The sequence below is a fragment of the Lynx rufus genome, unplaced genomic scaffold, assembly GCF_022079265.1.
Source record: "Lynx rufus isolate CCGP_SWC_20201006 ecotype Redwood Valley unplaced genomic scaffold, mLynRuf1.p SCAF_13, whole genome shotgun sequence".
Classification (NCBI taxonomy): domain Eukaryota; kingdom Metazoa; phylum Chordata; class Mammalia; order Carnivora; family Felidae; genus Lynx; species Lynx rufus.
Window position 1 is genome coordinate 42,413,091 of NW_025814827.1, and position 72,089 is coordinate 42,485,179.

Consider the following 72,089-nt stretch of genomic DNA (forward strand, 5'->3'; position numbering starts at 1 on the left):
GACAGCAGAGAATCTCTTGCTACAGACATCAGGGGACTAATGAACAGGCACGAGGAGCTGAAAAACGCTTTAAAGGAAATGGAAAACAAAATGCAAACCACCACAGCTCGGATGGAAGAGGCAGAGGAGAGAATAGGTGAACTAGAAGATAAAGTTATGGAAAAAGAGGAAGCTGAGAAAAAGAGAGATAAAAAAATCCAGGAGTATGAGGGGAAAATTAGAGAACTAAGTGATACACTAAAAAGAAATAATTTACGCATAATTGGTATCCCAGAGGAGGAAGAGAGAGGGAAAGGTGCTGAAGGGGTACTTGAAGAAATCATAGCTGAGAACTTCCCTGAACTGGGGAAGGAAAAAGGCATTGAAATCCAAGAGGCACAGAGAACTCCCTTCAGACGTAACTTGAATCGATCTTCTGCACGACATATCATAGTGAAACTGGCAAAATACAAGGATAAAGAGAAAATTCTGAAAGCAGCAAGGGGTAAACGTGCCCTCACATATAAAGGGAGACCTATAAGACTCGTGACTGATCTCTCTTTTGAAACTTGGCAGGTCAGAAAGAATTGGCACGAGATTTTCAGGGTGCTAGACAGCAAAAATATGCAGCCAAGAATCCTTTATCCAGCAAGTCTGTCATTTAGAATAGAAGGAGAGATAAAGGTCTTCCCAAACAAACAAAAACTGAAGGAATTTGTCACCACTAAACCAGCCCTACAAGAGATCCTAAGGGGGACCCTGTGAGACAAAGTACCAGAGACATCACTACAAGCATAAAACATACAGACATCACAATGACTCTAAACCCGTATCTTTCTATAATAACACTGAATGTAAATGGATTAAATGCGCCAACCAAAAGACATAGGGTATCAGAATGGATAAAAAAACAAGACCCATCTATTTGCTGTCTACAAGAGACTCATTTTAGACCTGAGGACACCTTTAGATTCAGAGTGAGGGGATGGAGAACTATTTATCATGCTACTGGAAGCCAGAAGAAAGCTGGAGTAGCCATACTTATATCAGACAAACTAGACTTTAAATTAAAGGCTGTAACAAGAGATGAAGAAGGACATTATATAATAGTTACAGGGTCTATCCATCAGGAAGAGCTAACAATTATAAATGTCTATGCGCCGAATACCGGAGCCCCCAAATATATAAAACAATTACTCATAAACAGAAGCAACCTTATTGATAAGAATGTGGTAATTGCTGGGGACTTTAACACCCCACTTACAGAAATGGATAGATCATCTAGACACACGGTCAATAAAGAAACAAGGGCCCTGAATGAGACACTGGATCAGATGGACTTGACAGATATATTTAGAACTCTGCATCCCAAAGCAACAGAATATACTTTCTTCTCGAGTGCACATGGAACATTCTCCAAGATAGATCATATACTGGGTCACAAATCAGCCCTTCATAAGTTTACAAGAATTGAAATTATACCATGCATACTTTCAGACCACAATGCTATGAAGCTTGAAGTCAACCACAGGAAAAAGTCTGGAAAACCTCCAAAAGCATGGAGGTTAAAGAACACCCTACTCACGAATGAGTGGGTCAACCAGGCAATTAGAGAAGAAATCAAAAAATATATGGAAACAAACGAAAATGAAAATACAACAATCCAAACGCTTTGGGACGCAGCGAAGGCAGTCCTGAGAGGAAAATACATCGCAATCCAGGCCTATCTCAAGAAACAAGAAAAATCCCAAATACAAAATCTAACAGCACACCTAAAGGAAATAGAAGCAGAACAGCAAAGGCAGCCTAAACCCAGCAGAAGAAGAGAAATAATAAAGATCAGAGCAGAAATAAACAATATAGAATCTAAAAAAACTGTAGAGCAGATCAACGAAACCAAGAGTTGGTTTTTTGAAAAAATAAACAAAATTGACAAACCTCTAGCCAGGCTTCTCAAAAAGAAAAGGGAGATGACCCAAATAGATAAAATCATGAATGAAAATGGAATTATTACAACCAATCCCTCAGAGATACAAACAATTATCAGGGAATACTATGAAAAATTATATGCCAACAAATTGGACAACCTGGAAGAAATGGACAAATTCCTGAACACCCACACTCTTCCAAAACTCAATCAGGAGGAAATAGAAAGCTTGAACAGACCCATAACCAGCGAAGAAATTGAATCGGTTATCAAAAATCTCCCAACAAATAAGAGTCCAGGACCAGATGGCTTCCCAGGGGAGTTCTACCAGACGTTTAAAGCAGAGATAATACCTATCCTTCTCAAGCTATTCCAAGAAATAGAAAGGGAAGGAAAACTTCCAGACTCATTCTATGAAGCCAGTATTACTTTGATTCCTAAACCAGACAGAGACCCAGTAAAAAAAGAGAACTACAGGCCAATATCCCTGATGAATATGGATGCCAAAATTCTCAATAAGATACTAGCAAATCGAATTCAACAGCATATAAAAAGAATTATTCACCATGATCAAGTGGGATTCATTCCTGGGATGCAGGGCTGGTTCAACATTCGCAAATCAATCAACGTGATACATCACATTAACAAAAAAAAAGAGAAGAACCATATGATCCTGTCAATCGATGCAGAAAAGGCCTTTGATAAAATCCAGCACCCTTTCTTAATAAAAACCCTTGAGAAAGTCGGGATAGAAGGAACATACTTAAAGATCATAAAAGCCATTTATGAAAAGCCCACAGCTAACATCATCCTCAACGGGGAAAAACTGAGAGCTTTTTCCCTGAGATCAGGAACACGACAGGGATGCCCACTCTCACCGTTGTTATTTAACATAGTGCTGGAAGTTCTAGCATCAGCAATCAGACAACAAAAGGAAATCAAAGGCATCAAAATTGGCAAAGATGAAGTCAAGCTTTCGCTTTTTGCAGATGACATGATATTATACATGGAAAATCCGATAGACTCCACCAAAAGTCTGCTAGAACTGATACATGAATTCAGCAAAGTTGCAGGATACAAAATCAATGTACAAAAATCAGTTGCATTCTTATACACTAACAATGAAGCAACAGAAAGACAAATAAAGAAACTGATCCCATTCACAATTGCACCAAAAAGCATAAAATACCTAGGAATAAATCTAACCAAAGATGTAAAGGATCTGTATGCTGAAAACTATAGAAAGCTTATGAAGGTAATTGAAGAAGATTTAAAGAAATGGAAAGACATTCCCTGCTCATGGATTGGAAAAATAAATATTGTCAAAATGTCAATACTACCCAAAGCTATCTACACATTCAATGCAATCCCAATCAAAATTGCACCAGCATTCTTCTCGAAACTAGAACAAGCAATCCTAAAATTCATATGGAACCACAAAAGGCCCCGAATAGCCAAAGGAATTTTGAAGAAGAAGACCAAAGCAGGAGGCATCACAATCCCAGACTTCAGCCTCTACTACAAAGCTGTCATCATCAAGACAGCATGGTATTGGCACAAAAACAGACACACAGACCAATGGAATAGAATAGAAACCCCAGAACTAGACCCACAAACATATGGCCAACTCATCTTTGACAAAGCAGGAAAGAACATCCAATGGAAAAAAGACAGCCTCTTTAACAAATGGTGCTGGGAGAACTGGACAGCAACATGCAGAAGGTTGAAACTAGACCACTTTCTCACACCATTTACAAAAATAAACTCAAAATGGATAAAGGACCTAAATGTGAGACAGGAAACCATCAGAACCTTAGAGGAGAAAGCAGGAAAAGACCTCTCTGACCTCAGCCGTAGCAATCTCTTACTCGACACATCCCCAAAGGCAAGGGAATTAAAAGCAAAAGTGAATTACTGGGACCTTATGAAGATAAAAAGCTTCTGCACAGCAAAGGAAACAACCAACAAAACTAAAAGACAACCAACGGAATGGGAAAAGATATTTGCAAATGACATATCGGACAAAGGGCTAGTATCTAAAATCTATAAAGAGCTCACCAAACTCCACACCCGAAAAACTAATAACCCAGTGAAGAAATGGGCAGAAAACATGAATAGACACTTCTCTAAAGAAGACATCCAGATGGCCAACAGGCACATGAAAAGATGTTCAGCGTCGCTCCTTATCAGGGAAATACAAATCAAAACCACACTCAGGTATCACCTCACGCCAGTCAGAGTGGCCAAAATGAACAAATCAGGAGACTATAGATGCTGGAGAGGATGTGGAGAAACGGGAACCCTCTTGCACTGTTGGTGGGAATGCAAATTGGTGCAGCCGCTCTGGAAAACAGTGTGGAGGTTCCTCAGAAAATTAAAAATAGACCTACCCTATGACCCAGCAATAGCACTGCTAGGAATCTACCCAAGGGATACAGGAGTACTGATGCATAGGGGCACTTGTACCCCAATGTTCATAGCAGCACTCTCAACAATAGCCAAATTATGGAAAGAGCCTAAATGTCCATCAACTGATGAATGGATAAAGAAATTGTGGTTTATATACACAATGGAATACTACGTGGCAATGAGAAAAAATGAAATATGGCCTTTTGTAGCAAAGTGGATGGAACTGGAGAGTGTGATGCTAAGTGAAATAAGCCATACAGAGAAAGACAGATACCATATGGTTTCACTCTTATGTGGATCCTGAGAAACTCAACAGGAACCCATGGGGGAGGGGAAGGGAGAAAAAAAAAAAAGACGTTAGAGTGGGAGAGAGCCAAAGCATAAGAGACTGTTAAAAACTGAGAACAAACTGAGGGTTGATGGGGGGTGGGAGGGAGGGGCGGGTGGGTGATGGGTAGTGAGGAGGGCACCTTTTGGGATGAGCACTGGGTGTTGTATGGAAACCAATTTGTCAATAAACTTCATAAAAAAAAAAAAAAAAAAAAAAAAAAAAAAAAAAAAAAAAAAAAAAAAAACAATATGCCTAAAAAGAATTTAAAGTAATTATCTTAAAGATGCTCACCAGACTGCAGAAAAGAGTGGAAGAACTCTGAGATGTTCAACAAAAAGACAAATATAGAAAGGAACCAATCACAGTTGAAGAATATAATAACTAAAATAAAAACACTAGAGGGAATAAACAATAGATTATTGGGTGCAGGAGTACAGATCAGTGATCTCAAAGACAGGGTAATGGAAACCACTCAAGGTGAACAGTGGAAGAGAATTTTTAAAAATAAGGACAGCTTAAGGGATCTCCTAGAAAATATCAAGGAAATGAACATTTGCATTATAACTGCCCCAAAAGGAAAAAAGAAAGAAAATGGAGAAAACACACTTGAAGAAATAATAGCTGAAAACTTCCCTAACCTATGGAAGGAAATAGACATCCAGGTTTAGGAATCCCAGAAAGTCCCAAACAAGATGAATACAAGGAGGTCCACACCATTACATAATAAAAATTAAAATGTCAAAGGCTAAAGAGAAAAATTTTAAAGCAATGAGAGAAAAAAGGCACAAAAGAAACCCCATAAGGCTCTCAGCTTATTTTTCAGCAGAAACTGTACAGGCAAGAAGGGAGTGGCATGATATATTCCTAGTGCTTCAAGGAAAAAACCTACAACCTATACTACTCTAACCAGCAAGATTATTCAGAATTGAAGGAGACTTAAAGAGTTTCCCAAACGAAAGTTAAAGGAGTTCATCACCACTAAACTGACCTGACAAGAAGCGTTAAAGGGAATTTTTTAAATGGAAAAGACCATAATTAATCATAAGAAAATTATGAATGAAAAGATGTAAAATATGACAGTCTACACATAAAACGTGGAGGAGAGGGTAAAAATAAGAGGTATTTCTAGAATGTGTTTGAACTTAAATAACCATCAACTTTAGTGACTACTATATATATTTAGGATATTATATATGAACCTAATGGAAACTACAAACCCAAAAACTATAATAGATACAAAACAAAGAGAAAGCAAAACACAATACTACAGAAACTCATCAATCACAAAGAAAAAGAAAAAAAGAAACAGAGAAGAGCTACAAAAACAAGTGGAAAACAACAAAATGTCAATAACTACATACATATCAATAATTTAACATTAATGATCTAAATGTTCTAATAAAAAAACATGGGGTGGTGGAATGAATGAAAAAGACATTGATATTCTTTGTACAAGAGGCTTGCCTCAGACCTAAAGACACATACAGACTGAAAGTGAAGGGATAGAAAAACATTTGCCATACAAATGGAAGCAAGAAAAAAAAAAGCCAAGGTAGCAATACTTATATCTAACAAAATATATTTTAAAACAAAGACTAGAACAAGAGGCAAATAAGGGCATTATGTGATGATAAAAGGGATCAATCCAACAAGAGGATATAACAATTGCAAATATCTACATAGTCAACATTGGAGCACTTAAATACATAAATCAAATGTAAATGGGCATAATGAGAGAAATTGATGGTACTACAATAACAGTAGGAAACTTTAACATTCCCCACCCCCTTACATCAATGGATAAATAATCCAGGCAAAAAATCAGCATAGAAATGGTGCCTTTGAATGACACATTAAACCAGATGGACATAATAGATATATACAGAACATCCCCAAACAAGAGTATACGTTGTGCACATGCAACATTCAAGTGCACATGAAACATTCTCCAGAATAGATCACATGTCAGGCTGCAAAACAAGTCTCAACAAATTCAACAAGATGGAAATCATACCATGCACCCTTTCTGACCACAATGGTATGGAAGTAGAAATCATAACAAGAAAAAAAAAAACTGGAAAAAACACAAATGCATAGAAGCTAAACCACATGCTACTAAATGACCAATGGGTCAACAAAAAAAAATTAAAAAGAAATTTAAAAAATACACAAGACAAGTAAAAATGATAACACAATGGTACAAAATCTTTGGGACATAGCAAAAGATGTTCTAAGAGGGAACTATATAGCAGTACAGGCCTACTTCAAGGAAAAAAAGTCAATCTAACCTTACACCTAAAGGAACCAGAAAAAAGCCCAAAGTCACTAGAAGAAAGAAAATAATAAAGATCAGAGCAGAAGTAAATAACATAAGACTAAAAAACAATTGAAAAGATGAACCCAAGAGCCAGTTCTTTGAAAAGATAAACAAATTGATAAACTTTTGGCTAGACTCATTAAGAAAAAAAGAGGACACAAGTCATAAATGTAAAAGAACTGACACCACAGATATACAAAGGATTTTAAGAGAATACTATGAAAAATTATATGCCAACAAATTGGACAACCTAGAAGAAATGGATAAATTTCTATATACATATAAATTTCCAAAACTGAATCAAGAAGAAATAGAAAACCTGAACTAGCCAGGTATAGTAACAAAATTCAATCAGTAATCAAAAAACTACCAATATATATATATGTATGTGTACATGTATATATATACATACACATATATACATACATATATATGTATATATACATACACATATATACATACATATATATGTATATATACATAGATACACAGGTGAATTCTACCAAATATTTAAAGAATTAATACCCATTCTCCTCAAACTATTCCAAAAATAGGAAGGAAAGCTTTTAAATACATTCTGCAAGGCCAGCATTACCCTGATACCAAAACTGTACAGAGACACCAAAAGAAGAAAACTACAAGCTGATATCTCTGTTGAACATAGTTGCAAAAAACCTCAACAGAATATTAGCAAACTACATTCAACAATACATTGAAAGTATCATTCAACACAGTCAAGTGGGATTTATTTCAGGAATGAAATGATGGTTCAATATTCACAAATGACTCAACATGATAACATCAATAAAAGGAAGGATTAAAATCATATGATCATCTCAATAGATACAAAAAAATATTTAACAAAATTCAACATCCATTCACAATAAAAACTCAGCATCATGAGTTTAGAGGGAAGATACCTCAACATAATAAAGGCCGTATATGAAAAACCCACAGCTAATACCATACTCAATGGTGAAAAACAGCTTTTCCTCTAAAATCGGGGACAAGAGAAGGATATACATTATCACCACTTTTATTTAATGTAGTACTGGAAGTCCTAGCCACAGTAATCAGAGAAAAAAAAAAGCATCTATAAGGAAGAAGTTAAACTTTCACTATTGGCAGATAACATGATACCATATACTATATATACTATATACACTATGGAAAGCCCTCAAGACTCCACCAAAAAAAGTACTAGAATAAATGAATTCAGTACAACTGCAATATAAAAAATTAATACACAGAAATTCACTGTGCTTCTATACACTAATAACAAAGTAACAGAAAGAGAAATTAAGAAAATAATTCTATTTACATTTTCACCAAAAGGAATAAAATGCCTAGGAATAAACTTAATCAAGGAGGGGAAAGAACTATACTCTGAAAACTATAAAATACTGATGAAAGAGTTTGAAGATGACACAAACAAATGGAAAGATATACCATACTTATGGATTGGAAGAATTAATGTTGTTAACATGCCCATACTATCCAATACAATCTACAAATTCCATGCAATCCCTATCAAAATACCAACATGATTTTTCATAGAATGAGAACAAATAATACTAAAATTTATATGAAACTACCTAAGAATCCAAAAGCCAAAGCAATCTTGAAAAAGAGGAACAAAGCTGGAGGGATCCCAATCCCAGATTTCAAAACAATATACTACAAAGTGGTTATCAAAACAGTATGGTTGTGCCACAAAAGAGACAAATAGATTAATAGAACAGAATACAGAGCTCATAACTAAAACTGGACTTACATGATCAATTAATCTATGACAACAAGGGGCCAAGAGTATACAGTGGAGAAAAGATAAGTCTCTTCAATATTTGCATTTTGCATTTGCTACTTGCAAAAAAAAAAAAAAACTAGACCACTTTTTTTACACCATAAACAAAAATAAAATCAAGTGGATTAAAGATCTACATATGAGACTTGAAACCATAAAACTACTAGGAGAGAACATAGGCAGTAATCTATTCCACATTGTCTGTAGCAATGTTTTTCCAGCTATGTCTCCATAAGCCAGGGAAACAAATATAAACTATTTAAACTATTATAAACTATTATAAACAAATAAGTTTTAGCACAGTGAAGGAAACCATCAGCAAAACAAAAAAGCAACTTACTGAATGGAAGAAAGTATTTGCAAATGACATATCTGATAAGAATTAGTATCCAAAATATATAAAGAACTTATTCAAAAAAAAAAAAAGAACTTATTCAACTCAACACCAAAAACAATAGGAGAGGACTTTAATAGACATTTTTCTAAAGAAGACAGATGGATGACAGACACATGAAGAGATGCTTAATATCACACCAATCACCAAGGAAATCCAAGTAAGAATCACAATGAGATATCACCTCACCCCTGTCAAAATGGCTAGAATGAAAAAGAAAAGAAATACTAAGTTTTAATGAAGAGATAAAGGAACCCTCATGCACTGTTGGTAGGAATGCAAATTGATATAGCTACTATGGAAAACACTACAGAGGTCCTTCAAAAAATTAAAAATAGAATTACCATATGACCCAGTAATTTGACTACTAGGTATTTAACCAAAGAAAGTGAAAACTCTAATTTGAAAAGATACATGAACCCCTATGTTTATTGCAGCATTATGTACAATAGCCAAGATATGGAAGCAACCGAAGTGCCCTTCGATAGATGAATGTATAAAGAAGATGTGGTACACACACATTATATATATATAATATGTATATGCATATATGTGCATATATAATATGCATATATATATTGCATAATGTATGTATGTGTAACATATACATATGTTATATATATGTAACACTATGAATATAATATATACTGTGTGTGTATATAATATAGCCATAAAGAAGGATAAGATCTTGCCATTTGTGACAACATAAATGGACCTAGAGTGTATTTTAAGTGAAACAGACTTATTTCACTTAGCATAATACACTCTAGGTCCATTCAGGTCATTGTAAATTGCAAGATTTAATTCTTTTTTATGGTTGAGTAATATTGCATTGTGTGGTGTGTATGTATATGTATGTATACACACACACACACACACACGCATACACACCACATCTTCTTCATCCATTCATCAGCCAATGGACATTTGGTCTCTTTCCATAATTTAACTATTGTTGATCACGCTGCTATAAACATCAGGTGCATGTATCCCTTTGATATAGTATTTTTGTATTCTTTGGGTAAATAAGCCAGAGAGACAAATACCATATGATTTCACTCATGTGGAATAAACAAAACAAGCAAGTAAAGGGGGGAAGAATGAGAGAGAGGTAAATCAAGAAAAGGACTCTTAATTATAGAGAACAAACTGATGGTTACCAAAAGGAAAGTTGGGTTAGAGGGATGGGTTAAATAGATGATGGGGATGAAGGAGCGCACTTGCTGTGATGAGCGCCGGGTGTTATATGGAAGTGTTGAATCACTGTATTGTATATTACACTGCATGTTAACTGGAATTTAAATAAAAACTTAATAAAAAAAAGAGAAGGACAAATACAATATGATTTCACTTGTATGTGGAAACTAAAAACAAATGAATAAACAAAGAAACAAAACACAGAATGACCTATACATATAGAGAACAAACTGATTGGTGGCAGGATGGAGAAAATGGGTGAAAAGGAGTGGGAGATACAGGTTTCCAGCTATGGAATGAAAAGTCAAGGGAATAATAAGTACGGATAGGGACTATAGCAACGGTTTGTGATAGTGTTGTGTGGTGACAGTAGCTACACTTGTATTGAAGATGGCATAATATACAGATGTATTGAATCGCTATGTTGTACACATAAAACTAATTTAATATTGTGTGTCAACTCTACTCAAGAATTCTTTAAATTGTTTTTGCCTTCATCTAATTTAGAAAAAAAGTTGGCAGTTTAATTTTTTTCAAAATATAATCCCTCTTGATAATTTTTCAACTCTTGATATCTGCACAGAATCTTGAGTTTACAGCCCTAAGACATTTATAAAACTGCATATGAGAAATCATTCTGCTGCTTAAAGCCTTAGAATGCTTTCTTATTATAATTACAAAAAAAATTACAAAAAAAAAACCTCTTTATATTCACTTCATAGACTCATGTGTGTTGAACACTACCTTCAACTCTAATCATTTTCAGATTCACTTATTATACCTCAATTTGAACTTTGTTGTATTCTTCAAATATACCAAGTTCATTACCTAAGCTTCAGGTTTATGTGCTACCTGTTCCCTCTGCCTAGAATGCTCTGCCTCCAGATGTTTGCGTGGTTGACTGTTTAGTTCATCTAGTTATTAGCCAAAATGTCACATCCAGAAGAACACCTTGATTAAAGATGGAAAGTGAACTTATAATGTTCACTCCACACTTTCTATTATCTATCAATCCTTTTGCTTTTTTATTTAGTTTCTGTATCTCTTCCTGGAACCATTCTGTTCATGTTTCTATCTTTAATGTCTATTCCCACTAGATTGTACCTTAAGGAGAACAGTGACTTGTTTCATTAGTAACTCTTTCTCCTAGTGCCTAAAATAGTACCAACAAAAATGAAAATGCTCAATAAATGCAGTATTTGGAAATGGATAAGTTAACTTCAGAGGAAATTCTGTGGTCTTGATTTTCTTTTCTTTTTCCTTTAATTAGGCTAGGTGCTGATTAAACAGCCTCCTCATGGAAGCTTTTACTTCCTGGTTGCGAAGTGTATAAATCACAGGATTCAGCAAAGGAAAGATCACTGTGTGAAAGAGAGAAACCACCTTGTCAGCTGGGAAGGCTCTGAAGGGGCGAGTGTAGATAAAGATGCCAGGCCCAAACATAAGAAATATAACGATGATATGGGTGGTGCATGTGGATACGGCCTTGCTCTTCCCCTCAGAGGATGATCCATGTACACGACATAGGATGACTGCATAGGAGGCCAGAAGCCCCAGGAAGCACAGGAGGGTCATCAGGCCACTGTTGAAGACCATTAGAAGCTCCACCACGAAGGTGTCTGTGCAGGCCAGCTTGATGACCTGTGGCACATCACAGAAGAAGTTATCCAGTTGGTTTGGGCCACAGAAGGGCAAGTGGAGGATGAGGGCCACCTGGATAATGGAGTGGACAAAGCCTCCAAGCCACAGGGCCAACAGCAAGGCATAGCAGGCTCTAGGGTTCATGACTGTGGAATAGTGCAAAGGCCGACAGATGGCGATATAGCGGTCAAAGGCCATCACAACAAGGAGTAACCCTTCCCCTCCTCCAAGGAAGTGCAAGAAAAAGAGCTGAGTGATGCAGCCCCTGTAGGAGATTACCTTCTTCTCAGAGAGGAAGTCCACCAGCATCCTGGGAGCCACAATGAAGGAGTAGGATGCATCCAGGAAAGCCAAGTTGCCCAGAAAGAAGTAGAGGGGGGCTGTGAGACCAGGGTCTGATCTGATGGTGAGGATGATGAGGAAATTTCCAGGAAGGATGATGAGATAGAAAATTAAAACTAGGACAAAGACCAGGAGCTGAATATCTCGAGACTGGGTGAGACCAAGAAGGATGAATTCTTTCACCACTGTGCTGTTGTCATTTTCCATCTCCTCTGTCTGCAGTACATCAAGAAGCAGAGTTGTTATTACTGTTTCTTCTATCTAGACCCTCATTCCTGTCCAACTAAAAATATTTGACATATAGATCACATTAGCTTAAAACAGGTCTCAGCCCTCTCCAGTATCCTGGGTAAACTCTAAACCTTTCATTAACTCCAGATTTAAAGCAAGCAAACTAACAAACAAAAATACTGTTCTTATACCACAATTCTTATTCCCACTCAATCATATGCTTCTATAGAACTGCTCTCCACTTTAAGAATCTGGCATCCTGGGGCACCTGGGTGGTTTAGTTGGTTAAGCATTTGACTCTTGATTTTGGCTCAGGTCCTGATCTCATGGCTACTGTGATGGAGCCCTGTGTCAGGCTCTATGCTGACAGCTGGATACCTGCTTGGGATTCTCTCTCTCCCTCTCTGCCCCTCTCTCTCTCTCTCTAAGTCAGTCATTATATTTTAATTTTATTCTTTTCAAATGCTACTTTTTAATATGTATAATATAAATTAGTATCAAGGCGTATATGTACTGTATAAATAAATTGCATATACTTAAAGCACATGTTCAAAAATGTTTTGTTATAGGTATGAAATGATCTAAGATTGAAAATTGCTCATCTACATAAAAATATAATGTAATATATGCCAGTACTGCCTTATGCTATTTATGCTAAATAGCATAGTTGCTTTAAGTTTGTGGAACATGGGGTGCCAAAAAAAATGCTAATGAGTCATTAGTTATAAAGGAAAGACAAAGAGAAGAGTGAGGGAGGGAAAGGAGAGAGAAATAGAGAAGCCAAAAAAAAAACCCCAAAACAAAACAAAAAACAAAATAGTATGTCTATACAGTGCATTGTTAGGGTACATATTTTAGAAAACATTAAAAATATCTGTTTTAAGTATCTCCAGAGCTAAATAGAGTGGATAATATACAGGTTTCCATGTATTACTTACAACCACAGGTGGAATTTATGAAAGTCATACTTCGGTATATTGATCAGTATATATACATGATATACATATACACAAACACCACACACACACACACACACACACACACACACACAAAGTGGGACCTACACATAATTTTAATAAAAAATTTGTAGACTCTCTAAATTAGCTTCTCTGCTCACTTCTTAACTTTTCAACATTTCAGCAGCCATTTGTCTCAACATTCATTCCATAATTTTCCTATAAAAATACACCAAAGAATGTAAGTCAAAGCCACCCTTAGATTTTTTGCATCCCACAGACTCACTCAGAGTGTATTATTTCGTGATGTGTGTTTAAAGATATCTCTAAGACATCAGAGGATTTCTTTTTTTTTTAATTTTTTTTCAACATTTATTTATTTTTGGGACAGAGAGAGACAGAGCATGAACGGGGGAGGGGCAGAGAGAGAGGGAGACACAGAATCGGAAACAGGCTCCAGGCTCTGAGCCATCAGCCCAGAGCCCGACGCGGGGCTCGAACTCACGGACTGCGAGATAGTGACCTGGCTGAAGTCGGACGCTTAACCGACTGCACCACCCAGGCGCCCCAGACATCAGAGGATTTCTGAAGGTCTTTGTGATTAAGGGTTATAGGCTCTTCTACTCAGCCTCTTTCCTGTCTTTCACCTCTGTTTTTCAACTATTACCTAAACAGATGGTATTACACACTACCTGACATATGTGATTCATTTTTATCCCATAACCTATTTTCGTATATGTGCCTTCTGTACCTGTGATTCTGAAATGGTGGCTGGCATAGATGCAGAGACTATGAGATGAGCATTTTTCTAGGTAAAATAAATTTCTGGACAAAATCTACAAATTACAGCCCTCTTCAGAATAAAAATATCCTATTTTAGCTAATTAGTTGGAAAAGGATCAAAAATCTAAATCCTTACCACTCTATCTCCAATTTTCCTTGCCATTTCAGCTAATTCATACGTTCTTCTCATTGTGGCAATGATGATATATTATAGAAGTAGGAAGGCAAGGGAGAAGGACTGCCCTAATTTTTAAGGTGGAAACCAACTGTGCAGGCCTGGAGCGCCAACAGTGGTCGACCAGCCCCTGGAGCCAGGTGTAGAGACCAAAGGGCCTTACTTCCCCATCTCTTTGAAACATTTACTCATGCTTCCTTCCTAATGTTCCCTCTATTCTCCTTCTCTCCCCTTTCACTCATCACCAAGTCTTCATTTTTCTAATTTATTTGTATAAATTTGTTTATGGTCTCTTTTCCCCTTTTAATTTATTGAACTCATTTTCTCCTAATTTTCTTTCCCTATTTACCTGGCTTTCTATAAATCTAACACTGTATCATTTTCTCTTCTTTCTCCCTATCATGTATTCGTGTTCTCTTCTCTCTGAAGTTTTTTCACTCTCTCTGCTTGTCCCCTTGTTCACTGTCACTCCACTATATCCCATGCCTCTCTTGCCATTATATCTAAAAACAAGGGGTGCCTGGGTGGCTCAGTCGGTTATGCATCTGACCCTTGATTTCAGCTCAGGCCATCATCTTACAAACCATGTCAGGCTCTGCGCTGACAGCACAGGGTCTGCTTGGGATTATCTCTCTCCTTTCTCTCTCTCTCTCTGCCCCTCCTCCATTGATATGTACTCTCTCTTTCAAAATAAACTTTTAAAAAATTAATGTTAATCACTTCTTGGCCTTTGGCTAAGATCAAGTGTAAAAATTAATATAAATATGAAACAAAAACCATATTGTTTCCTTTCAAACAAAACAAGCAATACATATTCTTCCCACCATCTTCCATTCTAAACAGTTGGTCTACAAAATAAAATGTGTAAGCCACTTTTCAGTACTAACCATTTTCTCTTGAATGGTATCCTTACAGTTTACTAAATCTGAACCACTCATTAATACTTCCCATTCCCTCATATATTTTTTTTTACTGCATATAAGTGAACTTGATAAAATGAGATGCTTTACCTTTTTGAAAAGTAAATTTTATTAATATCATTCTAATGAAATGAATATATTTAACAAAGTTTCCAAAAATTTGAGTGTAATGTCTGTCAGCATATTGATTGAAGCTTATAAATTATTTAAGTATAAATTAATAAGTTCTACATATCCTTAAAAATGTGGATCAAACTGAAGAACATGATCAAAAATTTAATACTGATGCTAATGATGGATGTATAAAGCACTAAACAAATGTGTTGGTCTTCAGCCAGAAAATTATCTCATCAATGAAATGAGATGGTTAAATTAAAATACTTCTAAATTCCCTAGCTTTTTAGGAAATAATAAATAATGTAGAAATATCCTTGGTTTGAAGTCCTTTTATATGATTCTAATACCTTTTTAGAATGAGTAAGTGTTGGCTCAGCAATTCACTAAATGTATTACCCTAGGAAAGTCACCCAGCTTTCAGAAGGCTGAATTTTCATTTATCATATAGAATAATGTGTTGACTCCTTCTGTCTGACAGGGATATAAGGATCAAAGGAGATAATAATAATAATAATAATTAACTTATTCCAGTGTGTTTAAACCAAAGCTAACCCTGCAAATCTGTAGATGTTACGAGGTAGCTCTACTGAGTGGACATACTGCCACGAGATCTTTTGTCAATGGCTGCAGGGTAAACCCTGGGTGACAGCTGCAAAAATCTGATTAATAGAAGAAATTGTGGAAGTGCAATAAAGCCTTCGTGTAAGTCATTTGTAGATCAAGCTTTTCTCAGTTTTACAAGCTTTCTCTCAGTTACCCTATGTTGATGAATAATGGAACCACAGACAATAGAAGAAACTCTCAAATATGTTCAGTATGGAAGTTAAGATATCTACGCTAATCTGAAAAATCATAAAAGCTGTTAAGTTTTTCCCCTGAAGACTTTAGCCTAACTTTCTGTATCTTCCTTCCTTCCATCTGTACTTCATAAGGAAAATAAAACACATCCGTCATTTATATGCTCCTTGGTTTTAACATCAAATGTCAATTCGCTGAAAGTCACTGATAATTTCACTTAACTATGACAAGAGAATGAAAGTTTTTGTCCACCATTAAATTCTAAGTATCAAGAGATATGGAAATGTATTAGAGGAGACGGTAGAAAATGCCACTCTGCTGAATTTAGGCCTTTGCCTCTGCTATTCCTACTGAAACTCTGACCTCTGTTCCATTGTATTCCAGGGCAGGAGATGGAGCAGAATAGCTGTAATACCTTCTCTGTTGTTCTTTCCTTCTTGTTTCTTATCAATACAAATACTGTTCCCAGCCCCTGAAATTTGAGTCTCCAAGGGTTTTATGTAATTCTCACAGAGTAGCCATCCTTCCTCTCTTGCTAAAAACATTGACCATTCTTATTGTTCATAAATATTTGTTCTCACATATGGAACACAGCTTTTGAAACCTCCTTTAACTCTTTGTGATGCAATGGAGAAAGTGCTTTGGACACTTGAGACTACCACAACTCTACTGAATATTTCCAGAGGGAGCTATTAGAATGTCAACTAAATCAGGCATGGGGAAATACCAGAGCTCTGTAAGAGATAAATATTTTTAAATGAATCACATAATGCCACACTGGGTAAATTCTGAATTTTAAAACCAAAATCCTATCAGTGAATGAGATAATAAACCCTATTTGGAAGCGTATTTATTAGGTCAAAGTAAAGATCAAGAAAAATCAATTTCTATTTTAGAATTCAAAAAAAATGTAATGAAAGATTAATATGTATACATATACAGGATATACACATACACACATACATACATATACATCAAGAAAGCAAGCAAGGCCAGGATGAGAGGGTGAGGTATTTGCCTTAGGCATAAAATTTACCAGGGTACAAAAAACTTTAATAATCAAGATAAATAATATTTTCGTGCAGTATTTTGAAAATAAAAGTTAATGTGAAATTATGAACAGAATAATCACATTTTTTAATAAAGACATAAAAATTACAGATTTTTCCCTTTCCATGAGATTCCAGTATGGCCCAGCAAGACATTATTATTGATACTGTCTTTAAAGTTTGGTGTTTATTTTGTTCATGATGGATTTTTATAATTAATTTTGATTTTTTAAAAATATTAATTAAAACATTCGTTATTACGAAGTTGGTAAGTTTTTTGGTTACTTCCTTAGTTTTTGCACTCAAGGCAAGTGCTTTACTCATTCTCTAGCATCACCATGATCTGACCCTGAAAGCAAACAATGTGGCTAAGTCAGTAATGAGCTTGTAAGATTTAACACATTGCTGTGATGAAGACATAAGCAGAGAGAATATTAATGCTCATGAAGACTTTGAAGGCATAATTCTTCTTAGAGAAAAGAACTGTTTGGTGTAAGATAGACCATTTCCTCAAGGGAAAGTGACTTCCCAAATAGGATGTGAAAAGATCTATCATGATCTCAGTATTTGTTGTTTATTCACTTTTACTCTGCTCGGCAAAAACAAAAATCAATAACTTTTTTTTTCCATTGAAGATTATTAAAGTAAAAAATTAAGGGTCAGAGCAATTAAATGAAGCTTAATTTTCTTTTTTTTATATCTTATTGTTTTTATTGTTTTGCTTTAAAGGGAAATCTGAGTTTATGAGTAACTTTACAATTGAAAAAATGAATATACTCTTTGTAAACTAAATATAATTCATAATCAGATATGTATTTGTCCTAATCTATTTGCAGCTCAAAAACACAGTGTGAAAAGTAGAAAAAGGAAAAAAGAGAAAGAGATAAAGAGAAATTTAGAATGATCAAAATATAGGACAGGAAAATAAAGTAGACATAAATGTAAAGATAATTATATATATAATTGTATAGTAACAGCCCCATCTTGGAATAGGTTAGAGTCGTGCCACAAAAGACTTAAAAAGGTGATATTTTTCAGGGCACCTGAGTGGCTCAGTTGGTTAAGTGTCCCACCTCAGCTCAGGTCTTGATCTCATGGTTCCTGAATTTGAGCCCTACTTTGGGCTTTGTGCTGACAGTTCAGAGCCTGAACCTGCTTTGGATTCTGTGTGCCCCTCTCTGCCCCTCCCCTGCTCATGTGCACACAAGCTTGTGCCCGCGTTCGTTCGTTCTCTCTCTCAAAAATAAACATTAAAAACAATCATATACATGAAAATAGCCCATTATAGTGAAAAGATTGCCAGGCAGAAAGCAAAAGCTAAGGACATAATCCTGGCTCTAATCTATAAATGTTCAATGGCTTTGGAAAATAACACCACTTTTCTCAGACTGTTTTTCCACCTATAATAGAGCATTTTTTTATATTAAGATACTGAACTATTTATCTCTATTGCTGAGTTTTTTGACACTCCCTTAGATTCTGCACCAAATTCAAAAATCACTTACTGTCTACCATGAGCCAGGTAGTATTTTAAGTGTCAGCAATGCAGTACGGACAAGACCAACAACAACTCTGTTCTTTGGAATTTTACATTCTAATGCAGGGAGACAGACAATAAACAAGCAGAAAAGAAAACATCAGATAGTAATGAATGTTATAATGAAGATACAACAGTGTGTTGGAGAAAAAGACTGCTATTTTACATGGAGTGGTGGTCAGGGAAGGTCTTTCTGAGGCAGTTTCAAAAGAGTGAGTTCTGAATGTCTAAAAGAAGCCATTCTAGAAAGGAGCCACCAAAAAGAAAGATCTGGGAACACCTGTGTGGCTCAGTGGGTTAAGCATCTGACTCTTGATTTCTGCTCAGGTCTCATGATTCGTGGGTTCAAGCCTCACATAGGGCTCCTCTCTGATGGTGTGGAGCCTACTTGGGATTCTCTCTTATTCTCTCTTTCTCTGCCCTTCCCCCACTCATGTTGTCTCGCTCAAAATAAACAAATACACTTGAAAGGAAAAGAAAAGAAAGGAAAGGAAAGGAAAGGAAAGGAAAGGAAAGGAGAAAAAAGAAAAGAGAAAAGAGAAGAAAAGAAAAAAGATCTGGTGTGCTGAGGAATAGAAAACAGGCCAGGATGCCAAGATAGTGAAAAAATTATACACAAAGACGATTCCTTCCCATCTTTGTCCCCTATCTATATTCCCCCCCCCAACACACAATTCAGAGTAGGAAATATCTATTATTCTCTCTGTATCTTCCCCAAACCATTATGCATAAATAAGCAAATGGATTGTATATTCTTTTCTCCTTTTTAATAAACAAATGTGATAAATAGGAAATAGCTATTATTCTCTCTGTATCTTCCCCAAACCATTATGCATAAATAAGCAAATGGATTGTATATTCTTTTCTCCCTATTAATAAACAAATGTGATAAACATCCCAAAATAGGGAATTATTGAAATATATTTTAATAACAGCATACAAGTCAGTACTTCACAGGTCTTTAAAATTATATATATATATAAATTATATATTTATATAATATATATGTTATTTATATAATGTATAAAATTATATATATATGTAAGTATATAATATATATCATGCATAATATAAGTGCTAGAATTTTTAAGTTTATACATGTTGAAAATTGTGGAAAATACATTTCAAAATATTATATATATTCTCTGACCTTTTTCCTATTGTGTATATTTCTCGTCAATTCCTTTCTACCACAGTCATGTTTTAAATTATTGTTATTAACATAATCACATAATATAAAACTCTATATTATCTCCTATTTCAAAATTTCCAATTCTGCTTTTTGCAGTAAAAAAAAAATAATGTATTCAATTACTCATTCTCTTATCAACCATTATTGAAAGTCTACCAGAGTGAGTCATTGTGCCAAGAGATGAAATACAAAAATTAATAAGACAAACATTAACTTCAAGGCAAGCAGAAAATTGTGAATAATATACATAACATTTAAATAATCTTGAGATGTTTTATAACATAACTGTACTTAGAGTATCACAAGAGCAAACAGAAGTGAACACAAGGTGGAGCATTAGAAATGTTTCAAGAAGGAAGAAACATTATGGCTGAGTCTTGATTGAAATATTCACCAGAAAGTGGGAAAAGGAGAAGACAGAATGTGCAAAGGCATCAAAGAATCAAAACTGTGCATGTGCAGAAATATAGTAAGAGATAAGATTGGAAAAACAAGGTAATTGCTTAGAGTGATTATATTTAAGTTTACAATTGAGCAAAAGGAAATTCAGGAAATACCCAAGAGACTGCTGTTTTACCCTGTATGTAAAAAATATATCTAGCTGACTTGAGGAAATTAACAACTTCTCAGTATGTTGTTTATATGTATCCTGTAGCTCCACTGATCAGACTAAGTTCATTTTTCAAAAGTGTACTCTTAAATTTAAAATTTAGAACTCAGTAGGGTGCCTAGGTGGCTCAGCTGGTTAAGCCACGACTTTATTTATTTATTTTTTTATTTTATTTTATTTTTTTTTTATGAAGTTTATTGACAAATTGGTTTCCATACAACACCCAGTGCTCATCCCAAAAGGTGCCCTCCTCAATACCCATCACCCACCCGCCCCTCCCTCCCACCCCCCATCAACCCTCAGTTTGTTCTCAGAAGCCACGACTTTAGCTCAGGTCGTGATCTCACTGTTGGTGGGTTCAAGCCCCACATCAGTATCTGTGCTGAGAGCTCAGAGCCTGGAGCCTGTTTCTATGTCTCCCTCTGTGTCTGCCTCTCTCTTGCTTACACTCTCTTTCTCAACAAAATAAATAAATGTTAAAAAAATTTTTTTAAACAAAATAAAATTCAGAACTTATTATGGCATTCAACATGGCAGGTCTTAATCCAACAGATTTTATTCTAGGATATAAAGCAAATTTCAACACATTTTTAAATTGAAATCATATTAAATATAATCTTGGACCACAATGAAACTAAACTAGAAATGTATCAGGCTCATTCCCAAATATTCAGGGAAAAAATATACCCTAAATAACCCATGAGTAAGAAAGTCAAACTAGACATTAGAAAGTATTTTTAGGGGTTCCTGGGTGGCACAGTCGGTTAAGCGTCCGACTTCAGCCAGGTCACGATCTCGCGGTCCGTGGGTTCGAGCCCCGCGTCAGGCTCTGGGCTGATGGCTCAGAGCCTGGAGCCTGTTTGCGATTCTGTGTCTCCCTCTCTCTCTGCCCCTCCCCCGTTCATGCTCTGTCTCTCTCTCTCCCAAAAATAAATAAACGTTGAAAAAAAAAAAAAAGAAAGTATTTTTAATTGAATGAAAATGAAAACACAACATATAAACGTATGCAAAATATAGATAAAGCAGTGCTTAGAAATGTGTAGAATCAACCGAATATATTTAAAGGGTTTATAACAAAGGGTTTGAATCAATTGTCTAATCTTCACCTTTAGAAAAAGAATAGGAAATGAAATCCAAACAAGGAAGAAGGAATGCAATAACATAGACATGAAAAGAAATATAAGAAATTGAGAAAAATAACAGAGAAAAATAAATAAAACCAGAAGCTAGTTCTTTATAAAGAACAACCAAATTGATAAAACTTTAGTCAGAATAGTCAAGAAAAAGAAAGAAATTACAAAAATATCAATATCAGGAATTAAAGAGGGACAATCAATGTAGATATGATAAAAATTAAAAATATTAAGGAAACATTATGAGCAATTTATGCCAATGGATTTAATAACCAGTTCAATGCACAAAATTCTAAAGGCCTAACTACTAAAGCTAACTCGAGAAGAAATAGACTGAATAGCTATGTATCTATTAAAGAAATTCAGCTTGTACTTAAAAATCTTCCCATGAAGAAAACTTCAGACCCAGATGCCTCCTCTAATGAAATCCACCATTTATTGAAGAAATAATACTGATTCTACACAAACTCTTTTAAAAACAGAGTATAAAAAGGAAAATATTTTCTAATATCCTCTAATTTCTTCTTGTACACATTGGGTTATTTAGAAGTGTCTGCGTCTTAATTCAGAAATGTACATAGTTTTTTCTTAATTATTTCTAATTCAATTCCAGTGTGGTCAGAGAATACATTTTGTATGCAATATACTGAGTTTTTTTTATAGGCCAGCATATGGTCTACTTGGCAAATGCCTCATGAAAAGAATGTGTATTCCTCATTGTTGGGTGCAATACTCTATAAACAGCAACTAGGTTAAGTTTGTCTCTAGCGTTCAACTCTTCTATACCCCTACTGATTTTTTATCAGATGTTCTATCAACTTTCAAAGACAGTTATTAAAATCTCAATCTATGCCTTTGGGTTCTCCATTTATTTATTTATATATGTCTGTATTAGTGCATACATTTTTAAGTTCTATTGCTAGAGGAATCACATTAAGATTGTTATGTCTTAATGAACTGACATTTTTATTGCTATGAAATTCTTTTATAAATACCTAATAATACCTCTGGGTCCTTGAAGTTTACTTTGTTATTAATACAGCTATACCATGAAGTGATTAAGGTTTGCAGGGTGTATTAGGGTTTTCCAGACAAACAGAATAGTAGGATACATAGATACATATTAGAGAGAGAGAGGTTTATTATAATGAATTGGTTCATGTGACTATGGAACTGGAGAAGTCCTACAATCTGTCCTCTCCTAAATGAAGACCCAGGAAAGCCAGAGGTGTCATTTAGTCCAAGTTCAAAGGCCTGAGAACCAGGAGAGCTGATGGCATAAATTCCAGTCCAAGGACTAAAAGAGATGAAATGAAATATCCCAGCTCAATCAGTGAAGAAAGAAATAAGAAGCAAATTCCTCCTTCTGCCTTTTTTTCTATTCAGGCCCTCAATAGATTAAATGATGCCCACCCACACTGGGAAGGGCAATCTACTTTACTGAGTCCACCAATTCAAGTACTCATACTAACTAAGCTCATACTAACACTCTCACAGACACACCAGCAATAATATTTAATCTGGGGACCCCACAGCCAGTTGATATATAAAATTAAACATCACATATGGCATATCATTCTCCACCCTTATACTTACAATATATCTGGGTCTTTATATTTAAGAACTGATATCTTACAAACAGTATATACTTGAATCTTGCTCTTTTATACAGTCTGAAACTCTATTTTTTAACTGGCATGTTTGGTCCATTTATATTTAATATTGTTGATCTTTGAGTTCATTGGTACTTGTTTTCTGTTTGCCCCATTCCTCTTCATTCCTTTGCACTTCCTTCCTTCCTTCTTTTGTAGTGAATGTTTTTTATATTCCATTTTCTTTCCTGTAAAGGTTATCTAATTAAATCTCTTTGTATTATTTTTAAATATGTGGATGCTCTAGTGATTACAATATTCATCTATAGCTTACCAGTCACTTCAAATTATTATTCAAGGATACTTCATGAAGAGTATAAGTAATTTACAAAAACATATATAAATCTTTTATCTTCCCTTAAGTCCTCTGTGCTATTGTTATCATATATTTTACTTCTAAGTAAGTTATAAGCCCCATAGTACTTTATTATTTTAAAGCAGTTAATTATAAAGTAAATAATACAAAGTAAAAATACTCCTTGCCATATTTATAAACCTTTTTTTTTTTTACCATTTCCAGATCTTTTTATTCCTCATTAATTCCAGTTTCCATCTGACATGTTTTCCTGTTAACATGAAGAATTTTCCTTTAGTATGACTTTCTGTGTGGGTCTACTGCCAACACATTCTCTCTCAGCTTTTATAAATATTAAATGCCTGTTACACCTTTCTTTTTGAGGTTTATTTTCATTAGATATGGAATTCTAGCTTAACTGTTTTTCTTTGAGAACTTTAAAAATCCCATTTCACTGACATGGTGTCCATGGTTTCTGATAAAAGGTCAACCACCATTCTTGTCTCTCCTCTGAAACATCTTTTTTCCTCTGTTGCTTTTAAAATGTTCTTTTCATATTTAGTTAGCATCTGTTACACTGTGGTCTTATTTGTATTTATATTGCTTGGATTTTGCCAAGTTTCTTGGATATGAATTCTTGGAAGTTACTTCTTTTCCTGTCCCATTCTCTCTCTCCTCATCTGGAATCCCAATTACACATATATTTTACTATTTGTTATTGTCCCCATAGTATATTAACACTATTAATACTTTTAGTCTTTTATTTCTGTACTTCAGTTTGGGTTGTTTCTAAAAACCTATCCTAACAATCATTAGCCATTTTTCTGCATTGTCCACAATGCTGTTCATTCAGCTCATCTAAGGAATTTCTTTTAATTTCAAATATTGTTGTTTTCAGTTCTAGCATATCCATTTATATTTAGAGTTTACATTTCTCTCCTAAAATCCTCATCTAGTTATCCATTTATGACTTGTTTCACATACTTATAATAGTTTTTTCTAAAGTTTTTGTCTGATAATTACATCATGTGGTTTTATATATCAATATTTTTCTATTAGACATACTCTTCCCTATTTTCCTGGCATAGCTCCTAATTTTTAAATGGTAGTCCCAAAACTTCCTGTAAAAATTCAATGGAAGATGAAGAGTATTTAATATTATTTTGCTTAGTTCTTTAGAAACGTCAATCCTTTTCCTCTGTCCAGAAGTTAGAATGAGGATATGATCATTCATATTCTTTCAAAGGTCTAGTTGAGCTAAGACTTGGAATCATCTTTAATTAAACTAAATTCAGCTCCAATTAGTTTTACCTCCAACATCTGCCAACTGCCACCAAGATCTTTTATCCTGGTGATACTTGGAGCTGGGAGGAGTTTGAGCCACAATTCAGATATTTTTGTTTCCCTTAGGATTCAACTCTATAGACACCCAAGCAGTACAATAATTGCTAAAAATGTTCAAATCCCCTATAATTTTTATTTCTTCCTCTACTGCCCCTTTTCTGAGCAAATTACTGGTACAGGTGTCAATGGGGATAGTGGGAGAAATTTATAAAAGTAAGCTATTTATTTTTGTGTTTGGGGCTTTTTCAGATTCTTGTCTGTCAATAGCTTAGAGCTTTTTACTCATCTCTATCAAATATCTCAATCTATGGCACGATCACTCCTCCATGTGCCCATATCCAGACCAGGTACTTGCCCACAAATATGAAAGCTGCCATAGCTCTCTGCTCGTCTTAGACGGACTTTGTCCACTTTTGGATCTCTGTAATAAGGTTTCCTTGCTTCATCCACTCTTTTTTTAGCCTCAGAGAAAAGTACAATTTTATTTCTGTACTTTTCTTTTTGTTGATAATACATGAGCAACATTCTTCTACAAGCTAACCAGAATCAGTAGTCTGTATTCTCATCATTTGTTTTTGAGAATAAAATTATGTTGATAAGCTTTTCCATTTTTCCTTTGTTAACTTTGTTGGTTTCAATTGCCCATTTCTAGTTTCCTTCTGGGTATGATCTACTTCACATTCATTTATTGAAATTCCTTATGTATTAGTGAATTAATCTTTTATGATTTTTATTAATTTTTAGTTAACAGCTTTTTTATTTTAATTTTTATGCATAGGTACTCCCTTGTACAATCCTGAGATAGGGAGGAAACATTCAATTCAATGTTCATGCAAGCCTCTATAATTGTTGAGAAAATAATCTGCCCATATATATGTGGTAAATGGATTTTCATCAGTTTTTTTTTTACCTTTTGCCTACACATATATATTTTTTACTATGTAAAATATAATTTTTTCTTTCCATTTACTATTTTTATATCCTACTTCAGTGGCCTTTCACACTTCCAAGACTGTAATACTATTATCCTACATTTTACCATTTTTGGCATTGTTTTATTGTTTTCTTATAAAGCTGAGAACATATAAACAGGTTCTTCTAGAACCTTTGTATCTAGGGTTCCAAATTCTGACTATCAAATGTACTTATGTAAAACTTGAATTTAGAAAAAATTAATTGGAGAGGTGATAACATTAAAGGTATTCTGTATCATCCTCCTGTTCCCAGACCATGGCTAATTTAGATACAGTCCTTCAGTCAAGAATTGGCAAAATAGCTTCTTGGTTCCCCATCTCCTGATTATTGTAGGGATAGATCACTTGGCAGGTTAGTTTTTTACTGTTTTTCTGGCAATCATGTCTGGATTCCCAGCATAGAAAATAGTATTCTATCCCTTCAAAGATTTTGCAAGTACCTAATTTCCCACATTAAACCCATTGCATTTAAAATAATAATTTATGTAATCTCCAACAGATCTATAGTAGCAAATAATTATCATTATCATAATGAGTAAAATCAATTGAGGGCAAGGTTTAACATAAAGGGAGGAGTTGTAAAAACCCATTAGTAATAATCACGAAGCTCTGAAAAAGTCAGATGAAATAATTTCATGACATTTTCCTATGAAACCAATTACCTTCCTTTCATACCCATTAAGCAAATGGGGGGGGGTAAGGTAAATATATATATATATATATATATATATATATATATATATATATATATATTAGAGAGAATCATATATAGAGAAAGAGGGCAGGGGGAGAGAGAGATTTTTTCAAAACAAGTCTGCAGAATAGCATTTAGCTCTTAATGGAGTTTTGCAACTTATTGATCTCTGCCCAGAATCCTGATGTTGCTCTAAACCACAGAAGAAACAACGGTGGATGAGTGACTTTCTTGCTTAAAATGTTAACATGTATTTTTTACAGTATTTAGAATAAAATAAAATTCCTTATCTCAGCCTAACAGACCTTAGTGATTTGACCCTTACAGTCACATAAAATTTAACCCTTAAATCTCTCATAAGTATTCATCATGTTCCAACCATTCAGGTGTTTGTTTTATATTCTTTAGGCATACCAAGCTTATTCCCTAATTATGCATAACTCTCCCTCATTGCCCACAATAGTACCTGACAAATGGGAGGTACTCAGTGAAATAGTATTTGTTAATGAATGTATGATTTATAGCAAGAATTCCCTCTTCTTGACTTCTTTTTATAAAATCTATTCAGCAGACAACATGCCGACTCAGTAACCTCCTCATGGAGGATTTCACTTCCTGGTTGCGAAGGGTATAAATCACAGGATTCATCAATGGAAAGATCACTGTGTGGAAGAAGGAAACTACCTTGTCCACTGGTAAGGCCCTGAAGGGGCGAGTATAGATGAAGATGGCAGGTCCAAACATGAGAAGTATAATAATGATATGAGTGGTGCATGTGGACAGTGCTTTGCTCTTCCCTTCAGAAGCAGACCCATGTACATGGCAAAGGATGACTGCATAGGAAGACAAAAGCCCCAGGAAGCACAGGAGGGTGAGCAGGCCACTGTTGAAGACCATTAGAAGCTCCACCATGAGGGTGTCTGTGCAGGCCAGCTTGATGACCTGTGGCACATCACAGAAGAAGTTATCCAGTTGGTTTGGGCCACAGAAGGGCAAGTGGAGGATGAGGGCCACCTGGATAATGGAGTGGACAAAGCCTCCAAGCCACAGGGCCAACAGCAAGGCATAGCAGGCTCTAGGGTTCATGACTGTGGAATAGTGCAAAGGCCGACAGATGGCGATATAGCGGTCAAAGGCCATCACAACAAGGAGTAACCCTTCCCCTCCTCCAAGGAAGTGTAAGAAAAAGAGCTGAGTGATGCAACCCCTGTAGGAGATTACCTTCTTCTCAGAGAGGAAGTCCACCAGCATCCTGGGAGCCACAATGAAGGAGTAGGATGCATCCAGGAAAGCCAAGTTGCCCAGAAAGAAGTAGAGGGGGGCTGTGAGACCAGGGTCTGATCTGATGGTGAAAATGATGAGGAAATTTCCAGGAAGGATGATGAGATAGAAAATTAAGATCAGCACAAAGACCAGGAGCTGAATATTTTGGGACTGGGTCAGACCAAGAAGGATGAATTCTTTCACCATCGTGCCGTTTTCTAGCTCCATCTTTTCTGCCTATAGAACATCAAGGAATAGTTTATTTTCATCTCTTGCACCTAGATCATAGTTCTTTTCAAACTAAAAGTTATGCCACATCTGTCACACCATCACTGTCCCACAACCTAAGAAATCTTTTCTACCCTTTATTCTTCTACATTTCATATCTGCCAACACCCTGATCTTAAAGCCACACTCTCTGCTTCTTCAGTCCTGTGCTGCTATTAACTATTCTCTCACGTGGCACTCTGCAATGCCCCTGCCCTGGACTAGTTTATGATTTGCATGAGACATAAGAAAATGTTTCTGACTGAGAAAAAACTTAACCCCAGTTATCAAGTTCTTCAAGTTTTTATTTGAATGAAGGTTAAGGTAGGGATTGACAGCAAACAGGAATGACAGTTTTTTAAGGTGACAGAAATGTTCCATATCTTGACTGTAATGGTTACCAGTGTCTGTTCTTTTGCAAAAAAGTACTAAACTATACAGAAATTGGTACATTTACTTTATGTAAATTATACCTTAGGAATGCTGACTTAAAAAGCTAAGAAAAAACTGTTTACTTGAAATATGTCCTTCTTCATAGAATATCAACCCATCAACCTGGTCTAAAATTTTAAAAAGCCTAGTCATTCTGGAGAAATTAAGATCTGAGGCTTATTTGTAATAGTGGCATCTAAATTGGGAATGGGGTCACCCAACACACATTATAATTTATTGGCATGAAAACAATAATGGTAGAATTTCTATATATATATATTATTATATCACATTCTTTGATGTTCTACTTTTAAAAGTGTTATAGTTTATATAGAATCATGATATAATTGAATATAAAATATACAAATAAAATATAGATGTTGCTTGCACATGTTCAAAATGGTTTTTTATTGAAATGAAAAATTTTAAAAGCTTGAAGATATTTGAACAAGAACAAACTACTGGTGATTTAAAACAATATTTCACATGCTTTCAGTTACATGGCAGACTTGTTTTTAAAGTGTTGTGGAATAGAGTGTAGAGAAGAGGGCAAGAAGGGTCCACTAAGTATATGTAAGAGGGGAGAGAATGAAAGAGAGAAAGAAAAAAAGAAAAGCAATAAAGTCCCAAGTCAAGAAACCAAAGGAGATTTTTACAATGGCACATCTATTCAAAACATCAAAATACCTGCGTTTTGTATGTCTAAACCTAAATAGATTAATTAGTAACTGGTATTTCCATGTATAGTCTAAGTTGGGAATTATGAAACAGGTACTTTACATCAAAAGGCACATATATGCACACACATAGTTTCCTAAGCAAAACTGAAGTACAAAAATTTACAAATGGCGCCATCCAAATCAGCTTTTCTGTTTCCATCTTTCTTTTCTTTTCTTTTTTCTTTTCTTCCTTTCCCTCCCCTCTCCTCCCCTTTCCCTTCCTTTTTCTTATCTCTCTCCTTCCTTCCTTCCTTCCTTCCTTTAGCATTCACTGGCTTCAATATTTATAATTCCTTTTGTGCATAAAATCTGCTGTTAGAAAAATTAATCAGGAATCCCTCTATACTTAATTCTAAGTAGTGTGCATCTTGCACAGTATTATACAGTGGTTATTTCATAGTCTTTCAAACAGTGATTCTGTCTTTAAGACATAGAAGAAATCTTTAAGCTCCTGTAAGGTTAAGAGCTACAGGCTCTTCCACTGTATGTTGTGTTTTATTTCCTATCATAGACTTCTGTTCTATTAACCCTTTAACAGATGGGATTCATTACCATCTAACATCCCTCACTTCTCTCAGTTAATATATGATGTGTGAAATTAAGACCCAGTATTAACATTCCCAAGACAATTAGTACTTTAATAAAAGTTTGTATATCTCCAATAAAGTAATTTTAAGTATGAGGAAGAACTAAAGCTATTTTAACAGATAAAAGGTGTTGTACTAACAGATAAAAGGTGTTGCTGTATTGTTGAATTCAGACTTCACATATTAGTCTATTTCTACTATAATTCTGACCATTACATTCCATGACAGCAAATGCACCACCTGAAGAATTATAATAGCTTTCCATTTATTCCTTCTTTCTATACTTTGTAAATATGAAGACAAAAAGATTTACCTCTCTAGCAATCCAACACTACACTCACACAACAGCAATCACCTCTTAATGGAAGGAACAATTACTGATTATTCCTGCCTTTGTTCTTAAGTATCTCTTCTCACAGAGGAGGCTCTTACATTTTGAAATACACAGCCAATTTGTGATGAAATGGAGAATGTACTTTGGGAATTTAAAGGCTAACAAAGCTATAGAATGCTTTCAATGGGAATTATTAGAATGCCAACAAGATGTAATCAAAGTTTAGACTAAAGAGCCGTTAGGTACAAATATTCAAATACACTCAGTTAAAGAGACACTGTGTCACTGCTGGGATTTAAAAATCAACATTCCAGCAGTGACAGAGACAATGGAATGTCAAGCATGTTTATTAGGTCTCAGTGAATAGAAAGCCACAGGAAATTGTTTTATATTTTACACTGCAATTCAAAAAAAGAAAAATAGTATAATTGCTAGGAAATCATAGCTACATCAAGAAACAATTAATGTGGCCAATTAGGTAAATATATTAGATTCAACATATTTCTGGTGACAAAAAATAGGCAAAGACAAAATAAACGATGCTTACAAAGAGTCCTTTGGACTTTCCATGGAAAGAGAGGATGTCCTCCAAACAGACCGTATTATGCCCTTGGTATTTGTTGTTTTCATTTTAGACATAATTGTCTCCTATGCTCTGCTGAAGCAATAATGAGGAACTATTTTCTTTTCAAATATATATTATTAGTTTATTATTATTAAACTAAATAATAAGAATCATGTAGTAGAAGGTAACAAAATTTAAATTTTAGATTTGATTTTGTTTTAAAGAGAAAGATTTTTCAAACTACTAAAAAATCAAAATGCTAAACATAAAATGTTTCTCTAAAAAATACAATGCATAGGGGCACCCGGGTGTTTCAGTCAATTGAATGTCTGACTTCAACTCAAGTCATGATCTCATGGTTCATGGGTTCAAGCCCCGCATTTGGCTCTGTGCTGACAGTTCAGAGCCTGGAGCCTGCTTCAGATTCTGTGTCTCCCTTTGTCTTTCTGCCCCTCCCCTGTTGCGTTCTGTCTCTCTCAAAAATAAACATTGAAAAAAATTTAATATAATGCATAATCAAAGACATTTCATTCTCATACGATAATATTAGGGGACTTTAACACCCCAGTTACATCAATGGACAGATCATCCAAACAGAAAATCAACAAGGAAACAGTAGCTTTGAATGGCACACTGCACCAGTTGGATTTAGCAGACATATTCAGAACATTCCATCCTAAAACAGCAGAATACACATTCTTTTCAAGTGTACACAGAACATTCTCTAGAACAGATCCCATATTGGGTCACAAAACAAGTCTGAACAAATTCAAAAAAATCAAAGTCATACCATACATCTTTTCTGACCAAAACACTATAAAACTAGAAATCAACCACAAGAGAAAATCTGGGAAGACCACAAATACATGGAGCTTAAATAACATGCTGCTTAACAATGGGTCAACCACAAAATCAGGGAAGAAATAAAAAATTATATGGAAACCAAGGAAAATGAAAACACAATGTTCCAAAATCTTTGGCAGGCAACAAAAGTGGTTTTAAGAGGGAAGTCAGAAAGCAAGAAAACCTCCAGAAGCAAGAAAAATATCAAACTAACCTTACACCTAAAGGAGCTAGAAAAAGAACAAGCAAAACCCAAACCCATCAAAAGAAAGGCAATAATAAAAATTAGAGCAGAAGGGTGCCTAGGTGGCTCAGTTGGTTAAGCATCCTGATTTCAGCTCAGGTCCTGATCTCAGGGTTTGTGAGATGGAGCTGCACTGACAACATGGAGCCTGCTTGAGATTCTCTCTTTCCCCTCTCTCTGCCCTTCCCCCCTTTCTCACTCTCTCTCTCTCTCTCTCTGAAAATAAATAAATAAATATTAAAAAATAAATAGAGCATAAATAAATGATTTATAAACTAAAACAACAATCGAACAGATCAATGAAATCAGGAGGTTGTTCTTTGAAAAGATCAACAAAATTGATAAAGCAAAATTGATAAGCTGGACTCATCAACAGAGAGAGAGAGAGAGAGAAAGTTTGCAGTCTTAGCCAAATAAATAAAATCACTAATGAAGAGGAGAAGTAACAACAAACACCAAGAAATACAAAGGATTATAACAGAATATTATGAAAACCTATGTGCCAACAGATTGGACAACTTAGAAGAAACAGATAAATTCTTAAAAACATATAACATGCCAAAACCAAAGTAGGAAGAAATAGAAAATTTGAACAGACCAATTACCAGCAATGAAATTTAATCAGTAATCAAAAAATAAAAATGCAGGACAAGAAGGCTTCACAGACAATCTCTACCAAAAAGTTAAAGAAGAGTTAATACCTATTCCTCTCAAACTATTCCAATAATATAAGAGGAAAGAAAACTTCCAACTTCATTCTATGAAGCCAGTATCACCCTGACACCAAAACCAGATAAAGACACCACAAAGAAACAAACCACAGAACAGTATCTCATAAATATAGATGCAAAAATCCTCAGCAAAATATTAGCAAACCGAATCCAACAATACATTTTAAAAAATCATGCACAACTATCAAGTGGGATTTATTCCTGGGATGCAGGGGCGTTTAATATTCACAAAACAATCAACATGATAGAGCACATCAACAAGAGAAAAGATAAAAACTGTATGATTGTTTCAATGCAGAAAAAGCATTTGACATAGTACAACATCAATTCATGGTAAGAACTCTCTGTAAGGTAGGTCTAAAGAGAACTTACCTCAATATAATAAAGGCCATGTGTAAAAAACCCATAGCTAACATCACAGTCAATGGAGAAAAACTGAGAGAGCTCTTTCTAAGGTCAAGAACAGGACGGATGTCTACTCTCACCACTTTTATTCAACATAGTAAAAGAAGTCTTACCCACAACAATCAGACAACAGAAAGAATTAAAAGGTGTCAAAAGTGATAAGGAAGAAGTAAAACTTTCAGTATTTGCAGATGATGTGATACTATGTATAAAAGCCAGAAGACTCCATCAAAACCTACCAGAACTGATAATAAATTCAGTAAGGTTGCAGGATACAAAATCCATGTACAGAAACCTGTTGCATTCCTATGCACTAATAACGAAGTGGCAGAGAGTGAAATTAGGAAAACAATCCTATTTACAATTGCACCAAAACCAAGAAAATATCTAGAAATGAACTTACCCAAAGAGGTGAAAAATCTGTACACTGAGAATTATAAAACACTACTGAAAGTCAAGATGACCCAAAGAAATGGAAAGACTTTTTATGCTCCTAGGCTGAAAGAGTAAATATTGTTAAAATGTCCATACTACCCAGAGCAATATACAGATTTAGTGCAATCACTATCAAAATACCAATAGCATTTTTCTCAAACTAGAACAAACAATCCTAAAATTTGAGTGGATCCACAAAAGACTTCAAATAGCCAAAGCAATCTTGCAAAAGAAAAACCAAACTTGAAATATCACAATTCCAGATTTCAGTTATACTACCAAATGGTAGTAATTAAAACACTATGGTAGAGGCATAAAAATAGACATATAAATCAATGGAATAAAATAGAAAACCCAGAAATAAACCTATAATTATGTGGTCAATTAATCTTCTACAAAGAAATGAATACACAAAGGGAAAAAGACAGTCTTCAACAAATGGTGCTGGGAAAACTGGACAGCTACATACCAGAGAATGACACCGGGCCACTTTCTTACACCACACACAAATTAAACTCAAAATGGATTAAAGACCTACATGTGATACCTGAAACTACAAAACTACTAGAAGAAATCATAAGTAGTAATTTCTTTGATATGTGCTACAGAAACATTTTTCTAGATATGTCTCCTCAGGTAAGTGAAACAAAAGCAAAAATGAACCATTTGGGACTTCATCAAAATTAAAAACCTTTTGTGCAGTAAAGGAAACTGAACAAAACATAAAGGCAACCTGATGAATAGAAGATATTTTCAAATGATATATCTGATAAGGGGCTAATATTCAAAATATAAAAAGAACTTATACAACTTCACATAAAAAAACTTTTTTAAATTAAATAATGGATGGAGAACCTGAGATGTACAGATGGCCAATAGACACATGAAAAGACGTTCAACAACTCTAAACATCAGGGAAATGCAAATCAAAACCACAATGAGATATCATCTCATACCCACCAGAATGACTAAAATCAAAAACACAAGAAACAACTGGTATTGGCAAGGATGTGGGAAAACAGGAACCCTCTTGTACTGTTGGAAGGAATGCAAATTGGTGCAGACACTGTGGAAAACAGTATGAAGCTTACTCAAAAAGTTAAAAACAGAACTACCCCATGATCCAGTAATCACAGTACTAGGTATTTATCCAAAAAATACAGAAATGCTAATTAAAAGGGGTAAATGCGCCTCTATGTTTATTGCATCATTATTTATAATAGCCGGACTATGGAAGCAGCCCAAGTGTTCATCAACTGATGAATGAAGATGATGTGATATGCACGTGCGCTCATTGAATACCATTCAACCATAAAAAAGAATGAAATATTGCCATTTGCAACAACATGGATAGATCTAGAGAGTATAATTCTAAGCGAAATAAGTCGGAGAAGGAAAAATACTATCATTTCACTCATATGTGGAATTTAAGAAACAAAACAAATTAAAGGGAAAAAATGAGAGAGAGAGACAGACTGTAAACTAAAGAGAACAAACGGATGGTTACCAGGGGTAACCTGGTAGAGGAGGGGTGAAATAGGTGTTAGGGATTAAGGAGAGCACTTTAATGAAAATAATAATAAAATAAAATAACAAAAGGAGAGGAAAATAAAAACATTTCACTCTAATTTACATCCAGCTCACCAAAGAGAAGGGGGAAGACTGTCAAATGGAAAGAATAGAGGAAGTAAGAGATACATGATATTATAATAATATAAACAGGAAGGGGAAATTAAAAACAAGAACAATTACAAAAACTATATTAGGAAAATAGGAAATGAACATGAAAAGACAGACACAGAAATGCATATTTTGTAAAACCTTATATACAAAAAACTCGACAGTAAAAGAAAGTTATTTTTTTAAAAAATGACACAAACAGCCTTGGTGTTTGTGGCTCTCCTCTGTGGCCAAGGCGCCACCTGCACTGTGCCCTGAGACCAGCTCCTTCACAGGCTGCAGGTGCCCCTGCATGGGGGCCAAGGGGAGCTGGGGCTCCGCCCTCCTCTGCCCTGGAAGTCATGGACATCCTCGCCTCCCCTGTGCCACCACTGCTTTGTGTGGGGGACATGGCAAAGCACAGGGAGGAGAAGCCCTGCTTTCAGCCCACCCCAGCCCCTAAGTCAACATCCCTGGGCAGCAGCACCATGACCTGAAAGAACAGAATATCTGTCAGGCAAGAGCTGCTGTAATGCTTCATGATAATGCCATTAAGAAGTGGGTGCCAGCCGGTAGCTCCACAGGGTTCAGCAGAGTTTATACATATCATCCTACAGGCAATGACACACTCAGAATGGTGGGCAAGAAAATTCAGGACCATCAGCATTGCAGTGTGGGGGGTAACCTAGTGATATAAAGATGAAGGAAACAACTATATGGATTGGAAAGGAAGAAACAAAGCTGACCTTATTCAGTGACAATACAATTCTCTACATGAAAAACCTCAAAAGTATCTGCAGTTAAAATATTAGATTAAGCCTGTTGAGCATGTTTACTGGGTAGAAGATCAATTTATAAAAAGCAGTAGCTTATTTGTATAACTAGCAATAAACAATTTGAAAATACAGTTGACCCTGGAATAACCTGGGGGTTGGGGAACCACCTCCCATGCAGTTGATTCTCCATGTATAACTTTTAACTACCCCAAATTTTAACTATTAATAGCCAACTGTTGACTGGAAGCCTTACCAATAAACATAAATAGTTGATGAACACATGTTTTGTATGTTGTGTGTATTATGCATTATATTCTGACAAGAAAGTAAGCTAGAGAAAAGAAAATGTTATTAAAAAGATCGTAAGAGGGGATTCTGGGAAGATGGCGGCGTAGGAGGACGCTGGGCTCACCTCGCGTCCTGCTGATCACTTAGATTCCACCTACACCTGCCTAAATAACCCAGAAAACCGCCAGAGGATTAGCAGAACAGAGTCACCAGACCCAAGTGCAGACGAGAGGCCCACGGAAGAGGGTAGGAAGGGCGGCGAGGCGGTGCGCGCTCCACGGACTGGCGGGAGGGAGCCGGGGTGGAGGGGCGGCTCGCCGGCCAAGCAGAGCCCCCGAGTCCGGCTTGCAAAAGCGGAGGGGCCTGACGGACTGTGTTCCGACAGCAAGCGCGACTTAGCCTCTGGGAGGTCATAAGTTAACAGCTCTGCTCGGAAAGCGGGAAGGCTGGAGGACAAAGGGAGGGTGAGCTGCGGAGCCCCCGGACGACAGAGCTCAGTTTGGCGGGGAACAAAGGCGCTCGCCAGCGCCATCTCCCCCGCCCATCCCCCAGCCAAAATCCCAAAGGGAACCGGCTCCGGCCAGGGAAATTGCTCGCTCCGCGCGAACACCCAACTCTGTGCCTCTGCGGAGCCAAACCTCCAGCAGCGATCTGACTCCCTCCGGCTGCCACAGGGCCCCTCCTGAAGTGGATCACCTAAGGAGAAGCGAGCTAAGCCTGCCCCCCCTGCCGCCGTGCACCTTGCCTTCCCACCCCAGCTAATACGCCAGATCCCCAGCATCACAAGTCTGGCAGTGTGCAAGTAGCCCAGACGGGCCACGCCACCCCACAGTGAATCCCGCCCCTAGGAGAGGGGAAGAGAAGGCACACACCAGTCTGACTGTGGCCCCAGCGGTGGGCTGGGGGCAGACATCAGGTCGGACTGCGGCCCCGCCCACCAACTCCAGTTATACACCACAGCACAGGGGAAGTGCCCTGCAGGCCCTCACCACACCAGGGACTATCCAAAATGACCAAGCGGAAGAATTCCCCTCAGAAGAATCTCCAGGAAATAACAACAGCTAATGAGCTGATCAAAAAGGATTTAAATAATATAACAGAAAGTGAATTTAGAATAATAGTCATAAAATTAATCGCTGGGCTGGAAAACAGCATACAGGACAGCAGAGAATCTCTTGCTACAGACATCAGGGGACTAAGGAACAGTCACGAGGAGCTGAAAAACGCTTTAAAGGAAATGGAAAACAAAATGCAAACCACCACGGCTCGGATGGAAGAGGCAGAGGAGAGAATAGGTGAACTAGAAGATAAAGTTATGGAAAAAGAGGAAGCTGAGAAAAAGAGAGATAAAAAAATCCAGGAGTATGAGGGGAAAATTAGAGAACTAAGTGATACACTAAAAAGAAATAATGTACGCATAATTGGTATCCCAGAGGAGGAAGAGAGAGGGAAAGGTGCTGAAGGGGTACTTGAAGAAATCATAGCTGAGAACTTCCCTGAACTGGGGAAGGAAAAAGGCATTGAAATCCAAGAGGCACAGAGAACTCCCTTCAGACGTAACTTGAATCGATCTTCTGCACGACATATCATAGTGAAACTGGCAAAATACAAGGATAAAGAGAAAATTCTGAAAGCAGCAAGGGGTAAACGTGCCCTCACATATAAAGGGAGACCTATAAGACTCGTGACTGATCTCTCTTTTGAAACTTGGCAGGCCAGAAAGAATTGGCACGAGATTTTCAGGGTGCTAGACAGCAAAAATATGCAGCCGAGAATCCTTTATCCAGCAAGTCTGTCATTTAGAATAGAAGGAGAGATAAAGGTCTTCCCAAACAAACAAAAACTGAAGGAATTTGTCACCACTAAACCAGCCCTACAAGAGATCCTAAGGGGGACCCTGTGAGACAAAGTACCAGAGACATCACTACAAGCATAAAACAGACAGACATCACAATGACTCTAAACCCGTATCTTTCTATAATAACACTGAATGTAAATGGATTAAATGCGCCAACCAAAAGACATAGGGTATCAGAATGGATAAAAAAACAAGACCCATCTATTTGCTGTCTACAAGAGACTCATTTTAGACCTGAGGACACCTTTAGATTCAGAGTGAGGGGATGGAGAACTATTTATCATGCTACTGGAAGCCAGAAGAAAGCTGGAGTAGCCATACTTATATCAGACAAACTAGACTTTAAATTAAAGGCTGTAACAAGAGATGAAGAAGGACATTATATAATAGTTACAGGGTCTATCCATCAGGAAGAGCTAACAATTATAAATGTCTATGCGCCGAATACCGGAGCCCCCAAATATATAAAACAATTACTCATAAACAGAAGCAACCTTATTGATAAGAATGTGGTAATTGCTGGGGACTTTAACACCCCACTTACAGAAATGGATAGATCATCTAGACACACGGTCAATAAAGAAACAAGGGCCCTGAATGAGACACTGGATCAGATGGACTTGACAGATATATTTAGAACTCTGCATCCCAAAGCAACAGAATATACTTTCTTCTCGAGTGCACATGGAACATTCTCCAAGATAGATCATATACTGGGTCACAAAACAGCCCTTCATAAGTTTACAAGAATTGAAATTATACCATGCATACTTTCAGACCACAATGCTATGAAGCTTGAAATCAACCACAGGAAAAAGTCTGGAAAACCTCCAAAAGCATGGAGGTTAAAGAACACCCTACTAACAAATGAGTGGGTCAACCAGGCAATTAGAGAAGAAATCAAAAAATATATGGAAACAAACGAAAATGAAAATACAACAATCCAAACGCTTTGGGACGCAGCGAAGGCAGTCCTGAGAGGAAAATACATTGCAATCCAGGCCTATCTCAAGAAACAAGAAAAATCCCAAATACAAAATCTAACAGCACACCTAAAGGAAATAGAAGCAGAACAGCAAAGGCAGCCTAAACCCAGCAGAAGAAGAGAAATAATAAAGATCAGAGCAGAAATAAACAATATAGAATCTAAAAAAACTGTAGAGCAGATCAACGAAACCAAGAGTTGGTTTTTTGAAAAAATAAACAAAATTGACAAACCTCTAGCCAGGCTTCTCAAAAAGAAAAGGGAGATGACCCAAATAGATAAAATCATGAATGAAAATGGAATGATTACAACCAATCCCTCAGAGATACAAACAATTATCAGGGAATACTATGAAAAATTATATGCCAACAAATTGGACAACCTGGAAGAAATGGACAAATTCCTGAACACCCACACTCTTCCAAAACTCAATCAGGAGGAAATAGAAAGCTTGAACAGACCCATAACCAGTGAAGAAATTGAATCGGTTATCAAAAATCTCCCAACAAATAAGAGTCCAGGACCAGATGGCTTCCCAGGGGAGTTCTACCAGACGTTTAAAGCAGAGATAATACCTATCCTTCTCAAGCTATTCCAAGAAATAGAAAGGGAAGGAAAACTTCCAGACTCATTCTATGAAGCCAGTATTACTTTGATTCCTAAACCAGACAGAGACCCAGTAAAAAAAGAGAACTACAGGCCAATATCCCTGATGAATATGGATGCCAAAATTCTCAATAAGATACTAGCAAATCGAATTCAACAGCATATAAAAAGAATTATTCACCATGATCAAGTGGGATTCATTCCTGGGATGCAGGGCTGTTTCAACATTCGCAAATCAATCAACGTGATACATCACATTAACAAAAAAAAAGAGAAGAACCATATGATCCTGTCAATCGATGCAGAAAAGGCCTTTGACAAAATCCAGCACCCTTTCTTAATAAAAACCCTTGAGAAAGTCGGGATAGAAGGAACATACTTAAAGATCATAAAAGCCATTTATGAAAAGCCCACAGCTAACATCATCCTCAACGGGGAAAAACTGAGAGCTTTTTCCCTGAGATCAGGAACACGACAGGGATGCCCACTCTCACCGTTGTTGTTTAACATAGTGCTGGAAGTTCTAGCATCAGCAATCAGACAACAAAAGGAAATCAAAGGCATCAAAATTGGCAAAGATGAAGTCAAGCTTTCGCTTTTTGCAGATGACATGATATTATACATGGAAAATCCGATAGACTCCACCAAAAGTCTGCTAGAACTGATACATGAATTCAGGAAAGTTGCAGGATACAAAATCAATGTACAGAAATCAGTTGCATTCTTATACACTAACAATGAAGCAACAGAAAGACAAATAAAGAAACTGATCCCATTCACAATTGCGCCAAGAAGCATAAAATACCTAGGAATAAATCTAACCAAAGATGTAAAGGATCTGTATGCTGAAAACTATAGAAACCTTATGAAGGTAATTGAAGAAGATTTAAAGAAATGGAAAGACATTCCCTGCTCATGGATTGGAAAAATAAATATTGTCAAAATGTCAATACTACCCAAAGCTATCTACACATTCAATGCAATCCCAATCAAAATTGCACCAGCATTCTTCTCGAAACTAGAACAAGCAATCCTAAAATTCATATGGAACCACAAAAGGCCCCGAATAGCCAAAGGAATTTTGAAGAAGAAGACCAAAGCAGGAGGCATCACAATCCCAGACTTTAGCCTCTACTACAAAGCTGTCATCATCAAGACAGCATGGTATTGGCACAAAAACAGACACACAGACCAATGGAATAGAATAGAAACCCCAGAACTAGACCCACAAACATATGGCCAACTCATCTTTGACAAAGCAGGAAAGAACATCCAATGGAAAAAAGACAGCCTCTTTAACAAATGGTGCTGGGAGAACTGGACAGCAACATGCAGAAGGTTGAAACTAGACCACTTTCTCACACCATTTACAAAAATAAACTCAAAATGGATAAAGGACCTAAATGTGAGACAGGAAACCATCAGAACCTTAGAGGAGAAAGCAGGAAAAGACCTCTGTGACCTCAGCCGTAGCAATCTCTTACTCGACACATCCCCAAAGGCAAGGGAATTAAAAGCAAAAGTGAATTACTGGGACCTTATGAAGATAAAAAGCTTCTGCACAGCAAAGGAAACAACCAACAAAACTCAAAGGCAACCAACGGAATGGGAAAAGATATTTGCAAATGACATATCGGACAAAGGGCTAGTATCTAAAATCTATAAAGAGCTCACCAAACTCCACACCCGAAAAACAAATAACCCAGTGAAGAAATGGGCAGAAAACATGAATAGACACTTCTCTAAAGAAGACATCCAGATGGCCAACAGGCACATGAAAAGATGTTCAGCGTCGCTCCTTATCAGGGAAATACAAATCAAAACCACACTCAGGTATCACCTCACGCCAGTCAGAGTGGCCAAAATGAACAAATCAGGAGACTATAGATGCTGGAGAGGATGTGGAGAAACGGGAACCCTCTTGCACTGTTGGTGGGAATGCAAATTGGTGCAGCCGCTCTGGAAAGCAGTGTGGAGGTTCCTCAGAAAATTAAAAATAGACCTACCCTATGACCCAGCAATAGCACTGCTAGGAATCTACCCAAGGGATACAGGAGTACTGATGCATAGGGGCACTTGTACCCCAATGTTCATAGCAGCACTCTCAACAATAGCCAAATTATGGAAAGAGCCTAAATGTCCATCAACTGATGAATGGATAAAGAAATTGTGGTTTATATACACAATGGAATACTACGTGGCAATGAGAAAAAATGAAATATGGCCTTTTGTAGCAACGTGGATGGAACTGGAGAGTGTGATGCTAAGTGAAATAAGCCATACAGAGAAAGACAGATACCATATGGTTTCACTCTTATGTGGATCCTGAGAAACTTAACAGGAACCCATGGGGGAGGGGAAGGAAAAAAAAAAAAAAAAAAGGACGTTAGAGTGGGAGAGAGCCAAAGCATAAGAGACTGTTAAAAACTGAGAACAAACTGAGGGTTGATGGGGGGTGGGAGGGAGGGGCGGGTGGGTGATGGGTATTGAGGAGGGCACCTTTTGGGAAGAGCACTGGGTGTTGTATGGAAACCAATTTGTCAATAAACTTCATATAAAAATAAATAAATAAATAAATAAATAAATAAATATCAAAAACAAACAAACAAACAAACAAAAAAAGATCGTAAGAAAGAGAACATAGACTTACAGTACTGTACTGTGTCAAAAAAATGTCCATGTAGAAGTGAACTTGCATGGTTTAAACCTGTGTTGTTCGAGGATCAACAGTATAATATTAGAAAGATATTGCTTAATTTTTTGAGGAACTTCCACACTGTTTTCCAGAGTGGCTGCACCAGTTTGCATTCCCACCAACAGTGCAAGAGGGTTCCCATTTCTCCATATCCTTTCAACAATAGCCAAATTATGGAAAGAGCCTAAATGTCCATCAACTGATGAATGGATAAAGAAATTGTGGTTTATATACACAATGGAGTACTACGTGGCAATGAGAAAGAATGAAACATGGCCTTTTGTAGCAACGTGGATGGAACTGGAGAGTGTTACGCTAAGTGAAATAAGTCATACACAGAAAGACAGATACCATGTTTTCACTCTTAGGTGTATCCTGAGAAACTTAACAGAAGACCATGGGGGAGGGGAAGGAAAAAAAAAAAAAAGAAAGGGAGGGAGCTAAACCATAAGAGACTCTTAAAAACTGAGAACAATCTGAGGATTGAGGAGGGCACCTGTTGGGATGAGCACTGGGTGTTGTATGGAAACCAATTTGACAATAAATTTCATATTTAAAAAAAAGATATTGCTTAAAGTAACAACAATGTATCTAAGAATAAATCTAATAAATTGGTTGTCTTTCAAAAAATAAACAAGAAAAGAAACGAACAATGAAATATGGGGAGAAAACTCCTCATCTTGGAGAATGTTACAGTCTATTGCCACCAAAGACTTAAAATGTGTGGGGTTTTTTTTCATAACTATACATAAACAGGGACCTTGTCTTCTAATGTTTGCCACGGCACTTAAAATTAACCTGATGATCTAAACTAGTTTTCAGAATGGAGACTTCTTATTTCTGCTGGGAAAAATTTATCATTTTAGACAATCTTAGAAACTAAAATCATGAGCTAGTTGGCATTATAGTGTCAGCAATGTAGCACTGAATGAGGCAAAAAAAAAAAAAAAAAGTTCCTGGGAATTTGACATTCAAATGCATGGAGAAGACAATAAACAAACACACCAGAAAGGAAAGATCTGACTGTGGTGAGTGTTGGGTAGAAATATAACCAAGTGATATGCTGGAAAGAGTCGGGGAAGAGGCTGCTGTGCTAGGTGAGCTAGCCAGGGAGAGTCTTGCTGAACAGCTGGCATTTCAACAGATATCTGAATGTCTGGAATAATCCCACTATGTGGATATCTGAAGAGCTGATAGAAGGCCATGAAGCAGGAAGAGAATGATGCACTAAGCAGCAGAAAGGAAGAGAAAGAAAGAGAAAGGCCACTATGGCAAGAGAGTAGTGGCCAAATGGAATTTTTAAAAAGTGTTAGTCAAGATAGAGAGGAAGGGCCAGATATGGATCAAATGCCAATTGGTCATCATTTCATTTGAGATGTTATAAACAGATGATATCTGATTTACATTTTTTAAAGATTATTCTGATACTGGTAAAGAATGGGTTTTAGAAGCCAAGAGTAGAAGCAAGGAGACCAGTTAGGGAGCATTTGAAGTACTGTAGACAAGAGATGGTGATAGGTTAGGCTAGGAGGTAGAACAAGAGATGGATGCTTAACCAACAGAGCCACTCAGGTTAAGTGTTGGACTCTTGATTTTGGCTCAGGTCATGATCTCACAGTTGTGAAATGGAGCCCCAAGTGGGGCTCAGTGCTGGGCATGGAGCCTGCTTAAGATTCTCTCTCTCCTTCTCCCTCTGCCCCTCCCCCAACCCTCACCTCTCATTAATTAATTAATTAATTAATTAAAACCTACAAAAGTTTTTCCTCTGCAGGTTAACATCAGACTTCTTTCAATAGCAACATAGAAAGTTGTTTTGTTTTATTTTAATTTTTTTAATGTCTATTTATTTTTCAAAGAGAGAGAGACAGAGAATGAGCAGGGGAGAGGCAGAGAGCGAGGGAGACACAGAATCCGAAGCAGGCTCCAGGCTCTGAGCTGAGTGCACAGAACCTGAAATGGGGCTTGAACTCATGAACCGGGAGATCATGACCTGAACCGAAGTTGGACACTCAACCAACTGAGCCACACAGGTGCCCCAGAAAATTGTTGTTTTTTTAAGTGAAGCAATATTTTCAAAAACTTAAAGTATACAAGGATTTTATATAATCTAAGCTATCTTTAAAGTCTCAAGACAGTTTTAAACATGCATTAACCCAGAAATTTATATTCATGCACTTTCCGTGTGTAATATTAAGGACAAATTTCTTCCAACCAAGAGAACAGTGAGGAGTCTTCAGCAAACAGATAAAACAGGATAGCAGTATCCTTCTGACCAGAGAGGGGAAAAAAATGGGACTAAAGGGCATATAGCACACCACAAAGATAATGCTAATACCTTTACTTATAAAGGGTGATAGGGTGTGCCTGGGTTTATATTATTATAATTTCTTTTTTTTTTTAACATTTATTTATTTTTGAGACAGAGAGAGACAGAGCGTGAACAGAAGAGGGGCAGAGAGAGAGGGAGACACAGAATCTGAAACAGGCTCCAGGCTCTGAGCTGTCAGCACAGAGCCCGACGCGGGGCTCGAACTCACAGACCGTGAGATCATGACCTGAGCCGAAGTCAGACGCTTAACCGACCGAGCCACCCAGGCGCCCCTATATTATTATAATTTCTATGCTCATCATATCCTTTGATAATAAGACTCCATAAATCAGAAAAAAAAGAAGTCCTATAACAAAATCCTATTTAGGAGATTAAAAATAAGAGAGTTTATAGTAATTGCTTCATATGTCATCTCTAAAAGTCAAAGTCTATTATTAAAGCTGTAATTAAATAACTGAAGTATAAGCAATAGAAAGGTAAAATTAAGAATGATAAAACTTTTCATCACTACAATCTGGGTTGAAGAAGAGGAAAGAAAGGTTTATACTAGTTTTATCTTTGCTGATAATATGGATCTATTGATATTATTAAAAATTCCAGAAATTATTTTATTATATGATATAAAGACAAATCCTGGAAAAGTGATGTGGCCATCAGCCATATGTGACTATTGAGCACTTGAAATGTGGCTAAAAGCTGAGGAAATGAAATTTTAAATTTTGTTAGTTAAAATTTTTAAAGTCATATGTAGCCCATGTATTGCATAGCACAATTCTAGGATAATACATGAATTTTAACTAATTTAACTTTATATTCTTTCTAACTTATTTGTTATTTTTCATTTTAACCTTGTTTTTTCAGTGTTCTGGAGTGTTACCCAAACCTGCAACAGGCCTTATGTAAGTGAGAAGTAAACTTCTGATGTGTAAAACCAATGATCTTTCTTTCTGTGGCATAACCTATTAAGTCTGATAGTCACCCAGAGTTAAAGTAAACCAGTATCCTCACCATCTTCCTGAAAAATACAAAGACTACTACATTTAACTCCAATCACACAACTCTTATGTAAATGTTATTTCCATAAACTTTAGTTCTTACTTTTTCTAAACTTCAGAAGTTTGTTTGTTGCTGTTGGTAGTTAAATACAGAAGTTTGTTTAGATTTACCACATACTTGCCATTCTTTTTCTGTCATCTCAAATCTCCCACCTGGGATCATTTCCTTACTTCAAGCGTATCCTACAAAATTCCTCTTAATTTTTTTTTTCTTCCTAAGGATGTTTTTATTTTATTCTCACAGAGTTGATGATTATTTTGTCTCTGAACATTGAATATAACTCATCGTTTTACATTTTTGCTGTTAAAGCAGTCTGTTGTTAACTACCTTTCCCTTGAGGGTAATTCCTGCTTTTCTATTCAGATACTTTCAACATGTGCTCAGTTGTCTTTATGGATTTTATGATGTGTCTCACATTGTCTCTTCAAAATTGCCTCTGCCACATTTTGTCTACCCTCTTCTCTGGAAACCCTGAACTTTTATTCAGTTCTCAATATCTCTTACCCTTTCTTTCATCCTTTTTATCCCATTTGGCTTCTGCCCTGCAATGTTGGTAGTTTACTCAACTCTATATTCTAGATTACTATTTTTTCTCTGAATGTGTCTAATTTGCATTCAGATGCATCTATGGAGTTTTTTAACTGAATCTAAGTTCTCTTTGTTTTTCATATAATTTTCCTATTTGTTTTTATAGTGTCCTCCTTTTTCACATTTCCAACCCTTTTTCTATTTCTCAAAGAATACTAAATATATTCAATTTATATTCTGTAGTGTTTTTTTTTTCCTGCTTTTCTGTTGTTCTTCTGGCTCTCACTCACAGAGCCTTGCTTTCTTGTGTGCTCATGATGTCAGATTGTAAACTCTTATTTCTTATATATAGAATACTTTAAAAGTCTTGGGATAATGGCAGCATACTCCATATGGTATTTGTCTTTCCTTCTGTCAGGAGGCATTACAACTCTGGAACCAGAAACTGTAAGTAAAATTATCAACTAGCAGTGATTCAGACTACTCAATAGTATAAACTCAAACTCAAAAAATATGTGTGATCTCACTTATAGTTCATAATTCTTTTTTCTCTTTTTAGCATTTTGGGTGGTGGTTTTTTTGAAAACTTTATTTCACCACTACCCTGAGAATATATCCTTTGAGATCTCAGCTTGTTGTGGAATATTTCCTTGTGTGAGCCCAGGGCTTTGTCTCCTATCCATCTCTGTCCCTACCACACAAACTCTGGCCTTAAAAACAGAACACAAGTTTTCACAATAAAAGATGATTTTTATTCACCATTTATTTCTCTGGGTTCCCAATTTCATTTGATTTCCAGATTCTCAATATTCTATGCTGTCATTTTTTTTTTTTTTGCTAGCTAATCAAAGGATTTCAAAAAAATGTTTATCCATCGTGTGTATTCATTTTTAGTGACAGGTTCCGTAAAGCTCTCTAACGTGCCACAGACGGAAATAGAATGCAGCTCTATCATTTCTGCATTACAAGGCATGTGGCATTTCATACTGTTTGATCATGCAAATCACATTAGTTTCAGTCTTAGATATAGTGTAATATATTTAATATTCAGTACCCATACTTCTGTCCTAGCTCCTCGATCTTCATGACTGATTGAAGTTTATTCTGATAGTTTCTTCAAGAATTTCTTGAAAACCACATTCCCAAAATTTTTTTTAATGCTTAAACCTGACGGTAGTCATAGCCTTTTAAATTAAATGCCAGTTTTGCTAGGTATAAAATCTGAGTTTTACACTTACTTGTCTGAAGACTTTTTTCCACCTCACCTTCACTTAATGTTAGTTTATTGTGTTTTGTAGCAATGCAGGCAGGCGAACTGGCCTGCTTCCAATTGAGCTGGTTGGGTGAAACTTCACAAACTTTGTTAAACAAAAACCCCAATCCCTGGGGAAAAAAAGACTGCCAGTAATGTTTGGTTTTCTACTTACAAGTTCTCATATTTTTAATTTTTAATGAACCTATTCTATTAATTAAAAAAAAGAACACCTTTATTTTTGTTTGGATAATAGAGATGTTTTTACCAGCTGTAACAGTAAAGTCCATCTTATTAATATTGAGATACCGTTAATATTTTCTTTACACTGCTATGTTTGATATCTTTTCTTCTTATTCCTAGCTTCAATATTTTCAGCAAATATCCTTCAGTAGTAGCAGTATAATAGTGTTTGAAGAGCATATTGAGTCAGTAGTCTTTTCCCCAAAAACATTCATTCTACCTAAATGAAGAATAAGTGACCAAATGAATACAAGTCTGTCTGGTTCAGATAGAGAGAAATAACAGTAAGGAAATATAAAATCTAGATACATAAATTATTTTTTATTGTGTATGTATATATCTTTTGTGTGTTAGATGGTTTCTTCATGCCCTGTTGTAAAATATTAGAGAAGTCTACTATTTTATTCATTTCCAGGCAATGAGAAGTCAACTTAAAATTCAGGAATCATAAATTCCATCAGTATATTTGGGTTCTTAGAAGAGAAGTCCCTGTCGTTTTGAACATGAAAGAGGGTCATCATAGAGAAAACTTCCCACAGCAAAGAATGAAGTTTTTGCACCATTATTCTATCCTGTGTACCTGAGGTTTTCATCATTTTCATCGTTCATTTATCTATTTTCATTCCTAAAGCTAGTCATATACTATTATCAAAGAAAATATAAGACTAAAGCTCACAACAAATAATATGCTCTTTTATGGAGAGAACCCTAGTTTTGAAATTGAAAAGTTAATTTAAGTAAATAAATTTATATGAACTCAAATATTCTTTTATATTCTGAAGCACAGTCAATAATTGGGTTCTTAGTGTCAGCAATAGTAAATTGATCTCTAATAAATAAATCACTAAAAGATTATTAAAACCAATACATCTAGGTCTCTTCCATATGTACTAATGAAAAAAAATGGGTTAATGGGAAAGAACTCTGAATTATAGGGCTAACAAAAGCAGCACCCTACTAAACTAATTTAACATGACAAGAAAAATTAGGAAATACAGAAAACACACAAAAATGGCAAAGGAGATAATAACCTTTTAAAAATCACACAGCTAGATGTCTGTTCATTCTAGTCAGCCTAGAATCCCTTTCCTCCAAGTCTGCTTTCACACTGGAGGATGTAAGTAGAGACTGGCTATAAAAAGCACTACTTGGCTGGAGACTTCCGCTGGAAAGAGAGGGGTCTCACAGTCTCACATAGTAACAAACTCTGCTATGAATTCATAAAAATTGCTGTAGGCTGTGACAAAATCTTGAGTTCTGTCACCAATACTGTTGAGTGGTTGCCACATGAAATATGACTTAAAACAGCTTGTGTAAATGAATCCTCAGTTTCCATCATGAATTCTTGGAGTAGGAAAAGATAAAGTACAAAATAATCTGTTTTTCTAGTCCCAGGAAGGTGGGTTACCAAACACCATCCCACTGGACTAGGACTGAACCATGGGAACAATATTTAATTTGGTCACTTGAAGCTACTCATATTCATATGCTAGCCACTTACTTCTTCATATTCATAGACAACATGTCTCCCAGGTCTTATTTATTTTATTATTTCTCAACAAACATTCTCCTCACAGCCAAAGCCTCTTCAGAATACTCATTCAATAAACAATTAGTGAAAATGTGTTTAGCAGACCATCACTATATGTTTTTTTTTAATTTTGTTTTAATCTTTATTTCCTTTTGAGAGAGAGAGACAGAGCATGAGCAGGGAAGAGGCAGAGAGAGTGGGAGACACAGAACCTGGAGCAGGTTCCAGGCTCTGAGCTGTCAGCACAGTACCTGACGTGGGGTTCAAACTCATTGCGAGATCATGACCTGAGCCGAAATCAGATGCTTAACCAACTGAGCCACCCAGGTGCCCCTACACCATCATTATATCTTAATTTCTAATGGTGATCTGCTGTAAGTTTCATGGAGGGTGTGAGTAAACTTATTTTTATCTTATTTTCTTTGTTTTTTCAGTGAATTGAGGGAAAAAATCTGGTAGGAATTTAAGAACTCAGATAAAAAGCAGTATTATTACCACTGCAAATGCTTCCTACTTTAGGACGATGACCTTCAGAAAGATTCTAGAATATGCCACTTTCACTTCTCTTTACATAAAATATATCTGTTGACCAACTTCCTCATGGCTGTCTTTACTTCCTTATTTCGCAAGGTATAGATAATGGGATTAAGTAAAGGGAATATCACAGTATGGAACACTGACACCACTTTATCTAGGGAAAAAGAGTCAAATGGGCGAGCATAAATGTAGATGGATGGCCCAAACATAAATACCACAATGGTGATGTGGGAATAGCAGGTGGACATGGCCCGGCTGGTACTCTCATCTGAGCCTGAATGTTTCTTAAGCATGGCCAGGAGGAAGGCGTAGGACATTAAGAGAGCAATGAAACACACCACAGAGATCAGACCACTGCTAAAAATCATCACTAATTCCTCCGGGAAGGTATTGGCACAGGCAATCCGGATAACCTGCGTGATGTCACAGAAGTAACTGTCTAACTCATTGGGCCCACAGAACGGAAGTCGAACAATGAGAGCCACTTGTATTATAGAATGAATAAAGCCCCCCAACCAGGAGAGAACCACCAGGATACTGCAGAGACGTCGATTCATGATAGTAGCATAGTGGAGAGGACGGCAGATAGCAGCATAGCGGTCAAACGCCATTACTGTGAGCAGGAACATCTCTGAGGCTCCAACAAAGTGCAAGAAAAAGAGCTGTGCAATGCACCCACCAAAGGAAATTCTCTTCCTTTCCACAAAGAAGTCTATGAGCATTTTAGGGGCTGTGATGGAGGAGTACCAAATGTCAAGGAAGGCCAGATTAGCCAACAGGAAATACATGGGTGAGGTCAAATGAGGGTCAAGCCTGATTGTGCAAATAATAAGAATATTTCCTGGAAGGATGAACAAATAGAAGGATAGAAATATAACAAATAGGACTAGTTGTACCTCTCGAGTCTGGGATAGGCCAGTGAGAACAAACTCTGTCACTCTGGTGTAATTTGCAGGTTCCATTTCTTCACTTTTTAAAAATAATGTGGCTATAAAAAAAATAAAGAAATTGCAATTACTCCAAATAGCATTATTTTACTGCTTTTGAAATCATCAGATTAGCCTGTCATTAAGAGACTGTATTAGGATACATCTGATTGTCCCATTTGATGTCTGATAAGCCAAAATAGGGGGAAAGTAAGTGATGACCTGAAAATTAGAAACACTGAAATCATATGAAGTATGTCACATATCAGAAACCAAAATCCCAATCTATTAATGTTATTAATTTCTATTTTTTGTGAAACTCGGCAGTGCACTAATTCTTTCCCCATGCATCTACCTTAGTAAGAAATATATGCAGCTACTTATAAGATAAGCCAAATTGTAGACTGGTAATAAGAAAAACAGCTGTTATTTCTAGATTTTTTGTTGTTGTTGAGAAATATAGCCAACTTGGAAACTTGCTTGTCTAATATCGGGTACACTGATCTGGCAGTATTTTCTTTTTAATCTTTCAAAAAGATCCTAGGGCTTCATGTGTAATGAATGGACATTTCTTCTTTAACCAAAGCCTATACAGCTTAATCCTTGGTAATAGGTAAGTAGCCACAATATACAACAATGCAGGGCCATAGATGATAATTCTTTGGGCTGCGATCAGATCTCATTACTGCACTGACCGTGCATTTTATCCACTGCCCCAGGAAGGTAGGAAAAAGATATAGAGATCTAAGAAATGGGTTTGCTTACTACCCAAGCTGACCCATTCTGCCATTTCAAGATGACAGTGGGAATAAGATTATTGTTAAAATTTTGCTCAAGGCCTAGTCTTGAACCTACTACTATTAGATAAAACAAAACCCATTGAATAAAAAAAATATAATCATTCACTTTACCAAATATGCTTCCTCTTTTAGGTAATATAAACACTGCCCATCAAAGTAAGTATTTCTTATAGCCAACAACCAATATGAAAGAGTTGCTTCTGCTCTACTGATGTGCTGTTTTATAATATTGCCTCTCCTCAGGAGGTAAGCATAGAAAAACAAAGTTAAGATTCTATAAAACCAAGTGGATGAAACAGCATCCAGGCAATAAAGGTTATGTATACTATTGACTGAAGTAATCCAGTGTTTCTTCCTTCGAAGCTACCCACTCAATTTGTGCATAATTTTAATGACCATAGACATATGACTTTCAGAATTAATATGCTATAAAAGCAAGAAAATAATGCTAAAGAAGGATGGTTCACTATAAGTCAACACACTGAGAAAATACCAGTATTTGCCAGCAATCTGACACAAAAGGAAGAAAACAAAAACACTGAGAAAGTTCAGCATTGTGGGACTTTTTAGCAAAAGGATAAATATACCCACTCATGAATAGCCCAAGGTGAGCCTTAGTGAGTTAATTAATCACGTTTAGTAAGACAGTGAAATTTAAAATTCAGTTTGGAAAATTTTTAATCAAAAAAAAGATAATGCTGCCAATTTTCAATCCTCAACTTTCTTAAAAGCATGGTTATCCAGATTGACATATGTCCTAGGAATCCAGAAAGCAATGGTTTTACTATATTTACCTAGAGAGGGTGCCTGATAGCCTCCATAAAACATTACACATGATATTGAAAGCTCTATCCCAAAACATATAGCTTCTGTGTCACTTCTATAAATAACCCATTTGTTTATTCAACAACTATTTAGAGGATATCTACTATGTCTTAACTGCTGAGAATACAACAATGAACAAGAAGACTTGGTTTCTGACTCACTTAAACTTCCATTTTAGAAGATTGACAGAAAACTAATTAGTAAACAAGCAATAAGTAAATAAATGAATGATAAATAATCAAAACAAATAATTACCACTATTGATAAGAGACAAGAGTGAAGTAAAAAGGGGATTATGATAGAAAATAAATGGTAGTGGCACATGGTGGTGATGGTGATGGCTTTTTTAAAAGAGCATCTTTGAACTAGTGACATTTCAACTAATTGAAAGCAAGAGAAAAAGCATTCTAGGAATAGGGAAGAGCAAATGCAAAGGCCTTGTGATAGGGAAGGGTTTCTAGGAGCTATAGAAAATCTGCAACTTACTGAAGCACAAAAACAGAATGGAGATAGCCAAAGGACCAAGTATTGTGTCTTATAAGAAGAAAATTATATTTTAATAGCTTCCAATATATTTTAGAATAAAATCTAAAGAATAACTTAACAAGATTTGTGATTTAGAAATATCACCCTTGGGGCGCCTGGGTGGCGCAGTCGGTTGGGCGTCCGACTTCAGCCAGGTCACGATCTCGCGGTCCGTGAGTTCGAGCCCCGCGTCGGGCTCTGGGCTGATGGCTCAGAGCCTGGAGCCTGTTTCCGATTCTGTGTCTCCCTCTCTCTCTGCCCCTCCCCCGTTCATGCTCTGTCTCTCTCTGTCCCAAAAATAAATAAACGTTGAAAAAAAAAAATTTTTTAAAAAAAAAAAAGAAATATCACCCTTGCCTCTTTGCAAATAAATTGAAGTAGGATTAGGTGTGGGTTAAACTACAGATACAGCAACAGCTATTAAGAGAAACAAAGTGTTTTCTTTAGAAAATACTTAGGAGATCCAACTGGCAGGATTTAATGTTGAATTGTATATTGTCATTGTCCCACTACCAAAGTCAGTCAGAATTTGAGCACCATAATGGCAAACTATTAAAAAATGTATCTTTAAATCTTCTGTGTCAAAAATGAGGTTCATCCAGCACATTGAGGTTTTTAATAAAATTTGAGTGAATCTGCCATAACTATTTAGGGATGCCCTGTCCACCCCCTAAGAAAAGCTTGGGATTGTGCCAATAGAGCCGGGAGCAAGGAATCATGTCTGTGGAAATTCTGCAGGGAGCTAAGCCACCTATGGAAACTGAGGTAGGGCATTTCCTTCCTAGGCTGCCATTTAGGAAATAACTATTCCAAGCCACTGCTTACTCTTAGAGCAGCTATGTTGCTTGGTCAAGTGGATTTTAATTCATCCTGCCTACACCTATGCCTCCTAAGTTTCTTGATACAAGCCCTCTCTTCTTTTTGTTCTCTTTTAATAAAAATTGTATATATTTAAGGTGTACAACATGGCAATCTGATGTACATATTCATAGTGAAATGAGTCCTATTATCAAGTTAATTAATATAATCTCTTCACACAGTTACCTTTTTTTCAGTGACAAGAACACCTAAAAATTACTCTCTCAGCAAATTTTCAGCATTCAGTACAGAATTATTAATGATAGTCATCATTCTGTACATGAGATCTCTAGACTTATTCATTCATTCTGCATAACTGCAAATTTGTTTTTGAGCAACATCTCTCTATTTTCCCCCACCTCTCTGTCCCTGGTAACAACCATTCTCCTCTCACATGGCTAAAAAAATTACGATATAATAATATATATAATTCTGTCTTTAAAAAAAAAGAGATCTAACATTTACAACAACATGAATGAACTTGGAGGATGTTATGCTAAGTGAAATAAGCCAGACAAAGAAATACTGCATGAGCTTACTTATATGTGGATTCCAAAAAAGCCTGCTCCTCTTTTAACAACATCTAGCGAATTCCCATTCTGTGCTTAATCTGTAGGGATATAGTATCTAGAGGATGACTATGGGAGATACCTAGAAGTACAGACACTCTCCCTACAGGTGAATGAACTGTGAACTCTCCTCAAGGGAAAAAATGCTTTGGGGAAAATTAAGAATCTGTGCAGAACTTCTTACCAACAATGCAGTGTGCATCCATGTATCTAGCCAAGCTCTCAGTAATCACATGAAGAATAGATATCTTGCCAATAGATATCTTGAGGAATTAGGGATGCTATCACATAGATCCTGAAATAGTAAAAGATGAAATGACTCAAGAGATATGCAGTTACCTTCATACAAGAGGCATTTTTAAAACATTAACTATCATCTATGACCACTGTCAATTCTCTTTCCTTAGATGAAGATGTGAATGAAGAAGCCAGTGTCTTCCAGAGTAAAAGTCACTCATCCTAGCTCCTCCCAAAAACCAAAAACTCACAACCATAAGAACTGCTTTCAGACTCTGCTTCAATAACATCATGTAGAAGGAGTAAGCTGAAACTGAGAGGCTGGGAAAATGGAAGAAAAGGAAATGTTGTATTGATGAAGGGGGAAAAAGGCTGTAAAAGAAAGAGGAAGTTATTAGTCAGGCATTTCTTCTGACGATGAAAACAGTCCATCTTTATGGGTCACGTTGCTACCAGTGAGTATTCATTTAAATGAAAAAGTAAAATAGTTTTATAAAATAAATACAAATGTTCATAAATAGGTTCAAGTGATGATTTATTGAAAATTCTTCCCCAGTACTTTCAATTTATTGAAAGTACTTCCCCAAAAGTACTTCAGCCTTCCAAACCCACTGATCATGGGACAACGTGAAGACTATGTAGGAGAGCTTTAGCCTTACTAAGCTAGGGGACCTTGAAAAATGGGGACTAAGGTCAAGTGAGAAAGGGAGGCTATAGGCAAGCACGGCAGGAAGGTACTAGATTTTTAGAAAATAGAGACATGTGGACTTTAATTTTAAAGAGTACTCTACCTCAGTAAGATCCATGTTAAAGCAAATCATTAAGAAAAAAAGATATTTTTAGAATAGTAGGATAAGGAATCACAAAAACAAAGTCATTATTTGAAATCTTTTGTTTTGTCTTTATAACTCATATATTACATACACATACAGACATATGTATTACATATTCCTTTAATTTCTCCAAAATATTTATAAAGAGGTGAATTTTACACAGTGTAGGATATTTATATGATACATACTCCAATTTAAAGGGCATCTATTAAAAATAGACCTACCCTATGACCCAGCAATAGCACTGCTAGGTATTTATCCAAGGGATACAGGAGTACTGATGCATAGGGGCACTTGTACCCCAATGTTCATAGCAGCACTCTCAACAATAGCCAAATTATGGAAAGAGCCTAAATGTCCATCAACTGATGAATGGATAAAGAAATTGTGGTTTATATACACAATGGAATACTACGTGGCAATGAGAAAAAATGAAATATGGCCTTTTGTAGCAACGTGGATGGAACTGGAGAGTGTGATGCTAAGTGAAATAAGCCATACAGAGAAAGACAGATACCATATGGTTTCACTCTTATGTGGATCCTGAGAAACTTAACAGGAACCCATGGGGGAGGGGAAGGAACAAAAAAAAAAAAGAGGTTAGAGTGGGAGAGAGCCAAAGCATAAGAGACTGTTAAAAACTGAGAACAAACTGAGGGTTGATGGGGGGTGGGAGGGAGGGGCGGGTGGGTGATGGGTATTGAAGAGGGCACCTTTTGGGATGAGCACTGGGTGTTGTATGGAAACCAATTTGACAATAAATTTCATATATAAAAAAAAAACAATAAAAAAAATTTGTAACACATAATAAATGATTTGATTAATAAAAAAAAATAAATAAAATAGGGCGCTGTTATACATAAAAAAAAATAATAAAGGGCATCTATAAAGAGCTCTGAACAAGAATTAAGAAACTTGGATTCCCATGACAGCTTAGCCACCAAAATCTGTGTGACCTTAAAAAGGTCATTCAACTTCCCTCTACAGCAGCTTCTTCATAGCAACATGAGGGATTTCAACTAGAATTTTAATGAATAACCTACTGCATAATTCTCTGATTCTATGAAGATAAAATTAAGAACAATGTGGGTGACGATGTGGAGGGATAGTGATTTAATCACCATTGTAGATATACACAGCACATAAAATACATAACTTAAATTCATTTTCCCTATTCCTAAGACATCGAGCTTACCTATCTTATTATGTAAGATAGGGAGGAGGTAAAAGCATCTTCACCACATACAGGGGTATGTGGAGACCAGGCATCTTGAGTCTCACAAATAAACCAACAGCAGAGAATACTACAATGTAGTAATTATCTAGATTTCCTAGATATTTTGTTGCCCACAATAAACTAGGCAAGAAGAAAGCATTAGGATCTGAGAAGGGCTTATTTCAGTATGAGAGGATCATTTGCTGCTTGAGCATTTCTCTTAAAATAGACAGATATGTAGTGTAAGTGCCTTGGTTCTAATTGCAGCTGACCAGTTACTAACTATGTGATCTTGAACAACTCACTCACTTCTCTTCCTTAATGTGTCCATAAGTGCAATGGAGTTAGCAATAGTACCAACTTCATAGTTTTTATTGTAGGGATTAATGAGCTAACGCATGTAAAGCTCAGAAAAATATAGTTCATACTTACTTAAATTACTATTATTAATGTCATTATTATGATAATGATGATGTTTATATTCCCTTTGCAAAGAATCAAGCTCAATAGAGAAACTATTCTTCTTATATATAATTTCTAAAATATTGCCCTTTAATGTCTATTTGTATTTCTCTATCCCCAAGTACTCTCCTTGGATCCAGAAGACTAAATTTGAGAAATAGCTTAGAGAAGAGGTCAAGAACATCTGACTTCTAAACACTACTATCTTCTCCTGTTTTCCCTAGACTCTAATCCTATGTGACTGTTGATAAATCACTATTAAGTCCTCTGACTAGTCTCAGAGGCCTTTTTCCATAATGACTGAAATCTGTATGAATGATTTCTAACAAACACCAGAGAAATTTGGGCTTGCATATTAATGCTCTATTCACATCTATTCACATCAGTTTATATTTTGGCCAAAATGCAACTGAAACTCTAAGCCCCTTGAGGACATGAAGCATGTCTCATTTATATATCTATCTAGTGCCTAAGATAGCTTCTGCCCCACTACAGTCACTAAGATGTGTTTATTGAATGAATGAATGAATGAATGAATGAATTTATAAGTGAATAAACTAGTTGATGACTTTATAGGAAAAAATGTCAAATATTTCTAAATCTAAATGTTTTATTAATCCATTTGGTGTTTTCTGACTCTGATTCATGATTCTTGATTTTATTTCCTGGAATCCTCTTTTTTAAGATACCTATTCTACCCATATTAATTTCAAATGAAAGCCTGCTTTTAAGGGTTTTTTTCTATTTTCACTTACAGAGTTGTCATGACTACCAACTCCAGTCCCTTCAAAATGAAACATGTCAGGCCCTATCTCCCCCATATTCACAGAAATCATCCTGAAGAACTATCATAAGTGAGGTTTTTCCTAACTTCATTTCAGGAGTGACAGGATTCAAAATTTTGGAAGGTCCTTTTAATGGTTTGGTACTTACTGAAGACCCATAAGACAGAAAAACCTTCTCTGATTAAAACTGTTTAAGAATGTCTCATCCTGCAAGTATGAGATGATGAAGTCATCTTCTAAATGTCCAGTTCAAAGTTGGGTTTAAAAATACCTGTGGAGGGGCGCCTGGGTGGCGCAGTCGGTTGAGCGTCCGACTTCAGCCAGGTCACGATCTCGCGGTCCGTGAGTTCGAGCCCCGCGTCGGGCTCTGGGCTGATGGCTCGGAGCCTGGAGCCTGTTTCCGATTCTGTGTCTCCCTCTCTCTGCCCCTCCCCCGTTCATGCTCTGTCTCTCTCTGTCCCAAAAATAAATAAACGTTGAAAAAAAATAAAAAAAAAAATACCTGTGGACATGAAACAAAAGAAGAAATAGTTTGTCCACCATGGTTAAGGCTGGCTCTATATGATCACCATGTTTCCCTAACACCTTTCCTTACTAGAAGCTTCTGCTTCTTACCACTATTCTTTGAGTATTTTATATAATCATTCTTATTATTATATCTACCTCATAGTTTCAAAAAATAGAGTGGTTTATGTAAATATTCTAACACCATTATTCCACCTACCAGTTGCTAGTGACAGTCTTGGTGTAGTCAAGGACTATAGAGGGGGTAGAGGTGCCTCTTCCCCCATCCACAACAGAAAGCTTTGTTTCTATATTTTGGTATATATCAGTTCCTTCCCTGATGTAACAATGAGCTAACTAGCATCATGGATTTTGACTAAGAAAATCAATTCTCTGGAGGCCAGGGCCAGCCAGTTAGGAATCAAAACACTGAGGGAATAATTTAAAAGTTGATGTGTTCTTCATCCAAGGAACATAGAATCACAATATCTGAATTTTCCAGAACAAGTAAGGAAAATGGCTCACTTCCCTAAGTTATAACTATAAAATTAATGTGGGATATGCTCTCTAAACTATGATGCGTAGTTCCAATTCACTTAGAGATGTTGGATCCTTAGGAAAATGGAGATCTATCAAAATCTAATACTGCCTGAATTACTTGAACAGTTTAGTGATGTTTGCAATAAAGATCTTAAGTAATAACTCCTTAAAATCTCTAACTTTTATTCAATGTCTTCTTCATGTGCTTAGCTACTATATGTCAGACATGGTAGTAGGCACCAGGCATATAATGATGAGCAAGAGAGGAACTGTCCCTATTTCCCTAAATCAACCTATAAATGATTGTCCACCTATGAATACACAAACACTTGCCTATACCTCTCACCTAGAAATGTTCTCTGAAAACTTTAGGTAGGTAAGGTAGATGATAGATAGATGGATGGATGGACAGATATATAGATAGATGATAGATAGATGATGATTATGATAGAAAGAAAGAAAGAAAGAAAGAGAAAGAGAGAGAAAGAAAAAAGAAAAGAAAAAGAAAGAAAGAAAGAAAGAAAAGAAAGAAAAGAAAGAAAGAAAGAAAGAAAGAAAGAAAGAAAGAAAGAAAGAAAGAAAGAATTTTAGGTTCTATCTCAATTTTATTCTATCAGCTTGATCTCCATCTCTTATCTTTCAGATATTTTTCCTCCTAAAATTATCTTTATATTAAACTCTCTGCTTGTAAAGTAAGGATGACTGAGTTACCTTTAGTAAAGTTGCAGGATACAAAGTTAATATGAAGAAATTGGTTTCATTTATGTACACTAATAACAAATACCAGAAAGAGAAGTTCAAAAATTATCCCACTTACAACCATGCCAAAAAGAATAAAATATCTAGAAATAAACTTAACCAAAGCTGTTAAACAACTATACTCTGAAAATTATAAAACACTGATCAAAGAAATTGAAGACAACACAAACAAATGGAAAGATATTCTACACTCATGGATTGGAAGAATTGATGTTAAAATGGCCTTACTATCCAAAGAAATCTACAGATTCAATGCAATCCCTATCAAAATACCAACAGGATTTTTTCACAGAACTAGCAAAAATAATCCTAAAATGTGTACGGAAGCAAAAAAGACCATGAATAGCTAAATAAATCTTGAGAAAGGAAAACAAAGCTAGAAGTATCACAATGCCATATTTAACTATGTACTATAAAATGACAATAATTAAAAACAGTATGGTACTGGAACAAAAGTAGACACATAGATCAATGGAACAAGATAGAGAGCCCAGAAATAAACTCACATTTATACAATTAATCCATGACAAAGGAGGCAAGAGTGTACAATGAGGAAAAGACTGTCTCTTCAACAAATGGTGCTGAGAAGACTGGACAGGTACATGCATAAGAATGAAACTGGACCACTTTCTTATACCATACATAAAAATAAATTCAATATGGGTAAAAACTTAAATGTGACACCCCAAATCATAAAACTCCTGAAAAGAACATAGGCAGTAATTTCTTTGACATCAGCCACAGCAATATTTTTCAAGATATGTCTCCTCAGGCAAGAGAAACAAAAGCAAAAATAAACTGTTAGGACTACATCAAAATAAAAAGTTTCTACACAGCAAAGGAAACAGCCAATAAAGCATAAAGGCAACCTACTGAATGGAAGACAATATTTACAAATGATATATCCAATAAGGAGTTAATATCCAAAACATACTAAGAAAGAACTTAATACAACTCAATATCAAAAATAATAACAAATAACCCAATTTAAAAATGGGCAGAGGATCTGAATAGACACTTTTCCAAAGATAACAATTGGCCAACAGACACATGAAGAGATGCTCAACATCACTAATCATCAGGGAAATGAAAATCAAAGCCACAATGAGATATCACCTTATACCTGTCAGAGTGGCTAAAATCAAAAAGACAAGAAATAACAAGTATTGGTAAAGATATGGAGAAAAAGGAAACTTTATGCATTGTTGATGGGAATGTAAATTGGTGCAACCACTACGGAAAACAACATGGATGTAACAAAAAATTAAAAACAGAAATACCATATGGTCCAGTAATTCTGATACTGATATCTGATACTGGATATCAAAAGGATATACGCACCTGTATATTTATTGCAGTATTATATACAATAGCTAAGATATGGAAGCAACCCAAGTGCCCACAGATAGATGAATGGATAAAAAAAAAGGATGTAGTATATAGCTACAATAGAATACTATTCAGCCATAAAAAAAGAATGAGATCTTGCCATTTGTAACAACATGTATGGATTTAGAGGGTATTATGCTAAGTGAAATAAGACAGGGAAAGACAAATGCCATATGATTTTACTTACATGTGGAATCTAAAAAACTAACTAACTAACTAACTAAATAAACAAACAAACAAACAAACAAACAGAAACAGACCCATAAATACAGGGAACAAACTAATTGGTTTCCAGAAGGAAGGAAGTTTTGGGGATTGGCAAAATAAGTTAAAGGGATTGGGAGATACAGGTTTCCATGGAATATACAAATCACAGGGATAAAAGATACAGCATAGGGAATATAGTTAATGGTATTGTAATAGTGTAAAATGACAGACGATAGCTATGCCAGTGAAGAGCATAGCATAATGTATAGACTTATTGAATCACTATGGTGCACATGTGAAACTAATGTGACATTGTGTGTCAATCAGATTTCAATTTTAAAGAGAGGGAAACATGGAGGAAAATTAAATACATATTACTAAATGAAAGAAGCCAATCTGAAAGGCTACCTACTGTTTCATTCCAACTATATGACATTCTGGAAAAGGTAAAACTATGGAGTCAGTAAAAAGATCAGTGGTTTCCAGGGCTTGGGGTTTGGGGATTGGGAAAGGGAAAGATGAAAAGGCAGAGCACAGAGGATTTTTAGGGCAGTGAAACTACTCTGTATAATAATATAATGATGGATACACATCATTACATTTTTCCAAGCCCACAAAATATGCAACAGTAAGCGTAAATCATAATGTGAACTAGACTTTGGGTGATTATGATATGCTGTAACAAATATATCACTCTGTTGGGGAACACTGATAATGAGGGGAGTTATGCATGTGTTGGGGCAGGAAGTATATGAGAAATCCTAGTACCTTTCCTTTAATTTTTCTGTGAACCCAAAAACTTCTCTAGGAAAATTTAGTCTTAATTTTTAAAAAATCAGGAGAAAGAAAATCTCTCTCCTTTCAGGTGTCTATATCTACTCTCTGCCATTGCCTTCAGGCACAAAGGTATTAACAGCTCTCCTGCTCCTTACCCTTGGTTATATGCTGTCCCATGTGACTCCTCCATATCTACAATTTTATAGACAGTCCCCCTGTGAATTTCTCTTTGTGAATTATCCTATCTTGAGTGTGTCATCAGCTTTCTGATAAGAGTCCTAAATGATACAGTTTTCGATAAATGTGCCCTTAAACCCATCAACTTGCTCCATCCTGTTGCCTATACCTTTATAATTAAGATGCTCCATCATCATCTTAAATAATATAAATTCCCACTCTCTCTCTGTTTTCCAAAGCCTCCCTTCCTGGGGCTTCTATCCTTCTGCTTTCATCCATTTCTATTGCCCCCTATGCCTGCTTCACAGCTCTCATCTTAAAAGTGCTTTTGGCCACCCCTGCATTGATTTCTTGAGCCTATCTCCTCTTAGTTGTTTTTCCTGGGACACATCCTCCCATACTTTCAAAGAAAGTGTACTTATAGAGTAAATTTTGTAAATCTTTGCATGACTTAAAATGTGTTATTCTACTTTCACACCGGATTGATGGTTTTGTTCTATATAGAATTCTTGCCTGAGAATCAGTTTCAGTCACTTTTCCACTGTATTGAAGGGACCAGTGTTGTTATTGAATACTCTAGTGCCTTTTGGATTTTGCATACTTTTTTGTGGCCTGTATTTTTTCCTCTCTCAATAATTTTATGATCTTATCAATCTCTAGGGTAATAAAATTTCATAATAATGTGCCTTAGTTACTGTTTTCTCATCACTAGGGTAGGCACTCAGTACATCTTTTGTATTTGGAGACTTAAACCCTCCTGCTCTTTCTTTTCATTGTTTCTTTTAAATTCTTCCCCTCTGTCTTCTCTGTTCTCCTGGGACAAATATGAGTTAAGTGTTTTACCTCTTGACTTGAATTTTCATATTCAGTTGTTTGGAGGTGACTGGATGGCTCAGTTGGTTAAGCATCCAGGTCAGGTCATGATCTCACAGTTTGTGAGATCGTGTCCCAAGTTGGGCTCTCTGCTGACAGTGCAGAGCCTGCTTGGGATTCTCTCTCTCTCCCTGCCTCTGCTCCCTCCTGCTCATATTCTCTCTCTCTCTCTCTCTCTCTCTCTCTCTCTCTCTCTCTCAAAACAAATAAATAAACATTAAAACAAAAAGATATCAATGGTTTTTACAGTGAATTTGTGTTATCTCTGATTCCAAAATTCCCTTTTGCCTTCCTAACAGCTCACATTTTACTTCAACTACCTTATGTATATTAAAGACTTAGGCACCAAAACTTTGACCAAAGGCAGAGATCAACAGAGCAGAGCTTACTGACTGCTGGGCTTCTGATCAAGGTTCTAGCAGAGAGGCAGCCATTCCATTTGTGATCTCCAAAGGAAAAATGTGAAAGACTTTTCTCTAACATAGTTTAATTTCTTAATGCAAAGATGTCAGTATTCTGTTTGTGAAGTGTATGCCTGTGTGAGCATCTGAGAGTGAGGGGTGAAAAGAAAAGGTGGTAGACTGAACCATTCCTTTCTCTTAATTGCCCTATAACTAGCCCTGAACCCCACTATCATCCTGGCCTGGTGCCCTGGCATCTCAAACATGTCAGGGATTCTGGGAGATAAAACTGTCTATTTCTCCTCAATATTCCTCTCAGTTGCTACTTTCATGTTAGCCTTCTCTCCTCTGCCTTATCAGTTACCCCGCCTTTGTCTTGTCTTTTCCAAACATAGGTTGAAATCTTTTGTCTGCATCTAACTTCTGTCCTATTCATGAGTCTAAACTTTTTTCTCGTTTGTTGTTATTGTTATTTTATTTAGATCTTAGGAGGAAAAAGGAAAACTCATGTAGCCCACAATTTTAAATATAAGTTCAGTATATATTTGTTATTTTTTAAAAGGATAGAATGGTCCTTTTTCACAGAGGAAAGGTAATATGAAAAATAACTATAGGGAAATGCAACAAAAGGTTAGTGGTGGTATTTTAATATTTTAATGGGGTCACCATAAATAATGTCGTCTCTGTTACTAAGGGAAAAAAGAAACAGTGGATACTGGGATAACAACAGGTAGACCCTGTCACAAATAGGTATTGTGCATCCAGCTCTGTTCCATACATAGGGAGTAGAAAAAAGGTAAGATATGTTATTTATATCATTAATAAATTACAGAAATGAGGTAAAATCCAGTAAGGGAACAAAAACTGGGAAAAAATGTCTGATACCATTTTATAAACCATATGGAGGTGTGCTTAAGGCACACAGAAAACAGATGTTGGATGAAAACAATCAGGGAAGAATTCTTGAAAGATATAGAGATATAGAAACAAGATCTAAAAAGTTCCTCAGAATAAAATTGCTTTTCTGAAGTACTGAGACCATCCAGCTATCCTCTGACCTTACTAAGAACACAACAGAAAAGAATCTATTCTGTCCCTTTCAAAAATTGAAAATAAATTTAACCAAAAATGTATAATATATCTCCTTGACTTAGTCATTGCAATAGTTCAAATGTCAATTCATTTTAGTTGTTTTAATTAGTCTGTTCTATGTATTGCAAAAATAAAAGTAGGATAACTTTTAGTACAAATATTATACTACCAGGATTATAGAGAGTATTCAAATTTTCCAACAGGATCTTTAAAAAATTGCTCCAAACAAAATATTTAAAATGTACCCCTTTTCCCCCTGTAAAGAAACAATCCTTTGGGCAGTTTATGAATGTACACTAACCTCTTAATTGTATGCAGCGTATATTTCTATGTATGCATTTTCACTGCATTCTATGTATGTATTATCATTATCTCTTTATGAATCCATTTCCCCTACTAGATTATATGATATTTGTGGGGAAAGACTAGGAAAGGAAAAAAGAAGGAAAAAAAAGAAGGAAGGAAAGAAAGGAGGAGGGAGGAAGAGAGGGAAGGGAGGGAGATTGGGAGACAAGGAGGCAGTTTCTGGGAAGTTAGCCTTCTGTTTTTAAGAGAAATGCTCAGATTCCTCAGAGATCTTTCTCTTGTAACATCATTCTACATTGTTGAATTATAGTTTAAGAAAGCTTAATTTGAATTGAAGGGACATAAAGCAGTTAAAGAGATACTGGCTCAGAGTGTTTACTCTCCTACTCTAAAAGTAAGAGAGGATAAACCTTGACAGTACAGAAACCTAGACAGTATAGAAAGGCTTAAGTTTAGCCCACCTAAACATAGAAAAAAGAGTCTCAAATTATTCCTGGTCAAATGAAAAGTACAAGATAATTGAATTTTAAGGACTATTCCTTAAAAATCATTAATAAGTTACAGATAATTGAAGGTATGAGCTAATTCTCTGATTTTGCAATTCTGACAAGCTATCCCTTCTCGTTTTCCTTCAAGGAGACCTTGCTACTCCATATCCGTTTCATGGCATTCTTTACATCCTCATTCCTCAGAGTATAGATGAGTGGGTTTAGCATTGGGGTAATGGTAGTATAAAACACAGACACAGCCTTATCCAGTGGGAAAGTAGTGGAGGGACGGAGATAAATAAATATACAAGGGACAAAGAAGAAAGTTACTACAGTGAAATGAGACCCACAGGTAGAGAGAGCCTTGCGCCGGCTCTCTGAAGACCGCTTACGAAGACTAAACAGAATGACCGTGTAGGAGGCCAGAAGAATGAGGAAACACCCCAGAGAGATGAGACCACTGTTGGCAACCACCAACATATTTACGAGGGTTGTATCAGCACAGGCAAGCTTTAGGACTGGGTGGACATCACAAAAGTAGTGGTCAATGACCTGATCATTGCAGAAAGGCAGCTGAAAGGTCAGAAGGGTCTGAACAAAGGAATGACCCAGGGCTCCTAACCAGGACAATGATGCCAGAACAATACAAACATTGGCACTCATGATGGTAGTATAACGGAGAGGTTGGCAGATGGCAGCATAACGGTCGAAAGCCATAACAGTCAAAACAAAAATCTCCGCACACCCAAAAAAGTGGAAGGTAAACATCTGAGTTACACAGCCCCAGTAGGAAATAGTCTTTTTCTCAGAAATAAAGTCTGCAATCATCTTGGGTGCTGTGGCTGAGGAATAGGCAATGTCCACAAAGGACAGGTTACTGAGGAAGAAATACATGGGCGTTTGGAGCTGGGGATCAGAAAAGACCGTAAGCAAAATGAGCAGATTTCCCACCATGATCACGATGTAGAAGAGGAGAAATAAGGCAAAGAACATCAGTTGCATTCCAGGATCTTGGGAAAGTCCTAGGAATATAAATTCAGTGACATTATTAGCCACTTCCATGGGGACCCAGATGGTACTGGCTTGGTGGCTCTGGTTCTCTGCAAAAATAAATAAATATAAACCACTGTAAGCATGGTACAGCCTAAAGGAGAGGTCTTATTAAAATATTTAAGTGATGCTAAATATAGGAGAGGAAACTTCATATTTCTTGAGCATAGTCAATTTTCTTACCACATTATTGACTCACATTTGGTTTCTGTTACACTCAGACCTATAGTTCTTTTCTCTCAAATAATAATCTAGAGAATATGATGATTTTTTATTGGATTTAATGTTGTTCCCTAATCCTCCCTCTCTCTCTCTCTCTCTCGTATTGCCAGAAATTCTCTTTCAGATGGAACATTTTAAATCGATTATTAAATAAATTTTTGAGGCTTAAGGTAAATATAAGAAGTCAGAATCCGAGATTTGATGCCAAATTTCTTAGATGGATCTTTTTTAACATAATGTACAGAGATCAACTTTAGAAGAATAACATTCTACTTAATCAAATGATAAAGACTGTTTTTAGTTTCTAAATTATGTTGGGAGTTTCAATACAATTAAAGATTAAGTCATTTTTAGTGATGAACAACAGCAGAAACAGAGGTCTCCTGCTTACCAAAAACCCATGCTTATAAGTAACATCCTGGGAGTTTGAGTCCTAAGACTTGGTATCCATGTGAAAATTTCATTTTGCTTGTCAGTAAGGAATACGTGAAGAGTGGTCAACCTATACAGAGAAATGTTTTTCTCTATGTTGCTCTAAAGAGTTGAAAAGCTAAAACATACTGAGGCCCCTATCATTCTCAATCCCTTTGCCTTGAAATAGCCTTCTGTCTTTGTAATCATAGGTAAGAATCAGTAGTTAAATTTCCATACAGAAAAAGCTGTAAATGGTAGTTAAAGAATAAGTCTAACACCATTTTACAAACTATACACAGGGATGCTCAGGGAATACAGATAAAAATATTGAGTAAAAATTATCAGGGAAAAATTCTTGAAAGAGATAAATCATAAGACAGGATCTAAAGAAGGTCCTCAGAATAAAAAATGGCTTTTCTGAAGCACTGCAAATTACTAGCTATCTTTCATCTTTGCTAGGAACACCTATTTTCTGCCTGGATAGTGAAAGCTGAGTGATTTAAGTTTGAACACCCCCACCAAATGGATTACTTTAAGTAAATCTATTTTCTCAATCTCAGTCTTCTCATTTATAAAAGATGGGTAACAAAAATTATTTTACTTCACAGAACTGTTACAGAAATAAAATGAGATCATTTGTGTAACTTTTTTTGTATGTATGAGGTGATTTACTTTGTCATTTGAGTCTGTGAAGTGTGGGATCTTTTTAATAAGTAGAAGTTTTCATTTGATCTATTCATTATATAAAAATTATATAGAAAATATTAAAATTTATCCATACTTTTATTCCTGAGATAATAAACGATAATATCTGTCCATCTCCATGGTAGACATATTATTAATAGTGGTGATACTGGTAGTAAATATTTACCAAGCACTTTACTATGTGCAGGATTATATGCTAAACTATTAGCATATGTTACCCCATCTATCCTCACAGCAACATTTTAATTTCTATCTCCATTTTAAGGAGCACAAAATTTTGAAGAGATTAGGTAAATTATCTAGTAAAACACAGTCAGTGAAGAGGCTGGTATTTGAATTGAGACATTCTGATTTCAAAACCCACACAACACTCATCCCCCTAAATAAATTATAGGTAGAACAATAAGTGAAAAGATGATAATGATAGATGATAGATAGATAGATAGATAGATGATAGATGAAAGAAAGAACTAGAGATAGAAAAAGAAAGAAAGAAGATAAACTTCTCATGAAAAGGAATTCCTTTTTTTAAAAAATCAACTGTGCTCTTATGGTGTAAAGTCCTTTGATTAGAGGATACGCTCCAAGTCCTTAACATCTTTGAATATTCTGACACTACAACAGCAAAGCCAAATTGTTCTCAGTCATAACCAAATGGCAAAATCATAAGGGTTGAAAATCATTTAGGTAATAATAGAAAATTTCTATTGTACTTACTATTGTCTAAGTGGTAATAATTCATTTAATCCTCATAACATTCTTACAGTGTAGGCTATCATCATTATCCCCACTTCAGAGATGAGGAAACTGAAGCACAGAGAAAGTGCATAACTTGCCCAAGGTCACAGAGCTAGGTAATTGACAGAGTTGGTATTGGAACCTAGGCAAAAGGACTTTAAAGTTTATTTTTTTTTATTAATTTTATTTTTTTTTAATTTACATCCAAATTAGCATATAGTGCAACAATGATTTCAGGAGTAGATTCCTTAGTGCCCCTTACCCATTTACCCCATCCCCCCTCCCACAACCCCTCCAGTAACCCTCTGTTTGTTCTCCATATTTAAGAGTCTTTTATGTTTTTGTCCCCCTCCCTGTTTTTATATTATTTTTGTTTCTCTTTCCTTATGCTCATCTGTTTTGTCTCTTAAAGTTCTCATATGATGCATACTCCTGGAGCTGTGGGACTGTGGGCATAAAGTCAGCATGCCTTCTTTCTCATTTAAAAGTCTTAAAATTTCTGTAATAGCCAAAAGACTCCTTTTCTGCTAATTGTGAGGGGTTTTTTTTGGTTTTTTGTTTTATTTTAAGTTTATTTATTTATTTTGAAAGAGAGAGTGGGGGAGGGGCAGAAAGAGAGGGAGGCAGAGAATCCCAATGCAGGGCTTGAACTCACGAACCATGAGAGAACCATGAGATCATGACCTGAGCTGAAGTCAAGACTTAGACTCTCAATGACTGAGCCACCCAGGCACCCCTAATTGTGAAATTTTGTAAAGCTGTATCCAGTACTTTGAGGCAAACACTACATTTACAACTGGCAAGATCATCACAACATTCAGAGTTTGTGCCCAACTTTGCTTAAACTTACACTGAGGATGTCATAAGCGATGTGGTACTGATAATCTTGATGTTATTTCATTGACATGTGTTGCTAGAGGAGGCCCGCATGTAAACCAGCAATCCCAGGTCTAGAGGAGAGTCGGAGACACGTCTCCAGAGAAGGTCTTCACTGAGTGGAATGTTGGAAGGTGAATTAGAGTTAACCTGATGATGAAGAAGACTGCAGGGTGAGGGCACAGAAGACAGGGCAGGGCAGGAAGGACATTCCAGGCCTAATGGACTGGAATATATGAAGACAGTGTAAATCATCATAGCATCCCCACTGGGGAATGCCAACAGGTTTGACATAATTCAACACAGAATACATTAAAGCAAGTGTCAGGAAGTGAGGCTAAAAAGGAAGAGGAGCTCAGATCATAGTCTTGTATGTTAAGTCGAGGAGTTGGAATTTATTGTGAATGATTTGGCGGATCATGAAGAAAGATCACTCTAGCAGCAGGAGGGCAGCAGGAATAGGTGCTGAAGAGTAGCTGTTACAAAGAAGCCTGAAACCCAACTTTCCTAGGTTGAAATTCAAGCTCCCCTATTTGTTCACATTAGGACTTTAGGAAAGTTACTTAACTTCCCTTTCCTCAGTTTTCTCAAGGGTTAAATGTAGATAAAAATATCACACAGCACTGGGGCGCCTGGGTGGCTCAGTTGGTTAAGCTTCTGACTTCTGCTCAGGTTATGATCTCACAGTTTGTGAATTAGAGCCCCGCAACAGGCTCTGTGCTGACAGCTTGAGGCCGGGAGCCTGCTTCAGATTCTGTGTCTCCCTCTCTCTCTGCCCTTCCCCCACTCATGCTCTGTCTCTCTTTCCTTCAAAAATAAATAAACATTAAAAAAAAATTTTTTTAAGGAAATAGCACACAGCACATAATTGCTGTAAGGATTAGGTGTGTATCTTATGTAAAGCACTTATGTACATGGCACACTATAAGTGAACACATAATCATCATCCCCATCTTTGTGACCAGAGAATATGCTGACTGGAAGGAAGGAGAAAAGCCTGGATAGGAGTCATTGTAAGATGCTAAATTCCTTACTACGTTCATCTCCTAATTCCCATTTATATGTATTTCCATGCTTTCCATTTTTACAAAACTTACCTACTGATGACACTCACTTTCTCAAATATATTCTTTGACTTAGAGTAGTAGCAGAAAATAGTGCATATTTTTTAATCACTTTAAGAGTTCAAGCAAGGATACCAAAGATGTTTGGGCAGCTACCGTATTCTTCTTGAGTAGTGACAATCTCAACTTTATCCGGGATCACCTCAGAAGCTGATTAAGGTAATTCAAGTCTAAGACCAAGATCCTTCTACTATCTTTACTGAGAGAAAGAGAACAGGATTTAAAGATAGAACAACAGAGCCTGATTCAACAGCTCTGCCTCTTACAGGCTATGTGATCTTAACACCATTTTCCTTACTTCTATTAACTTCAGAGTCCTCTCCTGTGAAAGAATAATGCCACACATGGTAAGGATCAAATTAATTAATGGACACTAAAACAATAAGTTACCTGTAAAACTAAGTCATAATCATTTCAGTGAAAAAAATTCAGAAGCATCAGTATCCAATGTCTGAACACTGTGGACCAGGGCTTGTATGGGACTCATCAGCATTTCCACTGGTCTGTAAGGTTCTTAGGTCAAATTTTGTTGCTCAGATAATGCCAAAGAATATACACTAGCTATAATGGTACCTCTGCTATTAAAGAAATAAGATCGCTCATTTATTTAACTCCATAAGCCCACTTGAATTATTTCAAATAAAATAAATAGCAAGACTGCAGTGCCCTGAAGTTCTCTGAGAAAGAGATTTAGTCTTAGTTTCTTCTGTGAACAATTTGCAAAGAACAGGGATCAAATATTCTGTTTCTCCTTCCTAACACCAAGTTCCATCCCACGGCGAGCTCTTTGTGCAATAGTGTCCTTGACATCAATATCCCTCATAGAGACATGTACACAGGAAACATGTACGTTTTCATGCCTCTGGTCATTTGACATCATTTTATTACCTGTAGATACTTTGAACTTTTACCTATAGAAAAATTTAAAGTCCTAATTTATCCTGTCCCTCTAATTGTCTACAATTGAGAAAGAAACTTACTAATTATGTGTGGAACTGAGAGATAAGGAATAATAATCTGAATAAGGCTTCAAAACAACTTGCAAATGTGTTAATGTAACACCATGTAGGTTATTTAAGGTACCATCCATATCATCTTCTATATTTCAGGCAACACCAATATTTATTTGTCCTTTCACTTAATAAATATTTATTGAGCACATTCTCTGTGTCTGTTATGCCGTGAATATAAAAAAGGTAAGTAAAACCCAATACCTGACATAGTCATTCATTTTAGAGTAATATGTTTAAAAGGCCTTCTCAAATCCTCTTACACTGAACCATAACTTATGTAAAATCTTATACTTACATAGATAAAAAAAATATTAGTGATTACTTGACTTTATTCCACTCATCTAACCATGAGTGAAACTAGTGAAGTGTAAGAGGAAATTGAATTATGTAGGCTACACTGCTAGTGATAAAGCTAGAACTAAATTCCAA

At 36.1% G+C, this 72,089-nt stretch overlaps 4 protein-coding genes across 4 annotated transcripts; all 4 read right to left on the reverse strand.

Moving 5' to 3' along the window:
- Positions 1-11,624: 11,624 nt before the first annotated feature.
- On the reverse strand, positions 11,625-12,557 carry LOC124508158 (olfactory receptor 4N2). Its single transcript, XM_047074573.1, has one exon. It carries the CDS (start codon positions 12,546-12,548, stop codon positions 11,625-11,627), a length of 924 nt encoding a protein of 307 aa, XP_046930529.1. The 5' UTR covers positions 12,549-12,557.
- A 14,808-nt stretch (positions 12,558-27,365) lies between these two features.
- Positions 27,366-28,295, reverse strand: LOC124508159 (olfactory receptor 4N4C). Its single transcript, XM_047074575.1, has one exon. It carries the CDS (start codon positions 28,290-28,292, stop codon positions 27,366-27,368), a length of 927 nt encoding a protein of 308 aa, XP_046930531.1. The 5' UTR covers positions 28,293-28,295.
- Positions 28,296-49,989: 21,694 nt separating this feature from the next.
- LOC124508160 (olfactory receptor 4M1) lies at positions 49,990-54,678 on the reverse strand. The gene is made up of 2 exons (XM_047074576.1): positions 54,657-54,678; positions 49,990-50,957 (listed from the first exon to the last, which is right to left on the reverse strand). Exons 1-2 carry the CDS (start codon positions 54,676-54,678, stop codon positions 49,990-49,992), a joined length of 990 nt encoding a protein of 329 aa, XP_046930532.1.
- Positions 54,679-65,641: 10,963 nt separating this feature from the next.
- LOC124508161 (olfactory receptor 4S2-like) lies at positions 65,642-66,580 on the reverse strand. Its single transcript, XM_047074577.1, has one exon. It carries the CDS (start codon positions 66,578-66,580, stop codon positions 65,642-65,644), a length of 939 nt encoding a protein of 312 aa, XP_046930533.1.
- Positions 66,581-72,089: the final 5,509 nt, after the last annotated feature.

Bases quoted from the DNA above. Each gene is read 5' to 3' on its own strand.
- LOC124508158 (XM_047074573.1), bottom strand. From the start codon at position 12,548: ATGGAAAATGACAACAGCACAGTGGTGAAAGAATTCATCCTTCTTGGT.
- LOC124508159 (XM_047074575.1), bottom strand. From the start codon at position 28,292: ATGGAGCTAGAAAACGGCACGATGGTGAAAGAATTCATCCTTCTTGGT.
- LOC124508160 (XM_047074576.1), bottom strand. From the start codon at position 54,678: ATGGATGCACACTGCATTGTTG. The intron at 50,958-54,656 runs GTAAGAAGTTCT...TTTTTTTTATAG, and splicing joins GGATGCACACTGCATTGTTG to CCACATTATTTTTAAAAAGT.
- LOC124508161 (XM_047074577.1), bottom strand. From the start codon at position 66,580: ATGGAAGTGGCTAATAATGTCACTGAATTTATATTCCTAGGACTTTCC.